The following is a 72089-nucleotide window of genomic DNA, read 5'->3' as shown; positions in this document are numbered from 1 at the left end:
AAGAACTTTCTACCTCCATGAGGAAATCTCACATGTCTCTAAGGGTAAGATCTCAAAGCAGAACGCAGGGGTGGGGCAATGAGGGGACAGAAGTTTGAGGCTCGGAGTAGAGACTGGTAAACATCTTCTATTAAAGTCTGGAAGGTAAACCTTTTAGGCTTTGTGGGCCACAGGACCTCTGTCACGGCTTCTTGGCCCCGGTACACAGCAAATGAACATGGCCGTGTCTCAATAAAATTCTTCACGGACCCTTGAAATTTACATTTCCTACAATTTCCACGTGTCATGACTAATATCCTTTGATTTTATCTGATCACTTAAAAATTTAAAAGCCATTCTTCACCCCCCAGGTGACACAAAAAATGGGAGGTGGGCTGGCTTGGCCCGTGGTGAGTCAGTTGGCCAAGCTCAGCATAGAGGAAACTGCCCGGCCCCAGAGAAGGCAGATCTTCCCATACATCCTATGCAAGGTAGCGATTCCTGCTGGCAGAAGGCTTCCTCGTCCACTGCCTCGGGCGGTCCTCACTGCCACCTGCGAGCTCCGTGGGGTTCGGAACAGAGAGCAAATACAGGCGTCTAGTACTAGGTGCCGGGCTTGCGTTGCGCTCTATGCATATGGCAACGACAAAGGCGTCATTTCTAATTGCTTGGGGACCAGGGGGGCAGCCCAGGATAGCCCGGGTGATTACAGCACAGAAGGCAGGCTACAGAGACACAGAGAGGAAGCATTTAATTCAGTTTGGGGGCTCAAGGAAAGCATCTGGAGGAAATGACATCCAGCTCAGATGAGGAAGAGATCGACAGGCAAAAAGAAGTGAAGGGGGATCAACGGTACAGATAAGGACCAGCAGGAGCAGAAGGGCAGAAGTGTGAGAGCACAACACGTGGAGGAACGTCGGCGTGGTCAGGAAGCTCGTATCGTGAGAGAGACGGAAAGGGCAGAGAGCCGAGGCAGTGCAAGAGCAGAGGAAACGCGGCTCTAATGAAGGTGGACAGGGATCATTTTATATCACGTTCCAGAGGGCGGGCTTTATCCTGGCAACACTGGGGAGCCAGTGAACAGGCGGAAGCAAAGGAGTGCTATGGTTCATTTCCCAGTAAGGTCACTCTAGCTACAGACCGGAGAATGGATTGCAAGGAGCAAGTTCAACCCTACCATTTCACAATGAAAAATACTGACCCCCACCACCCTCCCCACCCACACACCTATAAAGTACCCCGAGCTAGTGAGACACGAAATCAGTCTGCTAAACTCCATGGCCGGTGCCCCCTGTCCACTAGTCACAATGCCTTTCCCATATACTCAGGAGTGGACAGCACATGTCAGAGTCATAAATGCATCCATGTACTCCTTTTGGTGGAGAATCGTATTTAGAAACCAAGATCTAGCTCTGGGCTTCATTCATGGCTAGAGGAATGCCACGAGTTCTAGAGACTTCCAGCGGACAAAGCTGGGAAAATAACCACAACGCGCCACAGACCCTTTGCATTGAGCTAACGTTATGTGGATAATGACCTAATGACTTTCACTTAGGTCCTGAAAATGCCAAATTCTCTGCCAAAGCAGATAAGGAAACACGGAGTGTCGATGAGAGAGTCAAGTTCCTGGAGATGGCAGTTAAAATTTGTAAACTGGGGAGAACTGTAGTGGGTTTCATGCCAGGGGCCTTTATAACAGAGGGTGAGGCATGCCATCATCCTACAAAGAAGGATAAGGAGTAAGGTAGGGTCTAGTAGATTTTTATAATAATAAGTAGAGTTTACAATTCTGTTTTTATTTTTTAAAGATTTTATTTATGTATTTGACAGAGACACAGCGAGAGAGGGAACACAAGCAGGGGGAGTGGGAGAGGGAGAAGCAGGCCTCCCTCAGAGCAGGGGACCCAATGTGGGGCTTGATCCCAGGACCCTGGGATCATGACCTGAGCCGAAGGCAGACGCTTAAGGACTGAGCCACCGAGGCACCCCTATAATTCTGTTTTTAAAGCTCAGCTCACAGCTGTCATGGAGATAACAGTTTTGTGGGTTATTGGTTTGGTTTTTTTTTTTTTTTCTTTAACTCTTCATGATCACTTAATCTAATCTCTATATTGTACGGATTAGGACCCTGAGTCTGTGAAACTGCACATATCTGGGGCTTGGAGCCCTGCTTCTGAATTCAAACATACCTGGGTTTGTGGCCCCTCTCTGCCCATCACCTGCTATCTAGCTTTGAGCAAACAACTTCTATATTCTTAGTAGCTTTACCCAAACCTCAGGTTTGTCACTTTTTTTAAAGATTTTATTTATTAGAGAGAGAGAGAGAAACAGCATGAGAGGGGAGAGGGTCAGAGAGAGAAGCACGCTCCCCGCTGAGCCGGGAGCCCGATGTGGGACTCGATCCCAGGACTCCGGGATCATGACCTGAGCCAAAGGCAGTCGCTTAACCAACTGAGCCACTCAGGTGCCCAGGTTTGTTGTATTGAAAGGAAATAATGCATGTTAGCTCAGTGCTTGGCACATGGAACATGCCCTATAAATGATCTTTACAATTATTATTCATCATCTTCTCTACTCCAGACCTAAAACTTACTCAAAACCTCTTTCCACTTTATTCTTTTAAAGATTTTATTTATTCATTCGAGAGAAAGCGTGAGCAAAAAAGAGCGCTGGAGAGAGTACAGGCGGGGGGTGGGGCAGAGGCAGAGGGAGAAGCAGGCTCCCCGCCGAGCAGGGAGCCAAGTGCAGGACTCCATCCCAGAACCCTGGAATCATGACCTGAGCCGAAGGCAGTTGCTTAACTGACTGAGCCGCCCAGGCGCCCCTCTTTCCATTTTAACAATGACTTTTCGAACTACGTTCCCCAAGAGTTTTGGGGTTTGGGGAAGTGTCTAAAGGAGGAGCTGGGCTGTCTCAGAGCTCTTGAGGTTTGATCCTGATTTTTATTTCTTATTTCTTTTGAAGCAAGAGCACCACTACTAAAAATAACTTTGAAAACCATTGCAAACCATTGAATTCCACCATACTGTCATTAAAATTGAAATCGGGAGCAAGCAAAGGACAGGACCGTATACCTTGATCCTAAAGAAATAAGAACAGCTTATGAAAAGTCAAGCAGTGGGTTTGAAATAAATTAAGCAAATTCTGGCTCTCCTTTCTTTTCTGCTGGGTATGATTTCCCCGGGAAGCTCAGTGTAGAGGGGTACCAGGAGTCTAACATATAGAACAGATTCTCCGCAGAGGTTTCTAGCCTTCACCAACATCCACATGCACCATCCCTTCTCCACTTAAGCTTGGCCACCTTCCTCCCATCGCGAACATTCCTGGGGTGCCTCCACGTGCTACAGCCTGAGAGGTCCCCTGAGGAATATCTCTGGAATTTGCATCTGGAGAAGCCAAAACTCAGAGAGACCAACTGTTAATCTGAAGATGGTATTTCATGTCCCCTAGAGCCTTTGACTTGTCGGCCTCCAATGTATCTCTCACAAGAAGATAATTTGACTCCCCAGACTCAGGGATGCAAAGCAAGAAGAGGAGCTGTGAACATGTTGGTCAAAGTGAAGGAGCAGATGATTTGCGTGATCGGTTCCACTGAACTTCAGTGGCCTAATGATTTCGAAAAGCTCCTTGCAAAGCTGAATTTACCTACGGAGTGGTGTTCAGAACTGCCTTCTGGCCTTATGCTCCTGTCCTTTATCCCCACGGTAACATTTCGGATCAACTCCTTCCGCGTAATCAATTCTCAAAGTGTAAAGCAAAAAGAGACTAACTTTCTTCCACTCTGAAAATCAATCCTTCACCTTAGAAAAGCATTTAGGCTTCTGAGTCACAGAAAAGCCAACATCCTCCAGCACTTAGAAGCAACACCACAAAGAGAAAAAAATGAAAACATCCGTGAATCAATTTCCCTTTCCGTACAGATCTGAGAGGTGAGATAGTTCTCGTTTCTGCCAAGAGGCTTCCGGCTCTGACAAGTTGAGTCAGCAGGCTGCAAATTGTTCGAGGTGGTTTTTGGACCACATCTGGTTGCTGGAAGGAACTGAACTGGGTCGAGCTCATTTTTGCAAGGTGCCTTAGGATTTTAGCAGATAAAGGAAAATTCTTGGCACAATAACTCAATTTTATGGTTCTTGTAATCATCTATGGTTGGGAGCAAACCCCCTCTCCAGCCCCATAGCAGGGTGACCAGATATCTGAGATGGAATTCACCCATTCTTGCCTGTTCTGAGTTCTGGTACTGATATGATCCACGGGGTGGCAGGCATGGAAAGACGCTGCTCAGATCTCCCTTTAGGAGAGACCCCTCAGTGACAAGTGTGCTTATCTGCCCACCTGCAGCTTCTGAAGCTCTGGGAGGGACCCATTGCAGCATTCACACCAAAGCCATGCTCTTCCAGAGCAGCTCCTAGCCAATGACTGAGCATGGGGTGGGGCAGGGGTAGCAGGCAACTAGAGGCAGGCATTCCTGCCCAGTGGAGGGAGTTCTGTAGCAGGAATTGCTGCTTCGGAGCTTCCTAAGACTTTCTCAGAGCTGCCCTACCTACTCAATTATTCCTCCTTCCTGCTCCCCCTTCACGGATGTCAGACTTGCATCATGATCCGAGCCTCTCTCCACTGCCTCCCACTCCCTGGCCCCTTTCTCCTTTGCAAGCATTTTCCACCAAGAAGCAAATTACATTTCTAATCCTGTCTTGGCGTCTGCTTCCTGGAGGACCTAAATGGAGGCAATGGGGAAAGAGCAGAGCTTTTTCTCCCTTCCCCCATCTCTAACCTCTTCTCCACACCCTAGCTTGTCTTTCCAGCCGGGCCTTGCTCCCCCCACCCCAACCCCAAGCAGCAGCTGTGGCCTTCAGTGTTTGCCTGTGGCAGTCATGTGCTCTTTTACCATTTACTTTCCCAACAGAAACACCAAGCCTTAGCAGATTGGAACCAGCAAAGTATCTCTAATGAATGGAAAATATGCAAAGCCAAGGAGGTGCTAAGATGCTGAGACTTTAGGGCAAAAGCTGCCCCAACTGGAGATTTGAGTGTGTGTGTTCATTCTGACTTGCCGGAGGAGGAGGTGGTAAATACCCTAAACTCAGACACAACTTTCTCCTCCTGATTTTAGCGAGAGACAACAAATGAATATAGATGCATTCCTTCACCTTTTCAACTCCCTTGCTTACCCCCAAAACTACCAGATCGCTTGGCAAGTAGTAGAATGGATTCCCTTCTATTTTATTGTATTTCCCTCGATTTTCATAACTCATTGAAACAGTCCAAATATGGGAATGGGGTGGAGAGAAAGCCAGGGAAAATAAATACAAACGAGTTGAAGGAGCCGCAAACTCTTCAATCAATATTTAATCAAGCTATCGCTACAATTTGAAGTGATCATTACCCTGTTTTAATTTTTCCAAGTAATCTATCCAACTTCATTCTAATTAGTAAAATGAAAAAGACCTAGGAGATCAAAGTAAAACTCACTTCTCACTACAGGTGGTTGTGACCGAGTTACCTACCTGGAGGTAAAAAGAAAGATTGGGGCACTTGGGTGGCTCAGCTGGTTAAGCCTCTGACTCTTGATTTTGGCTCGGGTCATGATCTCAGGGTCATGAGATCGAGCCCGGTGTGGGGGCTCTGCTAACTCTGAGGTTAGCAGGGAGCCTGCTTGAGAGTCTTTCCTCTTCTGCCCCTTCCCCCTGCTCTCTCTCTCTCTAAATAAATAAATTAATTAATTAATTAAAAAAGATTAAAAGTCTCTGAAAATTCCTTCCAACAATGGACCCTAAGGGCAGGAAATTAGTTTTTAAAAACTAAAACCCTCACTTAAATCCTATTTATTTGCAACCAATAAGTGAGTGTATGGATCCTGTTCACTTTGCCTTGAAACATAAAAGACAAGTCACCCAGTCAAATCCTATTTCTTTTCCCCATAGAGATTTCATTCTCAGGTAACCGGAAACACTGAATCCATCCCTTCTGTCTGGTCTCTCTCTTTGGCCACCTTTCCAAAGCCCTATAAGGACACCCTCAGTGCAGTAATTTGTTGGTATCAGCACTAACAGATACTTTAAGATTTCTCATCACCTTCGACCTTCCCACTCCCTGCCCTCCGCCGACAATAAGGCAGGAAATCCATATTAAATAATCTGGACTCAGTATTACAACAAATGTACATACCCGGCCTCCCTGGCTTCCTTTCATCTGTGTATGGCCTAGAACAGCTGACCGGGACCGCGTTCATCTTTAATCTACCCGCTTTCCCAGGGGAAACAGCCCATGAAGCCCAAACCTACATACCAAGCTCTTTCTAGAACCAGGCAACTCACCACATCTGACACTTCAAAAAAAATCTGTAAAAGTGTCTGCTATGAGTCACTAAGGACAAACAGCATTCCTGAAAGGAATGAACATCACTAGCAGAAATGTATTAATGCTTGCTTTGAAAACTCTACAGGTCCCTACAGACCTGAACAGTATTTAGGCCTGAATTCTCTCCATCTCTAGGATACCTTCTATTTACTATTCGATTTTCTATAAATATAACTATCTCCTGTCCCCAACCTCCCCTTTGTTTTAACTGTAACAGACTAGCATCAGAAATACTTCTACTATTTGGCATCTTTTTTAACATTGTCCTTTCAGTTATTGTTAAGAGCTTAAAGGACTCACTAAGTAGAGTTTGCTCTACACCAGTGACTTTTAATTTGGGGGACCATGACCTATATATTACATCACAGCCTACTACACACACACACACACAAAGATGATCCTGAAGAGAGAAGACATGACAACGAAACATATGGGATTCAGAAAGACATATCCTAGAACAGAAAAAGGACATTAGGTCACAGTGAAAGAATTTCAAATGCATTATTATTTGAAGTTCATATTTTATCAGTTATTGGCTCATTAGGGTGAAAAATGTACCATGATAATGTAAGCTGCTAACACTGGGGGAAACTGGGGGCGGGGGGGAACATATAGGAATCTCTGCGCTCCCTTTGCAACTCTTCTAAAATAAAAAGCTTGTGGGGCGTCTGGGTGGCTCAGTCATTAAGCGTCTGCCTTCCGCTGGGGTCATGATCCCAGAGTCCTGGGATCAAGCCCCGCATAGGGCTCCCTGCTCAGCGGGGAGCCTGCTTCTCCCTCTCCCACTCCCCCTGCTTGTGTTTCCTCTCTCGCTGTATCTCTCTCTGTCACATTAAATCTTTAAAAAAAATAAAAATAAAATAAAAAGCTTGTGAAGACAACACTGACAACAGAAAAGCAGTGGCTGCCACGCGGGTGGGGCGGGCCTGCCGCGCCATCAGGCTCTTCCTTCCTAAGCCCTATCCGCCCCCCACCCCGCCTTTTCCGTAAAAGGCTGCTGCAGGTTCAGGGTCCCTTCCCCACTTCGCGTTCGGAGTACAGAACCATAAGATGAGGAACGTAACGCTCGTCCCATTAGCAAGCTAAACCTAACCTCTTATTGTTCTCGAACAGGGGTCCAGAGGGAGACAATAAAGCTCTGTGAAATTTGCTCTGAAATCTGAAATATGTCCAAACACCAGTTGCCAACTAACCTGCCCAAAATCTGACAGGAAATTCAAACCAGAATGTTTTCCTGTTTTAAGAGAGGTACCATTTTTTTTGCTGCTGCTTTATCTTTTTTTCTTTTCTTTTCGTTTCCTTCTTGTTAAGAACAACTGTGAGTTGGTAATGAAACATTTGAATCAGATGGAAGGAATAAAACTTGGGATAAAATGGCACAGAACCAAACAAATCCCTGGAGCTAAAGAAAATCCTGGCAGTGATAGGAAGTCAGACCTTTCCAATATGGATCTGAATGAAGCAAACCTCAAAGCCAAATGTCTGGGTGTGAAACTTCATAAAGTGGAAGGGTGGAAAAGCAAGTGTTCACGGAAGGTGATTAATTTTCCAAAACTCCATTGAGCACGTTGTTTCAGATCTGCTGCAGCTCAAACTGCTGTTGACTCCAGGCTCAGAGGAAGAATTATATGGACATGATGAAAAACTCTTGTATCTAATGGTCTCTGGTCACCCCTTCTTTGCATTTGTGAGAAGATCCCTTCTGGCTCCTGTATCCTAGTACCTTGGTGGAATAAGGTTCTGATCCTTAAGTGGTCTGAGCCACTGGAGTAACCTGTCCAAATTTAGTACTTCTCAAACATCTTTTTCAGAGGGGAAATCCTTGTATGAGAGAATCTTATCTGGAACCCCAATACAATAATCAATTAAAATCAGAGCTACTCCGGATGAAGAGGAGGAGAGGACACAGAGCCACCTCATTTAATGACTATATTATTAGTCAGTTGGCACTCAAACAGCACAGGGGGTGGAAGTATCTACTCTCCCCACCCTATGCAGCCGAAAATTTGCATATAGCTTTTGACTCCCCAAAACTTCTGTTGACTGGAACCCTCACCAACAACATAAACAGTCTATTAACACTGATTTTGTATGTTATACGTCCTATATACTGTATTCTTACAATAAAGTGAGCTAGAGAAAAATTATTCAGAAAATCATGAGGAAGAGAATACATTTATAGTACTTTATTTATCGAAAAAAATTCATGTATAACGGACCCTTACAGTTCAAACCCATGTTGTTCAAGGGTCCAGTTTATCTTTATTTTACGTGTATAAAGACTTCATCATTTATAGGAATGGTGGTTTCAAAATTGTCCCAATGTTTAGTATTTGGTTGATTGATACAGATAAATGTATTTTTCATTATAAATTATATTAACAAAAAAAATCTTTCTTTACATTTGTATAATTGGTAGACTTCCTTGTCCCTGGGAACCCCAGGGACTAAAGTTTCAAAACACCTGGAGATGAGAGGCAGAAAAGCCTCTAAGATGAATTTGGCAGATATTGGCCAGATGCTCATCCACCCCATTCCCTCCTCCTGGGAACATATTCTAGCTGCCCTTGCAAATAAGTTAGGAGCATATGACTGAGTTCTGGTCAATGGACTATGAGTGAAAATAAGATGTATCTCTTTTAGGTCTTGTCTCTAAAATTTCTCTTGCACTCCCCCACCCTGTCCTCCTCTATCTCTTGTCTCTACACTGGAAAGGAAGGACTGCTAGTTGGTAAAGTTACAAGATAGAAGGAGTTTCTGTCTAATCCTGGAGTTTCTGTCTAAAGGAGAATGACCCAGGAAACCTACATTAGCAGCATCGCCGTACAGTGTGAGCAAGAAATAAGTTCATGGGTTAAGCCACTGAGATTGGAAGGTTTGTTACCAGAGTGAGATACAGAAGATACGCACTCTAACATGTATTTAATTTCCTTGAAAAAATATTTTTAAATTTTGTTAAGAGAGCTAATTTCAGCCTGAGTTTCCTCCATACTGTAGATTCGTTTTAAATGTATTACTAGAAAAGTGTTCTCTTTCATGAACTGGCACACAGTGATCCAAGCAGATAAAAATATCACTTGCCATGCCACCTTTTTTGCCCTGGGTACCAGAAACCTTAGGTCAGAATTTAATGTTTAATTACAATAATTGGCATAGCCCTCTTGGTTGGCAAATTTGCCACTGATTCCCTTACATGGGTTTGATTTTTCTGTGTCTTTCTTAATAGTTCGTTGTTTTCTATTGTTTGAACCACTTGATCCATTTTGGCAAAGGTTTGCTATAAACAAGTAAATCTTTCAAGAAAAATGACACTAGCAAACAAAATGTAACAAATGTTTGGAATTCTCTTTTAAAGTAACATTTCACTTGCATGATATTAAAAGTTTCCCAACCACCGAGCCTATTGAAGTGGAGGTTACATCACAATTAAGTGGAGACGTTTTGTACAACATGGTTATTTACAAAGCACCCACCTGTGGTGGAGGAACTCAGGCATGACCTTTGGCATTATATTAGTCAATGACCAACCCCGTGACTAGATTGCAATCATTTCTTGACGTGCCTCAGATATATGAAGAGCATGAGTGGCCAACACATTTCTATTTTATCAAAATTGGAATCAGATTTTAAAAATAGACTTCAGTTCAAATAATGTTTTCTATCAGGCCCTAAAGAATCCCCCATAACTGTTAACCTGATGCCAAGACTAACAAGACATCTTTTTGTAGCAATCACTGCTATTGTTTTAATATGTTGTAAGGGTTTCTACTGGAATATTAATATGCCATTCTTCCTTTCTGGTGATTGAACGAATAAAAGTTGCTCTGTAGCAGGTTTTGCTCCCACTTGTGGATGAGTGCCTTCTAATAAAACCTCAGCCTCACAAAAGGAGAAGGGCAACAAAGAACGCATGCAAGCTTGGTTCACCTGCTTGGTATGGGCTGTTTCCACATTATGGAAGGCGTCATAAATACATACTCCCAGATAGACGCATACTTCCCTTCCTCCTCGAAGGCGTTGGCTGTTTTATTTTAAAGGTCAAGCAGTGGTTATGAAGTCGTCCAGCCCCAAGGGGTGCATCTATGTTCTTACCCAGGGAAGGAGTCAAGAACAGTAAGAGTAACACTCTGGATAGACTGAAGGTGTGGGAGGGATGTGCTCCCATGACCTTCTGCAGCAGGGGGTTGGAGGCCTTCCCACACACTGCCCATTTCAGCCTCCAACATAATGGGCCTCCAACACTGGGAGTAGCAACAACCACAGAGCAGTTCTCTCTGGAGTATCTGGTCCCCCAGACGGAGTCCTCTAGCCTCAAAGAGACATTCATTTCTGAGTCCCACTCCAGCAGCCGCACAAGATGGGAGCAGGCACCCTGTGGTTGGATTAAGTAAGCTGAGGAATTCTCGTACAGGAGGGACTCTAGTAATGAAAAACATTTGCCTAATAATGGGACAGGCACACAAGTCATTTTAGTTTGAATATTTAAGATGTGACCTTATATATTTTCCTCAAGATGGTAAAGTACATATCAAGAGCAAATGTAAAGACATACCCCCACTCCAAGGGGAGATGTATATAGAATTTATCAATATAACCCTTCACGCTAGCCAATGAGCAGAGTCTATAAAAGAAGAATTAAATCAGCTGAACATTTATTAATGTAAGTGCCACTTATGCTATTTGTTAGGTGTATAAAGATGAATAATATGTCATCCCCATCAGTGAGAAGGTAATGGTCCCCAAAACTCTATCTGACCACTGGGAACATTTACCATTGGCATCACTTGGCCAAAATATTTTTTCCAAGCCTTGTCACTGTCTCATGAGCCAAAACTCTGAATGACAATCGTTTTGACACAGATTTGACAAGTATTGTCATAATAACAATATGATGACAACTATGGTAAGAATATGGCATCATGTTCTAGGCACCGAGCCCAGTGATGTGGGGGAGCACTGACCCGCAAGCCTCCCCAATCCAGCATCTACACTGATTTCAAGGTTCCTGTGCTTGCTTATTAATTGGGTCCTTTGGTAAAACCAAAGGTTCTATTTACTGGTATTCTTGCCTCACTTTATCTTTCAGCTAAAGCAGCTTTGGTATTTGATGAGCAAGAAGCCACAGGCATAAGATAGAGATTCTAGATCAAAGAGAAAGAGTTTCATTCAAGAGTATCCTCATCACTGACGGGTAGAGGTCAGATGTGTGACAGCTTGCTATCATACAACCTTCCTTTAGGTCAGGTGTCTACAACCTTGAGTCCTGGGAACTATGAACTTCCTAAAGTTGTATGCAATATTGCATGTGAGTGGGGGTATTTTACTGAGTCATTAAAGTCTGCCTTAATCAGTTTTGGTCTGACAGAAATGAATAAAAGGATGATTTCTCCCTTGCTTCTCCTGGAGAGATAGACAAGTGGCCTTTTTCAGTGTTCCTAGGACCTAGTTCTGCCTTAAAGATCACCTCCATCCACTTTTTTTGCTGAGGGGAGAGGACAGAGCTGGAAATTGCCTGGAAAAGGAAAGGCAAGGAGAGTAGGGTGGGGTAGGTGGGTGGGGGTGGGATAGTTCCTGGGGATAGAAGTGGGGGAAGGGAGCGAGGGGAGAGGGGCTGTCGATATAAGCTCTTCTGACTACAAGGCTCACACAGCAGTCCGGAGGCATTAGGGTCTCACATGAGAATGGTTGGAAGTGTATTTCTTGCAGAAGCACCTAGAAAGTCTGGTCACGAGTGCTGCAGATGGGGAGCTCAGCACAGTTCCCTGAGCAGAACCAGGCATTATCACCTGTACCTCTGAGTGAAGGACAAAATCCCCAAGAGTATTGGACTGCAATCCTGAGGCTCCCCCCAGCATTTTGGTCCAGGTTTCCTATAGGGTCTCGAGTGAATAGGGAGGAAGAATGAGAAATGCCCTCCCACCACCTGGTGGGTGGAAGGCTGAGTCAGATAGGATTTAGAAAAATTAAGGATGAGACGTGTCTTACACTTCCAAGATCACAGAGCAAAGGCAAGCCAATTACATGCATATGTACACTTTCTTTTAGGAAAAGTGCCCAGAACTTCCATCCAATTCTTAAAGAAACCTAAGCTTTAGGAGATAGGTGGTGTTTTTAGGCTGGACTCTCTGAGATGAGGATTCAAGATTTGCAAGCAAGTGATTTATTAAGAAAGTGCTTCTAGGGGAGACTGGCAAGAAAGTGGGGAGGCAGAGAGGAGAGGGAGGAAGCCAAGCAAGACTGTAGTCTCAGGCAAAGCCCTGCAGAGGGGGGCTTCGAGCCGCCAGGAGACCTCTGGGGTGGGTGTAAGTTACACTTCTGAGCGGGACCAACTGAGGCAGGAGAGCTGGGCTTGTTCAAGGGCCACAGGCAGGTCTGTGGAGAATAAATTCCCCGGCACTTCGGGCTGAGGGCTCTCTGCGCTGGCTCTGGTGGAACAAACGGCAGATTTCCAAAGAGCTTCAAATGCTGTCAATTAGAATCAAATGCACGACAAAGGAACGAGGGAGTGTGCGCGAAAATGGTCAAGGAATCCCAAAAGGAAGCTGGGGGGATCTGGGCAGGAGCACCAATATTGTCCACTCCGCCCCCTGAAAGGTGTTCATAAAAAGGCCGTGGTAAGCCAAGGGCCAGGGACTTGGTGCCCCAAGCTCAGCCATGGGAATGCGAAGGAAAGAAGAGACCCAGCAGAGACAGGGTCGAGAAAAGGGAGGCTGTGTGTGTGTAAAGAGGATTGTTCCCAGGACCCATGTGCCTGTAATCCAGTAGATCTCCCCATCCTTCCGGAAAATGTCTCCTCACTGGGCACCCGGTGTCTCTGCTCTAAGACTCTGTCAGTCTCTCCCATCACTCAGAGCCTCTCAGTGGTGTTTCTCCCCTTCAGCCCCCCTCTGTGGCCACTGATGGGCCTTCTGCTCCCTCCTGCTCCTCCTGCTCATGGCCCTTCTTCCAGTGTCTCTGTCTTCCAGGTCACCTCACTAATGTCTTCTTCTGTAATGTCAAGAAGCGGAATCCTTTGTGTTGCAGTCCTAGTCCCGCGAAGCTGTGCTCAGGGCATCTCCTTCTCAATAACCCAACACACCCATGGAAGGTGTGTTCTTAAGCAGGGCCCGCTCGCTCCCTGAGAGTCTGTAGTTGACTCATATGATATCCCCAGCCCTGTTACACACACACACACACACACAGACACACGCGTGCGCGCGCGCGCGCGCGCGCGCACGCGCACAGACACTGAGGCCCACAGAAATGGCAACCTTGCCCAAGGCCACTTAGCTAGTCAGTGATAGAAGCAGACAAGATCTCAAGTTCTTAACTCTCGTCAGTCAGTGTCCCAAACCTCCTAACACGCTGCCTCCCTTGCGTTCAAGCATTTTGTATCAATGGCAATAAATATAAAGTACTTTCTTGGGGGAGGCAATTCAAGCTAAGTGTCAGAAGCATTCCACAAATACGCGGAATTCTTTTTTTTTTCCTTTGAATCTGGAAGGCTGAGGCACATGGTGTAAATGTGGGGAGGCAGGAATTAGCATACATTCCAAAATAAAGGGGCCTTTCCAAAAAGTAAGAGACAATCTTGCAGGGCTGAAAGGGACTGTTTACAGAAACTATTAATTTGAAAACCTTGTAGCGTCAATAAAAACGCTTTCTTTGCTGAATATTTTCTTATTAATTTCACCAAAATCGTAGGGTGGATGAGAAAGTCAAAAGGTGTTTCAAAGAGCTAATCTAATTCACTTTCCTACCTTCAAACAGATAGAGGTAGCCTTCTGTCTGTGTCCAGGGAAAGGAGGTGAGCGGTAGCAGTTGCCGCGTTCGTATTGGCTCCAGGGCAACGTAGGGCTCAGGTCATCTACAGGCTCTTCCTCTGAAGCCACACCTAAGACGGTCTTCTACAGATTACAAAGCGCTGTTCACACGTGGGACTTGATGTAATCTGCATAGCAACCTTGCGTGGCAGGTAAATTACGACCTCCTTTTACAAATAGAGAACCTGAACCTCTGAGAGTTTACCTAAAAGCAACTCACTAGCATGTGTCACAGTTCAGACCTAAATCCAAACTCTCAACTCCAAACCCCATGCTTTTTTTTTTTTTTTTTTTTACCACTCTGTTCAGTTACTGTTAGGTTGGTCTTGGGAGGTCACTGGTTTGGATGTTACAGGCAAAAAGAAAACCCTGCTGAGCTGTAAGTCACTATGGATGGGATCTTCTCTTTATAAAACAGGAGGTCTTGGCTGCACAGGAGCTGAGTGTCAAATGCCTATGGCGAGTGGGTGGTTACTCCATGCCAGGCTCTCTTCCAGGGACAGAGCAATGACCAAAACAGAAAAAAGTCCCTGCCCCGTGGAATTTACATTCTAGTGGGATGAGACAGAATGGAAACAGTTAATGAAATATAAAATACTCAAGTGATGATAAGTGCTATGGAGAAAAATGAAACTGAACAAAAAGCCCCTGGAGTGTGTGTGTGTAGGGAGAATATGGTTCTATTTTACATATTAGGTGTTCAGAAAAGGCCATCAGATAAGGTCACATTTGAGTAGGGACCTGAAGGAAGCTAAGGGGCAAGTTTTAGGGAGATCTGGGGGAAACCACTCCAGACAGAAGAAACCAGAAGTGAAAGGCCCTAAGATACGAGCTGGGTGAGTCTGAGGTACAGAAAGGAGGCCAGTATGGCTGGGGAGAGCCTAGCAGGCCTGAACTTGCTTTTATGGAGCAAAAAAAAAAAATCATAAGAAAAAAAATGCACCTCTTTGGAACATAAAGAATAATACAAAATAAAATTGGGTAAGTGCTATGGAGGGACATAAATCAAGTTTTATGGGATTGCAGAGGAAATAAGGGAGGCTTAGAACTAGAGTCAGAACTTGATTCTCTAGTCCAAGATATTGAATATATTTTTGCACAGTAAAATATACTCCTTTCAAATTATACCTCATGTGGATTGCCAATATGAAAACAAATGGAATCAAAATACTCCTGTTGAAGTAAGGGTGTGGAGGGTTAGCCTTTCCAACTTGGCCTGACTTTTTCTCATCTCCAGCCACTGAGGTACCTTTATGGAACCCTAGGGCTCTAAGAAACAAAGTTTGCCAACGACTGATTTAGTCAGTCTAGTTCATTTTACAAAAAGAGGAATCTGAGGCCCACAGAGGGACTCTTCTTCTGGTATCTACTGGAGCGAAGTCCATACCGGTCTTGCGTGCCGGCCCCCCAATGCTGATGACCACGGATCCAGCTTCTGCCTCCAGTTGGCGAGACCCCACCTCCCCGTGTTGACCTGGGCCTGGCTCACCAAGAACCCCACCACTCTCCATCTTTCCCTGTATGTGATGCTACCCTAGAGCAGTTGCTTCTCTCTGCTCCTGTTCAAGGCTGGACCCAGTGGGACAAGGCATTCATCATTCCTAAGGGGCAGTCTGAGACCAATTAGAACAAAGAGGTCATTGCATTTCGAATTCGATTTTTTTTTCATCCAAAGTGAGACGATGGTCTTGAAACTTGGATTTATTGGGAGAATTAGACCTCTTGACACACAGAAATCCTAACAGTGAAACTGCTCTGCACTTATGCACTGAAAATGCTCAGCACACCCTTGACTTCCTGCTTTGCACTTCATATATTTCTTTACTTAGATCCTTCTGTTTTGGTAAATTCTATTCCTCCTTCCAGGAAACTAAATTCTCTTCTGTTTTGATACTCCCTCAGACTTTCCCAAGCAGAATCAATTTGACCCTCTGTGCTCCTGGAGCACCTTGTCCTCTTACTAGAGCTCTTGTCTTACTGCACTGGAAAAACATGTTTACATATCTTTCCCACTGGCTCTGAGATGCTCTTGTGAATAAGAAACATGTTTTATTTGTATTTGATGCTGCTAGCACACTGTTCTTGGTTCTTGATACATTTGTTGATTGATGTAATTCAGTACTGGCTGAGGTTATAAGAAATGAGGATTGTTCTCCATCATAGACATTTTGAGAAATGGCCAACTAGTGAAAAGCCACCATCAATTATCTTCTTGGCCAACTCAATAACTTATTGAAAAGTAAAATGGCAGGGCGAACACTCTATTATTGGTCATTGGAAGTTTCTGATGGATGGCCCCAGCATTCGCCTTTGGTCTACTTCAGTTGCATACTCTCTGACACATTCTTCTGTTTGTTTGTCCACATTGGATCTTTCCCGAGGCAGACATGTTGCTACGGCCAGAACAGACAGCAATGACACGTTCTCCCTCCTGCCCGGCCACAGCCCCTGGTAACTGTCAGCCTCTCAGAGATGACTGACAAGAGTGGAAAGCAAAATCTGTGGGAAAACCTATGAAATCAGGTCCTAGCTCTCCTTCTCCTACTGTGTAAAGATGATCTCATGTTTTCTGAGAATTTTGTGGTGAATCTCACATGATCCTGAGACATAGAGGGCTCTACCAAGAGAGAACTGATTTTTCTGACAGACATGTGGGCCTGGCTAGTGGCACCTCCAGCCTGTCAGCACTGAAGATGAACCTAAGATCCATTTCCCAAATTCGCACTGCACATCAGGGTTACACAGAAGGGTCACTCCCTTTCAACAATGGCAACACAACCAAAGCCACTTCATTTGCGGCAGTTTATAAAAACTAGATTATCCCAGATCTATTTTCTTAAGCCAAGAACAAAACAACTTCGATAATAGAACAAGTCAGCTCTCACATGTCTCTTGATCTCTGCTTTGTCCAGATTTTTCGGATTTTGTGTTGAAATACGAGTCCCCACCATCAACAGATCGCCTACCCAGTCATTTCTGGTCCTCACTTCACGGTTAACAACCCAAAGTGCAATCTTCTTGCTTTCGGTTTACAAGCATTTATTTAATCACATGGGATTTGCCGTGTTTATTGTCAAACAATTGATCTTTTCTTCCTAAATCCCTCTAGGATTTCCAACTAGCTGATGTGGCTTTCATGTTTTTGACAGGAATAGCAAACAAGAACACAAGAGAGAGATATCTGTATCGTGCTGAAATGTGGAGTGTCCAGGGTTATCACTAAAAGGCACTTGAGACATGACCACAGAGGAAAGAAAATCTGAGAAACTGTTTGGGGAGACAAGTCACATGAAGGATGTTTATTTGCATTTCTAAAATTTCCCTTTCTCTGGATTTATTTACATTACATTAATATGAAGTTACCCGACCTGAATAACATTTTGTCCTGCATAGTTTACTGATTTGACTTTTGCAAGCAGCCAGACAGCAAAAATGATTCTCAGTAAGCTCTTGGTTGATGTGAAGCTCCGTATTTATTGAATTAGAGAACTTGCCATAAAAACTGTCCTTTAAACATAATATTTCAAAGGTGCCAGAGTTCATTCCCCGAGGAAAGCAGGTCACTGACTCTTGTCCCCTTAGGAAGGGGCTCAGGCTTGTTACCTATAACCTAAGAAGGCGGAGGACTGTTTTCAAGGGCAGGAGTGGAACTGTGGTGTTTTAATTCCCAAACTGGATCAACTTCAATGGGCTTTAGCCTTGATTCTTTCCAATTTGCGTTAGCTAGGTTCTAATTAAACAGGGTTCATTTTAATGAAGTCAGAAGCCAGGTCTTGCCTTCTCTACCTAGACTTTCAATATTGCAGAGTTTTTTTTTTTTTTTTCTTCTTAATTAAAGTGAAGAATTCCCTTTGGCTTCCACAGCCAAAATTTTCCATTTGTTCCACTTAGAATGCCAGTTGCCTCCCACCTTTTCCAACCACGTGCCTCAGGCACAGCTGGACAATTTATGACCTACTTTGGGATTAAAAAGGTGCTATATTCTTGGGAAACAATCCTAATAACTTGGATTCCTATTTACTCTCGCCAGTGATCAGTCTGTTCTAAGCTACAACAAGCAAGTGAGCGGAGGAGGCAAGAAACGAGGAGGTTTCGCAGCAGTGCTTCCAGACAGATCTCCTCTCTCCCTAAACCCAGAGCCTGAATTCAACAAAGACCAATAACGAGGATAGATCTGAAAAGTTCTCATCACAAGAAAAAAAAAACAAACCTATAACTATTTATGGTGATGGATGTTAACTATCACTTTGCAATATATTCATATATGGAATCAATATGCTGTACATCTGATCCTAATGTAATGTTATCTGTCAAGCATATCTCAGTGAAAAAACATCAGAAAATTTAAAAAAGAAAAATCTTGATATATTTGAAATTGCTATCATATTTGACAGGGGACATTATGTCCTTGCTGCTCTAAGTTGCTCTTTAACGAACTTAAGTCTCATCCAACATTGAGCATGCAGTAGGCACTTAATAAATGTTTGAATTAATGAGTAAAAAAAACAAAGACTTTCTAGAAAAATAATAATGTTTGGATGTAGCAGCAATGTCAAGTTGCTATAAACGTTTCTCAGTGCCTACCCTCATTTGCCACAGTTACCTCCTTTTGAGCTGGTGACAGTGCACGGACCGGTGGCTCCTCCTTCCCCTGAGGGGCACTAGACTTGACAATATCAGCGTTCCCTCCCAGCTCCTGCCTTGCTCCTCTGCTTGGGTGGCCCCAGCACCCAATGCTGAGCTTGGTGGCAAGGTCAACATTATGCTTCTGCAGCAGCAACAACACAACTAATAGTGTTTCCATCTCTATATGTCCCTCGCCTTGTCACGCTCCCTAACAATCTGGAATCGTGGCTCTTCCACTATTTAGTATCAGGTGACCAGGAGCAAGTTACTTAACCTCTGTACACCTCCGCTTTCTCATCTCCTAACAAGACCTTTTCGGGGATGCCTGGGTGGCTCAGTCTGTTAAGCGTCTGCCTTCAGCGCAGGTCATGATCACCCCTGCTCAGCGGGGAGCCTGCTTCTCCCTCTGCCTGCCGTTCCCCCTGTTCGTTGGCGTTCTCTCTCTCTCTCCCTCTCTCTCACTCTCTGAGAAATAAATAAAATCTTTTAAAAAAATAATAAGATCTTGTCTTCAGAGGGGTGTTTTTACTGAACGTTTATTTTGTGATCATTTCAAGCCTACAGAAAAGTTGCTGGAATCAAACAAAGAAATCCTATTACTCTCTCACTTTTTTTTTTTTTAAGATTTTATTTATTTATTTATTTATTTATTTATTTATTTATTTATTTATTTATTTATGAGAGAGAGAGGAGGGAGGAGGGAATGAATCTCAAGCAGACTCCGAGGTAAGCACAGAGCCTGACACGGGGCTCAATCTCATGACCCTGAGATCATGACCAAGAGTGGAAACCAAGAGTTGGAGGCTTAACGGACTGAGCTACCCATGCGCCCCCCTATTACTCTTTATTCAGATTACCCCCCTGTAGGATTTCCCCCTTTGCTCTGTCATTCTCTTTCTTATCCAGTACACTATTTTCTTTCTGAGGTATCTGAGGGTAACTTGCAGCCATCATGCCCACAGGATTGTTCTGAGGATTAAAGAAATTGATACATGTGAAATACTCCAAGTAGTGCCTGGCACACATAATATGCTCTCATAAAATATTACCTCTTATGTTTGATTTTTAAAGGCCTTTCTAAGGGCACCTGGGTGGCTCAGTCAGTTAAGTGTCTGCCTTCAGCTCAGGTCATGATCTCAAGGTCTTGGGATGGAGCCCCACATCAGGCTCTCTGCTCAGCAGAGAGTCTGCTTCTCCCTCTCTCTGCCCGCCACTCGCCCTGCTTGTGCTCTCTCTCTTTCTCTGCCAAATAAATAATCTTAAAAAAAAATAAAGGCCTTTCTAAACCTATGGATTTATTCTACAAGCACCTCAAATTCTAGTGATTTGGTGGCTGCCCCATGTGCAATCTCCAATATGTCTGGGGACCCATCCCTATGACTCTGCCCCTCTCAAAGATTTATGCCAAATTCACTTATTTTCAAATGTGTGGGATTTGGCCTAAAAAATATTTTCTATACCATATGTATCTGCCCTTGAACACTGGTATCAACTGTATCTGCTCTAAATTACTGTGTTATTAAATCCGAAAAACTCTGGTATTTTGTCTTCCTCTCTTACAAAACTGCTGCTTTCCTGTTAACCTAGTATTAAACTGATCAGTGGTGACTGGAAGGCCAAACCCTCACTCTTTGTGTTCTTTAGGGAAATGATAGGAACAGTGATTTCTAAGAAATTCAAATTTGACCCCTGGAACAAAACTCCCCCTAAGCAGCTCAAATGCCCCCTATTGCTGTTACTCCAAATGTCTGTGCTTCTGATTCCCGAACAGAATGTTGATTAGCATACTGCCTTGTCTACCCCTGGCATTGCTTTAACTTTAAACTGAGCCAGAACTTTTCTTTCTCACATTCACCCTGGGTCCCTTTGCTTCCTGATTTCTTGCCTCATCCAGATCCTGCTGTGCTGAATTGAATTAAGTGTGGAAAAAATACTGATTCAGCTTCGGCTCCATGTACCCAGATTTAGCTGCAGACAAGAACAGAAAGACTGTTCAGTCCACAGCAATTTTAAAAGTCATTCCACTTGAGTCATATACCAGAAAGAAATCAAATCACAGAGGCATCTGGTATCCAGAAAGACCCACTCTTCACTATGGCCAGAATCTAGAAAGTTGGGTGACTTGCCCAGGTGATTCATTGCTCTTCATAGAACATTAGAACAAGGCCCATATGTCTTCTAGGCCCTTTTGCTCAGGATTATCGTGTGACCAAAGCAAATCCTATCATTACCGCAGCAGAGTTCATGGTCTTAACAACTTTTGTGCCAGACAATGTCTAGGGAAGGAAAAGGAAGCAAAGTAGGTGCCTTTTCCACCCCAAGATGAATTACATATGTACTACTGGAGCCAAATTCATCTCGCGTCACTCTCCCTGGGGAGCCTGTGAATGTGGGGGCTCCCACATATATTCACAGCCTGCACTGAATGCTCTGTTCCCTGGTAAGTTATAATCTGTACCACACAATATGGCATTTGTTCAAAAGCTTTTGCTTGACATGGTCCTTGGTTTATCCGATCAAGTCCTATCAAGCCAAGGCCATGTGTGCCCTTCAGAGCAAACCCACGATGTGCTGGGTACACAGCAGGTGGGAACTTATTTCCTTGGATGGCCTGATGTGAACAAGAAAATAGGGAAACCAGTCACTCCAGCTGTCAAACCATCGGCTCCATCCCCACTGGCCTTCTGTCCTGGCTCAGAGCAGAGGTACCTGCTCCCCAATCACAGCATGGATAGGCTTTCCTTTTAAAGAGAAACCAGCATTTCTGTTGCCTTCAGAGACTCACTCTGAACAGGCAGCTCCCACTCCCACCATTCCTTACACCACCAGGCCTACATGTTTCTCTACTAGCACCACCCTCTTCCCAAAGAATTCACAGAGTTGACAGACATGAGGAGACACACTGACATTCATATGATTCATTTAAAAATCTAAGATATGATTCCTCCAAAGTTACACATAGAATCACCACATATACAACAATTGTGTCCCAGGTATATACCTCAGAGAACTGAACACATATGTCTACACAAAAAAACTGCACATGGAGATTCACAGCAGCATTATTCATTAACAGTCAAAGAGTAGAAACAACACAAATGTCCATTAACTGATGACTGGATAAACAGAATACAGTATATCCATATAATGAAATATTATTTGGCCCTAAAAACAATGAAGTGGTGATGCATGCTACAGCATGGGTGAACCTCAAAAATATTATGCTAAGGGAAATGATTCAGATACAAAAGACCACATATTACATGATTCTGTTTATGTGAAATGTCCAGAATAGGCAAATCCATAGAGACAACAGATTCATGGCTACCAGAAGCTGGGGCAGAAGTGGGGGATAGGGAGTGGTCATTACTGAGCACGGGGTTTCCTTTTGGGATGAAGAAGGTATTCCAGAGCTTGATGGCAGTGATGGTTGTGCAAGTCTGTGAATATACTAAAAACCACTGAATTGTACATTTTTAAGGGATGAAGTTTATGGGAGGTGAATTATATATCAATTTTAAAATTGACTATGGAATTATAGACACAATGGAATATCGCTTAGCCATCAAAAAGAATGAAACCCTGCCATTTGCAACAACGTGGATAGAACTAGAGGGTGTTATGCTAAGTGAAATAAGTCAGTCAGAGAAAGACAAATACCGTATGATCTCAGTCATATGTGGAATTTAAGACACAAAACAGACGAACATAGGGGAGGGGAAGGAAAAATAAAATAAGATGGAAGTTGAGAGGCAAACCAGAAGAGATGCTGATCTCCAAGAAATGGAGGGTTGCTGGAGGGGAGGCAGGTGGGGCATGGGGTAACTGGGTGATGGGCATTAAGGAGGGCATGTGATGTAGTCCGCATTGGGTGTTATATGCAACTGATGCATCACTAAATTCTACCTCTGAGACTAAATATATATATATATATATGAATATATAAAAGAATGCCTACAGAATTAAATAGGACATAAAACTTGGAGGAAAAAAAAAAAAAGTGTGAGTCAAAGTGAATCCCAGGTCCCAGGCCGGCCTGTGGATTTTACCATTGCCACAACTGACCTTGCTTTCCTTTCTCCTGGTTTCTCTCAGATGAGGAGCTGCAAACCCAGGGTTTTCTACAACATGCTGTGTGCCATGAGGCTCCACCCAGTGTCCAGACCAGGATAGTCACCCAGGCTGTCGGGCCTCATCTCCCGTGGGGTTTTGCTCTGGCCCCATATCTTAAGGCAGTGCGAACCTCGGCGCTCTGGTTTCTCCATTTCCACATCGCCAGTACTTTCCCCCCCCCCCTGTCAGAAATAATCATCTGTCTTTCATTGCTGTGCAGATGATACCCAAACGTTACCTTCATCCGTCAAACTGTCAGGCTAATTGTTTATAAACCATCCGGAACTGGTTGTCACAGAGTATCAGCAAACTCAGTCCAAATAAAACAGATCCCAGCGGGTGGACACGGCCCCTGGAGGGAGGGGAGAGCCCTGCCCACGTGCCCTTCACAAACCCCTTTCTTTATCCCCCGATAGTCAGAAACGCAGGGGGGCGGCTGCCGTCCGTCTGGGGACGCCCAAACTGCTCTCGAGGAGCTTAGTGTTCCTGTTACTCGAGTGTACTTGATCCTGTGAGAACTGCTCCCAGCCCGAAGAGATCCTGGAATGTGGGCTTCACATCTCTGCACCCCTGAGTGTACAAGTACTTAGACCCGAGCGGTGCTTGGAATTGACAGGGCACCTTCACCAGATTGCCTGCAAGTGTCAACCTCCCCATGATGGAGTTGGAACAGGTCGAGTTATTTCCGGTTATCATCTGGGGAGAACCTCCGAGATTTCTTTCCTGTCAGTGGAGTGGTATCACTGGTTATCAGTGGAGATTTCTTTCCTATCGTAGGTGGCAGGGTGCAGACCGCGTACCTGCTCAGCGCCGGCGCTCTTTCCAGAGCGCCAGCAGGGCCCCGAGGTGAGCTTGGGCCTGGAGACCGGTCTTCCCGAGCACCGTTCCCTTCCCGAGCATTCCCCTGTCCCCTGCTCAGCCTCCAAAGCCTTCCTCAGCCACAGTTTTCCTATCATTTTTCCTTCTAAAACCTCTGCTCGTTCTCATTTCGAGCCTTCTCTTTCACAATGATGGCAGCTGAGCCATTGCGTTTCTAAGTACCAAACGCTGTGCGAGGCAGGTGCAGAGAAATACGTCTCCAGCTCCTGCAGAGGCTCGGAGCCTGGTGGTCTCCAGCCCCTACTGACTTTGGACTCTAAACTGCAGGCCTTTGTCACCTACCGGTTTTATAGAATTTTTACATGTGTCTTCTGCCTTCTTTCTACCTACGCATTAATCTCCTAAAGCAAAGGCTTTAAAGCCATTGCTCCCTCCAGGTAGAGCAAGGAAACTTGATCAAGTAGCTTTGGACATATAGCACACATAACTGTTGGTAACATACGTAACATGTATAGTGTCTGGTACAGGGAGGGAGGACCACGGAGCAGACATGCAGAGCCTTGGTCCCCGTGTTTTCCCTGAGCTCGGTCACTTAACAGAGTTCCTACCATCTAATACGGCCACTAGAGCTGGGGCCAAGCACATTGCTGACAGTAATGCTTCTCTGATTATAAAATCACTATCCATTGATCAGTGTCTTTCCAAAGCCTGTCTTTTTCCATTAAAGCTGCCAACATTAGAGCTGTCTGCTTTCATAACACAACAATCCATGGTCCTGTCGGAAGAATAGGGTCTGAGTAAGAGCTGAGTGTGTGTGCTCAGCTACCTGTCCATTCACAGAGCACCATCAATACTTTCCTTCCCGGTGCCTGTAACAGAAATAGGATCCCGTTAAAATATCATTTTCAAAAAGGTAAAATTGTGACTCTCAGGCAAATATGAAAAGACCACTTGTCAAATATTTTCTTTAACTCATTAATTAATGAGGTAATCAGTAAGACATTAGAACCGGTTCAAAAAACATTTGAGAAGCTGGCTATATGTAAAAACAAAACAAAACAAAACAACAACAAAAAAAAACCTGGTTGATGTTTTACGGAGCTAGAAACCTTTTGGGTTATCTTATCCATTAGGACGGCATTTTTTTTTTTTTTTTTTTTTTTGCATCTCTTTTGGAAAAGATCCAAAGTTAACCTTTATCCCCATAGAGGTTTAAAATGGGCAACCCATAGAAAATTAAACCCAGTACTTCACAGAAAAACACTCAGGATTCCCTTTTGGCTACCTTGAAGTTACTAGTAACTTTCTGACCCGTCTCTGGTGCTGGAACTAGGAATGGACTCAGAAAAGCTGTAGGAGCAAAGCCTCTATCAGCTAGTATTTAAAAGGCAAAACCACAGAGACTATAAAAAGATCAGTGGTTGCCAAGAGTTTCTGGGGGAATGAAATAGGTGGGGCACAGAAGATTTTTCTGGTTATGAAAATACTCCGGGTGATACTGTAGTGATGGATACACGTCCTTACACATTTGTCCCAAACCACACAATGTACACCATCAGGAGAGAGCCTTGATGTAAACTATGGGCTCTGGGCGATTATGATGTGTCAATTCAGGTTCATCAGCCATGACAAATGTGCCCTTCCAAGCAGGGTTTTGATGGCTGGAAGGCTGCACGTGGCAACAGAGGTATGTGGGAAATCTCTGTACGTTCCTCTCAATTATGTTGTGAACCTAAAACTGCTCTAAAAAAAAACAGAAATATTTATCAGTAAACAAATGTCCACATCTACCCTCCAAGCTAGGAGGTACAACAGTCAGTCTCCCTACTTCCACACTCCTTGGCCAAATTTCTTCACCTTAAATACAACGCAATTGCATGAATGGGAACAAGGAAAGAGGAAAGCAAGCCTGATGAGCAAGTGGGCCAGACAAATTCATGTCAAGAATCCCTGCCCTAAATGCATAAAGAACTAAGTGCTCCAGGAGGCCTGCAGCTATTTGGGTGCTAGGATTGTTTTTTTCTTTTTTGAAACAAATACAATTTTGAGCTTACTTCCAAGGTTGAACATTTTAGAATCCAACAGTAAGATGTACCATCAAATAAAGAAGTTGTCGACTTTTTTAAAAAGAAGCGGACCATCTGAATCCTTTCCATTCCCTGCCACCACCATCCCCTGATCTCCAGAAGAGCAATTCAAAGCTTAAGAAAGCAAGCAAAACATCACCAAACACAAGCTTCTAAAATGAAGTCATTTCTGGTAGGTAAAATTAATGACAGAAGAGTGTGGGTATCTTACAGAATCAGTGCGTGTTGCTTAAGACTACTAAATTATAATGAAATCTTATGGTTATTGCATTTTTATTTGTATAACTATCTACATCTATGTCTCATGTAAAATTTCTTATCTACAACATCTACAAGTTATATGCATTACTGTTATATTTATTTGCTGCTTAATTCTTGATTAGAAATGAACTTCCATTTATACTATTCTCCATCTAATATTTCTGTGGGACTGTATTTTTTATGCTTTGGAGTGGAGTTTTCAGGAACTTGCTACTTCCATATCAGTCGGGGGGGGGGGGTCAGTGAGATGGTAGACAAAAACTCCATAAAGTTAGTGGTTTAAAACAACAAAGTTGCATGACTCACTCATACCTTGGGCTGGTGGGGACTCTGCTCCCCCTCCCCCTCACTTCGGGCTGGGGCTGGTGGAGTAGCCATTATCAGAACTTTGCTGGGTGTCATGGCAGAAGAAAATAAAGTGTGGCCCATATACACAGAGTTTCCACCCAAGAGTGACCCATGCCACTTTCCTTCACATTTCACTGGACAACAAAGCAAGCCATGTGGTGATGCCTAATCTTAGGGGACAGGAAGTGCCATTCTAAAGAAGAGAGAGAATATTGATGACTAAATCCAGTAGCTACCAAAAGTTGTTTTGGAATGTAGGGTCTTCTTGTTTTTTTAAAAACAAAATTTATTCCTTCTCTTTTTAAGATTTTATTTGAGGGAGAGAGAGCAAGCGAGCATGAGCTGGGGGAAGGGCAGAGGGAGAGGGACAAGCAGACTCCCTGCTGAGTGGGGAGCCTGACACAGGCTCAGTCCCAGGACCTTGAGATTATGACCTGAGCCAAAATCAAAAGATGGACTCCCAACTGACAGAGCCACCCAGGTACCCCAACCATCTACATCTTTATCAGATTAGAATAAGTATAGATTTTGTTCTATCTATTAAAAAACTTTATTCATCTGAAATTTCAAACGAATGTGTGTGTGTGTGTGTGTGTGTGTGCGCGCGCGCGCGTGCGCGCGCGCGCGCACGCACCCTTCACCTTAGGCAAAATGCCATAGAAATGAATAAGACAAAATCCTGGTTGGGTAATTTGGTGTTGTGCCAGGAGACACAGCTTTCTTTTTGGAAAGGGCTCAGGTTTGAGACGGGCTCTAGTTCCTTTTTCCATAAGGTCTGAACCTGTCAACTCCACAACACAGAGGATTCATTTGTCACCCTGGCGTTCATGTGAGGATTGAATTAACACTGGTGTTTTGAGGAAATTTCATTAGCAAATTTGGGCTAGTGGTGATTTTGTGGTTTCAACTTTCTTTTCTTATTATTAATTTTCTACAACCAGCTTAGAGTTGCTGAATCCAGACTTCAAAGCATAAAAGTCCCTGGACCCAGCAGAGTTAGGTGTATACAGAATAAAGGGAGCCATTGCCAATGATTCCCAGGAGGTCAGAGGCCAGGTTCAAGGTCTTGCTGTATTGTGTGTAGCAAGTGTTAGCTCAAGAAGGGACCAGCAAGGAGAGAGGGCTCAGAAGCTACTCGGGTGACCAAACTTGAAAACAAGCTCCTCTAATCACAAAGTGTGAAAGAAGGTTGTGTGGACACTTACCTTGTTAAATGATTCGATAGCAAAATTAAGCAGATCATCTAATTCTAAGATGTAGAAAAGCAAAAGAACAATGAACCAGATGGAAGTTCAGATGCTGTCACTGGAGTTTCTGGACCTCTCAGGCGGGTAATTGGCTCCTACCTGTGTCAGGATCCCGGCAGGAAACAAACAGCACATTCTGCTGAGATTTTGAAAGACCATTTTAGTGATGGAATTCTTCAGGAACCACGGTGCATGTTGGAGACCCCGGTGACGAGCAATAGCAGGAAGCCCTTACCATCCCTACACCTGGGGTGAGGGTGGGGGCGTGTCTAATGTTACCAGAGCTCCGCGAGAGCTGTAGCCAGAGAGGGAGGCAGCCCAATAGGGCTGTGATCACAGGAGAACACGGCCACCGTCAGAATGGTGCCAAGGCAGAGAGAGTGGAAAGAGGAACACACCTCAACCTGTCTCTTCCTGTCCTCTAATCTCCAGCCTCCACACACAGTCCGCCAGTGGCCAAACCCCACTGCCACCCAGAGGCCAAGGGACCCTGGGACCTACAGTTCACTGAGGTCAGGCTCCTGGAGCACAGAGCAGGGCAGAGAATGGATTTGGCCGGCTTACTAACTCACCTAATTAAATGATGCTGTCTGTACCTGTATGCAAACGTTTTTCTCTTTTCTCTCTATTTGGCCAGACTAGTTCTGTTCTGTTTACCTTCTGAGAACTCCCCCCCGCCCAAGAGACTCCAATTTTCTTTACTCTCATTGTTAAATCCAAAAGAGTTCAATAATAGAAGCCAATTCACAAATTAAAATATAAATAAGCAGGTGCTTCTGTCCGTTATCAGTGGATATTACAAACATATTACATGTTTACTAACTTGTCACACATATGGCCAGGAAGGGAGAGATTTTTATTTAATTTTTAATTTTAAAAAAAATAGGCTTAGGGCACCTGGGTGGCTCAATCGGTTAAGGGTCTGCCTTCAGCTCAGATCATGATCTCAGGGTCCTGGGATCGGCCTGCCTTGGGCTTGCTCCCTGCTCAGCGGGGAGTCTGCTTCTCCCTCTCCCTCTGCTCTCTCTCTCTCACACAAATAAATAAAATCTTTCTTAAAAAAAATAGGCTTTATTTTTACAACAGTTTTAGATTCACAATAAAATTGAGAAGGTACAGAGACTTCCCATATCCCCCTGGCTCTACATATATGCACAGCCTCCCCTACTATCAAAACCCTGTGCCAGAGAATCAAAGAACCTACGCTGATACATCATAATCATACAGAGTCCATGGCTTACAATAGGGTTCACTCTTGGTGGTGCACATTCTATGGGTCTCAACAAATGTGTAATATCATACAGAGTATGTCCACTGCCCCAAAAATCCTCTCTCCTCTGCCTACTCATTATTTTAATTTTTAAACATTATAATCAGAAATCTCAAGAGATTATATCCTGAACTTTAAAAACTTTAATATGTTCCTGGCACATAAACGGAACAAAAAATAATAATAAATTATTCGGAAATGGGATGACATAGAACTACGGTTATAGACACCATTCCTAATCTATCAGTTTTCAAAGCCTTAAGACATAATTTTAACCAGTGTGTCAAACAAACACAACTAACAATGTATCAAAACACAACTTTATTCTAAATATGTTCTTGGTGGGGGTGATCTTCCTCAGTCCTTGGAAGAAAACACCGATTTTTCTCACCACTTTACATCATAAAACCCAGGCTCAACTCACCAATTGAAACTGTCCAGACCAAATATGATTCATATCTGAAGTCAAGTTAGAACAGTCTTTCCCCCTTCCCCATCTAGAACCTGCCCAAGCAGACCAACTGCCGAGTGGCACAGGGGTGTGGTAGCTACTCCCTCAGTTCCTGTTTTTTGTCTTAGCTTGGTAACTTAGGTAACTTAGGTCTCAGCCCTCTGGGTCTGATGTGAGAGATGGAGGAAGGAAAAGAAGACCAAGGGACATGTCTTCCTTGATGATGGCTTTGTTCTCTCTGGGCCCCTCATTCAGAACCTCTCCATTTGGTATTTTGTTCCAGTTCTATATTAGCAGGTTGCAAATTCTGGTCTAGACACTCTCCTCTTTCTACCTACTTCTTGGATCGTTTCCCTCAGATGGCCTTAGTGCCTCACTGGCTTTTGACTAGAGGTTGCCCTCAGAGTTTTGCCATGTGGGCTTGTCCAACATGGCAGCTTGCTTCATTAAAGCACACAACCTGAGAGTGCAACAAGAGGGAGTCCAGCAAGACAGAAGTCACCGTCTGTCACCTAATCCCAGAAGAGACATCCAATCACTTTTGTCATATTCTATTCATTAGAAGGAAGTCACTAGGTCTAGCCCACACTCAAGGGGAGGAGATGACATAAGGGCATGAATACCAGGGAGTGGAGAACTTTGAGGGCCATTTTTGAAAGCTGCCTACCACAGACTTAAAACAGTTTCAGCTCATCTCTCTGCCTGACCCACTTATGGAAACACTCATGCATTCTCCACCCTGACAAATGCTGGGAATAGAGCCACCACCTCTACGCACCTGCCACTGGGCTCCTTAGCTTTCCTTGGTTTGAGCGAGGCATTGGTTCATTAGGCGAACTGCAGTTCCCCTCAAGGAACGTACAACAAACTCTCCGAGTGACCCTTTGATGCTTCCCCTCCTGAGACCTGGGATTAGGAGATATTTCCTCCAACCTCTTTTTCCCCTGTGAGGAAGATGGGTGGAAACTCACAAAAAGCAACAATGCTCTCCCAGAAAATCTGGTAAAACCTTCCCTCCTCTGTTTTCTCTATCCACCCTTTTATTTCCCAAAGTAAATTAGGATGCTCAGGAGTTTCAAGAATTGTGGAATTGCTTCTTGGGCATTGTTTTTGTAAAGTCTGCACGTGACAATGTGTTTCACACACACTTTGAGGACAAATGTCTATCATCTGTTGCCTCAGTTTAGATTAAAGAAAGAAGATTTAGCATCCTCTACTCATTTAAAATAATATCCTTGATGGTCCAGAAGACTCAGTAATTTTATAGTACCTATCATTATTATCATCTGTTTTTACTTTCCTGGGGAAAAAAATGCATAGGCATCCACTGTCTTAATACCAGAAATCAGTCTTTACAATATGATCATAGCTATAAACTGATTGCAAATAATTCATTAAAAATGCACAAGTATATCTTTTATTTTAATGCTTTCATATAATTTTAAGCTCTATTCTGAGATAAAGACATTATCTTTTCTTTTGCTGATTTGCTCATTAGATGGAATTTATAACGCAATCTTCCTGTAGAAAAACAAAGGGATAGTATGCAGGGGCATATACTCCCCATCTGCTGGGTTTTTGAATGAGCTCATGTACAATAATGCCTTTATACACCCGTCCAAGACACTTAATAAACTCATTTGGCTTTCTAACTGCACTGGTTCATATCCCTGAGTATGATTTCCACTAACTTAAAATGCCCATTATCAGCAGACTTGGATGTTTACTTTTAGAGTTCTCAGAGCCCTATTCTCACTTTCTGTATCTGCAGGAAGACATTCCTAGCAGGATGTTATTCTGGTTCATAAAATGGCAATCTATTTCATTAATTATTCCCAAGTGCTTTATCATCAGTGTCCTCAGGTTTGGCCAGGGCAAGGAGATTAGGAATCCCCCCCCCTTTTCCCCCACAAGTAAGAAAAGAGATAGAAAGAATGCAATGTTCACTCTGTGACTCTAAGTCCATGAGTTCATGGGATAAAAAAGTCCAAGAAGTGGGTAGAAAGAGGAGAGCTCCTAGACCAGAACTTGCAACCTGCTATCAGAGAACTAGAACAAAATACCAAATGGAGAGGTTCTGAAAGAGGGTCAAAAAGACTAACATAAAAATTCCAAGATACATTATCCCTGAAGATGCAGTGAGAGGGCAACAAAGAGTTTAGAGTCATCCCAGAGGCCACCTGAAACTGTGAAGGATCCACAGAAGTTTGTTCCTTTCTGAAGTCCTTCCTAACAGCATGGACCTCAGCAGAACTTGTACCCTCCTGCCCTAAGACATCATCACAGTGAGTCAGTAGGTCTATTAAGCAGCATGAAACCAAGGACATTGTCTTTCCATCTGTGCTCTACTACTTAATACATTGTAAATTTTCAACAACTATTTGCTGAATAAATGAGTGAATAAATAAATAGAAAATGAGGTAGAGGATCATCCTAATTGAGAAAATAAGTGAAAGGAAAGTTGTTTTTTTTAAGATTTTTTAAAAATTATTTTAGAGAAAGAGCATGTGTGGGTGATTGAGAGGAGAAAGAGACTCTTTAAGCAGACTCTCCGTCCGTGGAGCCTGATATGGAACTAGATCTCACAACCCATGAGAGCATGACCTGAGCCAAAGGGTGGGATGTATAACTGATTGAGACACCCAGGCACCCCAATAGGTGAGAGGAGAGTTTTATTCGGTGCCCTCAGGGAGAGAAAGTTCCTCGATCCTTTTTGGGTAACCACGGCTACCAGCCTGATATCTACTGCTCAAGCTTTTCTGCTTAGCAATGCCAGAACTTAACTTTCTCCCTGGCTCTCAAAATTAGAATTCTTGAACGTTTACCTCCCTTTTGCACGTATTCAGTTGCCTGGCTCTTGATCTGAGCTATTTTCCTCCCATTCCCTTCATCTGTCCTCTCTCTGATCAACACTCAGATATCCTTTCTCCCTAAAGACCTAATGTTTGAATCCCTCCCATCCACTCCTACATTTAAAAATTTGCACTAGATCTCTTCCTTTCCCTACAAATTCTTCTGTGATTCAGAAGCTCCCTCTGCCCCTGTCCTCTGCCAGCCTGTGAACAAACAATCCCAAACCTTGGATAGGAAAGTCTGTCCTAGATATGTTTGAGAAAATGCTACAAAAAAAAGGGGGGGATGTAAAGAACAGTTGAATTTTTAAATATCCCATTGGTCATGGTCATAGAATGTGAGGGAAAATGAGGAGGAGGAAGGAAATGAACAGGAAGAGAAAAAAAGTGGAGGAGATCTGAAAGAAGTGGGGAGGAGGAAGAAAAGGAGGAGAATTGCCTTGTTATAACAGATAGTATGACTCTTTTCCCTAGCAACAACTCACAGAGAAGAGCCTGATTGGTCAGTTTGTTGGCTACTTCTCAGTCCATGGCCTAAGTGGTGCCCCTTCCTGAATCTCTCTTGCCTCCACCTCTATAGCATCTCCAGTTCTGACTTGTTTCCTAATTCTCAGTCTTCTTTGTTAAGTCCACAGCCTGACGCTAGTTCCTCAAGGTTCTCTTTTGCAATAACCCTTGGCTTCAGCCACCTCTGGGATGAAGTTGACGATTTCAGAGCCTATGTCTTCAGCCTAGATCTTTGCTCTGTGATTCATGTATTTCAACAGCCTTTTGAACATCCTTACTCACATGTCTGGCAGACACTTGGAATTCAACATATTTAGTGCTGAACTCATCATTGACACCACTGCCAATCCTGTTCTTCTTGTGTAATTTATAAGTGAGATTGGTATCACCAACCAACCACCTTCTGATCAGATCAGAATCTGGGTTCCCCATACCCACACATAACTAACCCATTCCTGTTAATTTCACTGCTTAAATTTCTCTTGAATCCTTCCCACTATTGCCTCCATTCCCTCCCCTGAGCTCCTGGACCACCTCCTACTTGATGCTGATGTACCCACATTTGGCTTCTCCAATCTCTTCACCACAGGCAGCTATGATCTTTCTAAAACACAAATCTGATTGTGTTCATGTCTCTAAGGGAGACATTCCAAGCATTTCAGTGTCTCCACCTTGCACATTGTATAATGTCTAATTTCTCTAATACAATCTAAAAGCACCGTCTCAGCTGGTTGCTGCTTGTCTACAGCCCCTTTAATGCTCTCTGTGCTCCAACAACTGTTTTCAGTTGCTCAAATGTACCATGTTTTGTTCATGTGCCAGCCCTTCTCTGCTTTTTCTGTGCCTGAAAGAGAGAGTTTCTGAAAAAATTGTTGGATGAACAAATGCTTGAATATGAAAAAATCTGTAGTTTCTGGTGATTCTTATTTAAAAAAAAACCTCTATAGTTTATTTTTTTCTTGCTTTTGTCCAGGAATATATAAACTAATATTATATAAACAAAGACAAACACTGTCTCTGTATGTATGGCTTCTGTCATTGTAGCAGCAAGAGACCATCTTAATTCCTTTAGCATAATTTAATTTTGCCCTTTTTTTTATTAAAGTGCATTTATTATACGGAGGGTTTTATGGTCCCTTAAATGTATGCTTGCTGTTCTCTTTGCAAATTGTATTTTCTAAATGCCTATTTTTCATAGAACTATTTTCCTATTAGAAGCCAGTTATTATTTTTCCGGGAATGGCAACATGGAACTCAGTCATTTGTTTGTAGGAGAGTTATCCTGGAGATGTGGGGTTTATTTCTGTTTCCCCAGATCTCTGTTCCATAATAATGCAGAATTCTGATTTTGACCAAACCCCAGGACTTCTGCCTGTGGTCCAATAAATGGGTGTGCGCACATTGTTTCAATCAGTCACCCATGCTAGTGGTGTCTAACCCTGGCCTCTCAGCTAGGTGGTAAGTTGCAGAGTGACTACAGAAGCTCACAGCTATTCTATCACAGGAGCTAGCTTCCTCTGTTCAAAATGCAACGGCTTACCTTTGATAACTGCACCAGCTGCCAAGACCGTAGCTTCTGGTTTCTCGTTTTTAATTTTCATTATAGAATTCACTAGGAAGGTGGTCAAATATGGTTGTATCAGGGCACTTTGAATGGAGCTGGCTCCAGCTGATTTAAGCAGAACAATTTTTTTTAAGGATATAGGGCAGCTTAAGAATTGTCAGGAAGGTTGGAGAACCAAGTAAATTTGTACATTTCCCCCATGGGTGCAATATCCCTTTTGCTTTACAATTTTTGTGTGGGGGAAGACACCCCTCAGTGGCCTGCCTCGGCCATGAGGACTTACCATCTTACTTACTTACTTACTTACCATCTTACAATAGCTACTGCCACCACCAGACAGGATTCCTGCAAATCTTGCTTCCTTGAAGCGCCAGTCTCGAATTTAAAATGTACAGCAGTGGGTCACATACCAGGACACTGGGGAAACAAGTAGCTGCCATGTTTGGCTGCTGCTGTGGGAAAGCAGCTCAGTGTTCCATAAGATATCATAGATAGGAAATTCCCAAGCATAGGAATCAGGTTTCAGATGCTGGGGAGGCGAAATAATGACAAATGCCGACTGCAAAGTATGTCCAGATTAAAGCTTCATCAAGATATTTGAGATGGACATGCCCACAACACTTGTGATTTGGTCTTGTTAGTTTCCTTTAACTGGCTCATTGATGCAGTGATCCATAATTCATCATATCTAACATGCCATCAATAGTGGGTCATGCTAGGGCGCCTGGGTGACTCAGTTGATTCTGTCTGCCTTCGCCTCTGGTCATGATTCCAGAGTCCTGGGATTGAGCCCCGCTCAGGCTCTCTGCTCAGCAGGGAGTCTTCTTCTCCCTCTGCCCCTCCCCACCACTCGTGCTCTCTCTCGCTTGCTTTTTCTCTTTCTCTTTCTTTCTCTCTAATATAAATAAATAAAATCTTTAAAAAATAGTGAGTCATGCTATGATTTTATGTAGCACTAATGAAATGCTGCCCAGTCACTTATGATTTGTTAAAGGATAGTTTGCAAAAGTTTAAAGGACAACACTGTCATGCAAATTTAAAATAAATACATGTCAAAGATTTGATTTAACTCATTAGTTATTGAGGGAACCAGTAAGATGTTAAAATCAGTCCAAAGAGAATTTGAAAAGCTAGGTATATAGAGGCGATTTAATAAGTTGCTGGGGTAGGCTTTACAAAAAAAAACTAGTTAATGCCAAACAAGGCTATCACCATAATCATTCGGCTTATCTATTCCACTGAATGGAAATTATTTGCATTTCTACTGGACATAAATCTACAAAGTAACCTCTGCCCCTACAGAGATGTAAAACAGCCAAGTAAATAAAAAATCAAACCTAGCACTGCACTGGAAGAAATTTAGTAATCGCTTTTGTCTATTTCCAAGTTTGGGAGAATACTTTTTTAAAAACATATAATGTATTATTTGTTTCAGGGGTACAGGTCTGTGATGCATCAGTCTTACACAATTCACTGTTCTTTTTAACACTCAATGCTTTCGTATCATTTAGAACTCTCCTGGACTTATTTAGAATAGAGTTTAATTTTTTTTTAAAGATTTTATTTATCTGACAGAGAGAGAGAGAGAGAGAGAGTACAAGCAGGGGGAGCAGCAGAGGGAGAGGGAGAAGCAGGCTCCCCGAGGAGCAAGGAGCCCAATGCGGGGCTCAATCCCAGGACCCTGGGATCATGACCTGAGCTGAAGGCAGACGCTTAACCAACTGAGCCACCCAGGCGCCCAGAATAGAGTTTTATCATATCAGTCTTGTGCATACATCAAAATGAATATGTTGCTTCAATAAACCAGAGAAGTCTCTGCATTCACATTCAAGGTCAAGCTCTTATAATTCATTTTTCCAATCAGACTCAGCAAAGTTGGTATTTTTCCACCCATACTGTTTCCCCGCCATCAAGAGCATAGGGCAGCATTCCTTTGGAACATTCCACTCTTTTCCCTGAAATCTTCTGAGAAGCTGACATCCATTCTGCAATTTTGTTTTCTGTTTTAAAAATTTTTATTGTGGTAAGAACACTTCACATGAGATCTATCCTCTTCACAGATTTTTAAGTATACAGTACCATATTGTTATCTGTACCATTTTGCAATCTTGATGCTGAAGCATTCTTGACTTTTCTGGGTGTCAACAGAAGATTATAAACCAAAACAAACACTCATATTCCTTCTTCAAATGGTCCTTAAATATATTTCCCCCCCCTGGGGAGAGGTCACTGTTTAAATGGCCAAGTTTACGAATGTACAGCTAAACCATATCATCACTGTTTCCGGCTGACAGAGGCTGTGAGACATCATGAATTATTAAGACATATTTCAATTTCAGAGCTTCTGTATGGTAACAGAAATGATGAAATGTAGGTAGATCTAGATATATCTAGATATATGTATATATGTGTGTGTTTTGATTTTGTATCATGCAAGTGTATTTTTTCTTAACTTTTGGGGTTATCAAAATTGATATCTAGATGAGGCAGAGATTGTCAAATACTCCCCAGGATACATCTCCCCTTCTTCATTTTAATAAAAGAACACACACACACACACCCTGAATTTTAGCAGGACAGTGACTACCCAGCTAAATATACATTTCGTAGCATGCACTGCATGCACTGGCCATAAACTTCTTTCCTTTGCTCTTTCCTATAAGTCAGAAGAAGCACATGGTGCTGGGAAATCAGGTTCAATCATGTGAATGGAGCCCACCTCTAAGTTGGTAGAAAAACAAGAGTGAAGGAACCAAGTAACTGAATGACCCCATGGGGCAGAGATTCCTACCTGCCTTGTTATACAGGAGAGAAATATTAATCAAGTCACCAGCCTAGCCCATGCCCTACATTACTATACTAGATCCTATAATTATGATGATTTTTCTTGAATATTTTGGCTCATCTTCTCTGTGCAGGGGTAGGACTAGACAATTTTAGATGAAGGCAGGCCTGGGCATACCTGATGATTAGAAGTCCAGAAAACTTCAGAGGCCAAGTCAGTTCAAACTTGAAGTCAATTCAAGAGTAACTTAAATACTCTTCAGGTCCCAGGAGCTGCTGGTGCTGGGAAGCGTTTGTGTTTTTTAACATTTTTTCCTCAATTTCACCATATCAGTGGGCATGTGCCAAATGACAGGAATCCCAAAAAAGAGTTTCTATACTTTGGTCCTCAATGATCAGTTCTCCCTCCTGACCAATCACAATCTCAGCATTGCCACAAGGCGCCAAGACTCTTCTGTGCATTTCACTCCACCAAGCGATTATTCCCTGCAGCTCAGCTTTGCAACATGTTAAAGGGAAAGTATACTGTGGTTTGAAGGGAAGAAAAACAAGCCTTAGTGTCCAGCAGATTTCAAAATACATTATAAAACTAGTGATCTCATTAAGGGAATAGGTGGTGGGTTGCAGAAGAGAATGGGGGGGGGTGTCCAAAAAACACTTCTGTATTATGGGGATTTTGAATAATAAAAGTATGATTCAAATCAGAAGATAAATGACCTTGGGATGGACACTTCAAAGGAGGCTAACTTAAATTTCTATTTCAAATTGGACCCTAGAAGAAATTTCATATGGAGTTCTAATACTATAAAAATATTGAAAGAATTATTATTTTAAATAATTTGATGGTTAAAAAAATTTCTACAATGTATAGAGTCGTCCAATCACTATGTTGTATACCTGAAACTAATATAACATTGTATGTCAACTATGATAAATAAAAATGATAAATATAAATAAGTAAATAAGTTTCTAAATCCCCAAACAAAACCAAAAGCGAAAAGATTAAAATATTTGATGATTCAGAAATTCTAAATTTCTTTATGGCACAATATACTATGTGAAAGTTAAGAGACCATAGATCTATATCCATATTTTAGATAAAGAATTATATACAGAGTATGAAAAAGAGTTCCTACACATCAATAAGAAATAAGAGATAGGCAAATAGGATATTCATGGAGGAAAAAATACAAATGGCCAAAAAATGATGTAAAAAGACAACCAATCTCCCTGGAAATAAGGGGTATGCAAGTTAAAATAATAATGACATATTCTCACTCATTAGAAGGACAAAGGTTCAAGGTTGATATTATGATGATGTCCAAGTCAGAACTCACCCATGGCTATGCTGGGTATGGGTGGCAAGTGCTGAGATATTTCTCTTTTCACTGTCAAGGTGATAGGGAGATACCAGAGCTCCCAGCCACTTGCTTCCCAGTACAGAAGCATTTTCTGGCTACTCAAGGATGTGGTACAAATATTGTCACTTCGTATGAATGTTACCTTGTGATAAAGCCTAGATAGGACTGGTCTAGGATTTAGGGAAACAGAACACACTTGGTGCAGCCCTCTTGAAAGATAATTTAGTAGAGTCTCTCAAAATTAGTCATGAGCTTTCTTTCATAAGTTCCACTTTGGAGAATCTACACTGCAGAAATGTTTACACATGTTCAGAAAAAAAATATATATGTGTATATAAATGTATGTTCATTATAGCACAGTTTCTAGTTGTGAGCCATTAGAAACAACCTAATGTCCACTAATAAAGCAATGGTTAAACAAATTGTTATGTGAATATCAAGGAATAATATGTAAGAAACAAGGAAAGAAAGAGAAGGAAGAAAGGAAGATACATTGAATGATTACAGTATGTGTAACAATATTGTAACAATTATATAACAACATGATTCCATTTATGTTAAGATATATATACACATTCACATAACACACACACACGTGTATGTGTCTTGGGTGTGTGTGTGTATGTGTGCATAAAAATTCTAGACAAAGGTCTAAAAAAACTCCAAAATCTTAAAAATTGATATGTTCCATTTCTGGCCAAAATGATTCTGTAAGTTATCAACCGTGCCTCCACCCCCCCCAAAAAAATTCCACATAGCATTAATAAATATCTTTAATGCACTGAAAATACATAGCTGTTCTCAGAAAGATGATAAGCATTCCTGTGGTCCAGAAAAGGAGCAGAAGAACACAGAGGTGAGAAGATTCAGACTTACTGAGCTTCCAACAGGAAATCACAGGGGCTGCAGGAATTCAAGTCAGGCAGGGTAATGGGTCTTGGGAAAGGGAAAGGGACCAGGGTCACTGTGCGAGATGGGAATTGAGAAGGACTCCCCTAGTGGTGAATGGAGAGCAAAACAGAGCCGCAGCCCCTGCAATGGACTCCCCCAGCACCCAGCTGTGTAGGGGTGGAAGGAGGAAGCGTGGACAGTCAGACTACCATGAACTGAGCTAAGACGCTGCTGGACAACGTCAAGTCACTCAGAGGAGATCTGATTTACAACCGGAGACCAGGTGGGTCACATGGAGGCTCTCACATCACCCAATGGGGAGAAGTAAGATCTGGGAAATGGAACACACACACATAAATTTCTACTTGAGATGAACTTGCACACTTAAATTTAGAAAGCAATGTGGCCACGGACAGTGACTTTGAAAATACTACCCAACAGTTTTACTATATGACTGTACTGGGAATATTTGCCCTAGAGAAATCTCGCACATATGCACAAAGACATATAGATAAATATGCTCACTGTTGCTTTGCTTACAAAAATAACAATTGCAAATAACTGAAATGTCCATTAATAGGGAATGGTTAAACAAAACACGGTATATTAATTCAATAGATTACCACACAAAAGTTAAAGTGATTAAATACTTTTCCATAATAACAAAGATCTCAAAAGCATAATAAAAAGAAAAGGTAAATCAAGTAAAAACAAATCTAATTTGCATAATAATACATAGTCTATAATTTATGTGAATAAGTGTTATACTGTTTGCTGATTCATCCACATATTGTTAAAATATGAAGGATACACATCCATGTCATGATAGGAATTGCCTCTGGAAAAAGACATCTGGTGTGACTCAGAGTGGACAAAGAGATTTCAACTTTATAATGTTTTATTCCTTTAAATATCAGAAAAAATGTGAAGATATGCTACTTTTGGCAATTTTGAGTAGTGGGTTAATACACAGGTGCTTGCTATATTATTCTCCACATTTTTTTAGTTCCTTCAAAACTTTTTAGAAAAAAAGATAAGTGGAGGGGGTTAACATTGGGGGGGGTGTGAGAAAGGGGAATTTTAGCTTTCACTCTGACATTTCTATAACGTTGAATGCATGTAACTGCCATTTTAGAATCCGTAACTTAAGCCTCAAACTGAGCACAGAGAAGTGCTAATACCTTACTTTCTAAAGAGAACATTGAACTTGGAAGAGCAGAACGACTCTTCTAGGGCATACAAGAGAGGCTCAGACCCAGTTATGCCAGATGGAGGTGTATTGGACAGCCATCCATGAACATAGCGGGCACAAACTAGTCATCTGATCTACTCCGTGACTCGGGGGAGTCACAGCTGTCCCTTAGGTTGTCCATTTCTGTGAGCCACATCCCCTCAGGCACCACCACATACCTCAGGCAGGATCCCATTCCTTCTAATCAGAATCATGCCAGCAGAAATCTCAACAAGTGGTTCTCAACTAGGCAACTTTGCCCCCTAGGGGACATTGGCAATGTCTAGCAACATTTTTCCTTGTCACATGGAGGGGCATCTACTACTGACATCTAGTATGTAGAGGTCAGGGATGCTGTTAACATCCTACAATGCACAGCGGGACAGCCCGTCCCAGCAAGGAGTTACCCATCCCAAAATGTCAATAGTGCTGAAGTTGAGAACCCTGTCCCAAGCCAATGGCTGGACACAGAAACACTTAGGGACCAAGTCTCTGGCACCATCTTTAAGGGGACAGGGTACAAACCTTGCCAGATTCTCAAACTCCATTCATGCAAAGATGGAGACAGTGTCCTTCACGGATCTCAGCCAACCTGTATGCACTGAATGCTTTTAATTTCACCAAAGGGCTCTCTTTTCCAACATTTATCATGCTAATTAACAAGTCACTAGTTTCACTGACTAACAGAAGTTTTTTGATACCCAGTATGCTGCGTAGTAAAGCTCCAGTTGTTGATTAAACCATAGATAGCAGAAGGCATGGATAGATTTAGGAAGAAGAGAATATTTCAGTTTAGCCAGGATGTCAGACCCCTGCACGGAGGTCTCAGACTACAACGCTGGCAAAGCAGGGAAGAGCAAGAAAAGAGAGCTTAACTGTCTCTCTTGGTCACTTTTTTGCAAATCCTCCACAGAGGTAATGAGTGTACTGTAGGCATCAAGCATGAAGCGCTTGTAACTCCTCCCTTCGCTGTTCATTTGGATGGACTGTAAATGCCAGCAGAGAGCAGGCACACTCTGCCCATGCTGTCATCCTGACCGGAAGCTGGAGATACCTCACCACATTTATAGAGCTGGATGATTCATTTCCTGAGTCCTTACACGATATTCTGTTCTTCATTTAGCCAAATCTTGCCCAAAGGATTTCAGGGAAACACACATTTTCTAAATCACTAAAAATTCTATACATTTTTCGACAGAGCTTCTCTACTACTGCTCAAAAGGGGGGGAGGGAGAACTTCGGAGACTCCAACAAACATTGAGTTTTACATATCCTCCAAAGGAAAAGGAGACAAAATACATAATTCCGCATTTGTGTCATCAATATATGTGTTAAATATACACATTTCAGCTTCTTTTCCTAAGATGATAAAAAAAGCAACCAAAGCTAGTTAAAAATAAAGTTATTTAATCAAAGTTGGAAAATCAAGGTAGAAGCCATGGAACTTTGGGATGGGGAAATCTACCTCAATATGCAGGTTTTCAAAATTGGACAAGGAATATGTTCCACATAAAAGTTGAAGGAATTGATTTATATTAAATCAGAAAAACATCAGAACTTTCTAGTACATAAATTTGTTAATCACTTTGTAAATAAGGGCTAGAAATCATATATAACTTAGTGGGTGGAATTTAAATCACTTTGTCATCATTCAAACACCTGTTAGTGGAGAAGAAAAAAACAGCCTTGTACCAAACTATTATTATTCTCTTTAAGAATGACAAATAGGGGGCCTGGGGGGCTCAGTCGGTTAAGCATCTTTCTTCAGCTCAGGCCATGATCTCAGGGTCCTGGGATTGAGCCCTGTGTAGGGCTCCCTGCTCAGTGGGGAGCCTGCTTCTCCCTCTTCCTCTGCCCTCCCCCACTTGTGTGTGCTCTTTCTCTCTCAAATAAAAAAATCTTAAAAAAAAAAAAAAGACAACTCTCTTGGGTCCCCTCCCTCTTCAGGAGCTTTGTACTCTATCATTCAATAAACTTTACTATTGCTCAATAAACTTTGCTTTGCTGCACCAAAAATAAAATGAAATAAAATAATTAAAAAAATAATGACAAATGGTATCAGCTATTTGTTTTTTAAAAAAAAAGTGAAAAAGTATTCAAAAGCCAGAACACATAGAGGTCATAAAAGCATTTTCAAAAGTTATCATTCATAAACACTATGAAAAGTTTAGTGAGCTACAATAAAAATGACTAAGTGATTTAAAGAGTTTACGACTGAGTGATGCACCAAGTGATCAAATACACATCATGTGCTTCATAAGTAGCTGAGGCTACTCTATAGCATCCATTGGTGAAGAAATAGATTCTAACCATTCACTTATGATAATCCCAATGACTGAACGAAACAAATGGTATATGCAAAGTGGAGGGAAGCGTTCTCTAGGGAGCACAGTTGTTTTTTTTTTTTTTTAAGAACATTTATTTAACTTAAGGGTAGTGGCTGACTCTGTAGGCCCTTCACAGATATTGACTCATTCAATTTTCATTACAACCAGATGATATAAAATACTATTATTATGCTCTTTTTACAGATGAGGAAACCAAGGTTAAAAAATTGGCCTATGGGGGGCACCTGGGTGGCTCAGTTAAGCACCCAACTTTTTTTTAAAGATTTTATTTATTTATTAGAGAGAGCATATGCAAGGGGAGCGGCAGAGGGAGAAGGAGGGAGCCCGATGCAGGACTCGATCCCAGGACCTAAGCAGAAGGCAGACGCTTAACCCACTGAGCCACCCACACACCCCAAGGGCATGACTCTTGATTTCGGCTCAGGTCATGATCTCAGGGTCATGAGATTGAGCCCCAAGTCTGGCTCCATGCTCATCTCGGAATCGGTTTTGAGATTCTCTCTCTCTCTGTCTGCCCCTCCCCCATGATCACGTGCACTTTCTCTCTTTAAAATAAATAACTCTTTAAAAAAATTTGCCGAAGGTCATACAAAAGACACAAATCTCCAAGAAGCATTATGTAGCTGAGATTTATAAAAATGTTTAGGTCAATCATGCGTAGAGTAAGAACACAATAGAATAGGTCTTGAATCTTTTGGAGAAGATGGTTGAATGTAAACAGATTACACAGAAAAACAATTCATTCTAGTGTGAATTTATCTTTTCCATTAAGAATGACCTTCTATTTGAAAAGGACAGAACAAACATCATTGGTAGGGAATCAAAGATGTTGATGTAAGGTAAATTTGAAAGAAAGCATCTAATCATGCTAAATGAACTTAGGTCTCTACACCTAAATTAATGAGGTTTTGGCAGACTAAAATAACCTGCAGGTACAATTACAATAACTTTTGAGAAATCATGAAGAGCAAGACATGAAAAGTAAAACTGGACATGAGCAGATTTCCTGATTTTAAAAATGAAAAAAAGTGTTATTGCATGTATCCCTAGCAAAATGTTAGGAGGGATTAGTAAACAGAAGTAGATGAGCTCTTGGAAAGTATATAGTGATTACCAGAAGTCAGCACGAGTTTGCAAAGAAAAACACATGGCAAGCTAACCTCATTCTTGTTAATGATCAGTGAAACAGGTAGTAGGTCTTTTGCATCCACAATTCCCATCTCTGTCTCTTTGACAGGACAGGAAATGGCTCAAAAAAGAAAAATCATGTGTTCTAGGGCATGCCATAAGCAAACAGCAAGATTTACCCACCTGCATTCCTGACTGGAAGACCAAGATTTCTAAACTGGTTCAGATTGCTTGAAAATTTCCTCCCACACACAGAGCCCTCCAAAGAGCCCAGCCTGACCGTTGTAGCCAACAAGAGGAAAAATCAACCTAGGTGGGGGAGCAGAGGGCTAAAAGATGATAGACGATGTGATCAACGCAAATAAGGCTACGAATAGCATGGAAGACATTAGGAGAAGGAAGGGAAAATGAAAGGGGGGGAAATCGGAGGGGGAGACGAACCATGAGAGACTATGGACTCTGAGAAACAAACTGAGAGTTCTGTAGGGGGGGATGGGTTAGCCCGGTGATGGGTATTAAGGAGGGCATGTATTGCGTGGAGCACTGGGTATTATAGGCAAACAATGAACCATGGAACACTACATCAAAAACTAATGATGTACTGTATGGTGACTAACATAATAAAAATTAAAAATTAATTAATTAATTAAAAAAAAACAAATAAGGCTACAGACTCCAAATAAATACAGTCCCAGAATTTTAGACCAACTGAGAGGGTGATAATTCTGTAAAACCAAAGCCAGTAGAATCACCTTAAAAATAAATGACAGGAGTCATCTTCAGAACTTCATCCAAATCTGTTTGTAAATGAGTTTCTCAAAAACTTAAAGAGATTCCCAAACCTGATGAAGACGCCAAATGTCTCAGACATAATCAAGGTTACCTGCTGATATCACTAATGAAAAGAAAGAAGTAAGCAAATTAAATTGATTAGCATCTGACTAGAAACTTCAAGTTACCAGAAGGATGGTTAGCTTCAAGAGAAAACAGAGTCAAAGAGTAAGATTTTGGCTGGGTTTATCCAACATGGTCCCAAATACCGTGATATTATCTCTGACACTGATGACAATTTTTTACTAATATTTTGATGACCCTCCCTCTAGCCTTTTTTGTAAAGCATATTGTAAGGAATTACATATTTTTCTCTTTTTGCCTAGCATTACAAGGCAAGCATTTCCCCACATAATTAGAAATTGCTCATAAACACAATCTTAATAGCATCACAAGATTCCTGAATATGCAGATGCCATGATTTACTTGACTATTTCCTTATTACTTAGGTCTTAAAAATGTTTCATGATTTTCAGTATTCTGCAGGGATGAAAAATTTCTGCTCTACTTGTATTATTTTCTCAGGACAGATTCTGGAAATGGAATTATGAGGCCATGGAATATTGACATTTTAGAGCTCTTGACACATATTACTAAATTGCTTTTCTCTGCTTTCTCATCAGTGTGATTACTCTTCAAAACAATTAAATCGTGGATAATTTAGAAGGTGAAATTACCTCATTTTAATTCACATTTCTTAATGAGGCTGAACATTTTTCCATATGTTTATCTGCCGTTTGATTTTTCTCTTTCGTGAATTGTGTGTTCATGCCTCCTGTCCCATTTGTTTAAGTCATTTTTCTTGTGAATTTGAATGAGCTCTCTCTGGTAAAGAAATTAAGCGTTTCTTTGTTGTATAGATTGCCAATTACTTTTACCAGTTTTTTCTTTTTGATTACGTAAGTTGTTTCTTAATGTTTTACATTTCTACATAATACAAACATTTTTCTTTGCCTCTGTTATTTCTTCTATCACTTTTTAGTTTAAAAGCCTTTCTTGGGACGCCTGGGTGGCTCAGTGGGTTAAGCAGCTGCCTTCAGCTCAGGGTAAGGTCATGATCCCAGGGTCAGCGGGGAGCCTGCTTCTCTCTCTGCCACCCTTCCTGCTCTGCCCTCTCTCTCTCTCTCAAATAAATAAAATCTTTAAAAATAAATAAGTGAATAAATAAATGGCTTTCTAACCCTCTGAGTTAAAATATTTTTCTGTTTTAATCTAGGGTTTATTATGGTTTTATCGATAATACCTCACTAATTAACATAGGATATATTTTGAAATACTGTACAAAATGTGGATCTGAATCTTTTTTTTCCATCTTCTATTGCCAAGTAGGTATGTGCACTAAAATTTACTAAATAAATCTTTCTCACCTTTCTGATTTATGATGCTTCCTTAAAGATATATTAAATTATCTTACACAATAGAGTCTACCTGGGGACTTTCTATTCTTTTCCATCAATCTATCAACCCATTTTATATTAGTATTACATTATACTGTTTTAATTATAACATTCTAATAAAATGTATAAGTAGGGCTATAAACTCTTCATTTTCAAAAATTTTGACTCTTTTCTCCAGTTTCTTCTTCTAATACTTTGAAATAACTTTTTCAGGTTCAAGAAAAAAATCACAATGGAATTTTAATTGCAATCTGCTTCATAAGAGTCAGCACTGAAGTACTGATACTCCAGGAATAGCATATATTTTAGAAGAGCAAAAATTCTCAGTGCTTTTCCTGAAACCATCAAACTACCTTGATTTGAGTGTTTGCTCAATGGAAACTTCTGATTATGAATTAGTTTTGTAAATGCCTTGTTGGTAAAATAGTGTCCTAAAAAGTAGACATAAATGTTCTTCATAAAAAACATATATTGTATATTAAAATAAATACATAAATATTCTAACACATCAGTATATTGTCATTTTACAAGATAACCAAAAAATTGCAAATACTATGGTTTTTAAACTGAAAAGCTAAAAGGCTGAGAATCAGAACATAGATCAGTATTGATGTCACCAATATTCTGAATGCTAAGTATTGACTAATGTGGTTAGCTCTTCTGTCAGCTCTTGAGGAAAAGAACCAAAAAATCTAAAGGAATATTGAAAGTCAACTCATGATTTACAACTATTGTTAAGGCCCCTTGACAAAATCCCTACCAAGTGGTGGTCAAATTATGCTTTAATAATATGCTTCAATAACAGGGAGTTCACTGCCTCCTCAGATAGTCAATTTCACCTTTACAAACCTTTGATTTTGAGAAATTCCTGCATAGAATGAAATTAAGTGTAACTTCCCAGGTACAGAAGACCTAATCCCTATGATACCTGAAAATCCATCATATATTTAAAGACAAATATATAATTCCTGAATCTTTTATTCTCCAGGCTAACCATATTCTATGGAATATCTCATCAATGAAGAGGCTTATAATCTTACCATTAGTTTATCTGGCAACCCTAACTAGTTTCTCTAATTTTAATGGGACAGGGGGGTTGGGAGAGAGAGGGATTTGATTTTCAGAATCTCTCTTAAAATCCAACACCGGCACTAACCACAGAACCCAACTGAATTGGAGAGGTCCTTCTACTTAACCCAAAGAAAATATTTGCTAAAATATAACTGTGAAAAGATGTTGAGGGGCACCTTGGGTGGCGCAGTCACTGGGCACTGGACTCTTGGTTTCAGCTCAGGTTGTGATCTCAGGCTGGTGAGATCAAGCCCTGCATGGGCCTCCGCACTCCGCATGGAGTCTACTTGAGGCTCTCTCTCCCTCTGCCCCTGCCCCTGCCCCTTCTGCTCATGCTCTCTCTCCCTCTCTCTCTCTCCAAAATAAATAAGTAAATCTTAAAAAAATAAATCTAAATAAATCTAAAATAAATAAGTAAATCTTTAAAAAAAAGTTCAGTTGGACTTTCGGTGGTTGTTGGACTGAAGTTTTTGACTAGAACTCAGATTTGAAAACAAGGGGCTTCAAGTGCCCTACATTCTAGAGTTACCAAAAATAAATTTGACCCCAAGCCTTCCTCACCCGTTCTTCTCAGGGACTTTGGAGAGACAAAGACATATCAAAGAGACCGTAGGGGAGCAATCAGATGGACTGGGAAGAGTTAAAAGCTCAGGCAAGGGCTGGATCTCCCTCATTAAGAAATTGTGGTTGTGGGGCTCTCCACAGTCCCCTCTGAGGAATCTACACGACCCCCACAGAAAACCAGCATGTTCACACCTTCCACGTACACCTAGCAAAACCAATAGACACAAGATGGCATCCTTCCTAGCTGGGAGAGAAAAATTTTCCCCCTGTTTTTCTATTCTTCTCCCTTTGCCTAACAGCTGAGCTGTTGTAGCCTAGAAGAGGGAAACAGAGGGCGTGTCCCCCCTCATGCTCCAATCCAGTGCTGGAGGGTCTGGGGGGTGAATGAGCAGATCATGCCCCACTCTCTCGACTGCCCTTGGAGCCATAGGTAGAACTTGCATTGGAGGGAGGTGAGAAGGGGAGATGTAGACAGAATTGAAAACAGCTTTTAATTGCAAAAGATGACTGGAAAATTGTAGAGTCTGCCCAAGATATCATCAGGTGATGGGGAAAGCGATTCAGCAGAGCATGGATGAATGATGAAACAAAATAAAACCATTCTTTATACCCATTGGGGGGCAATTTCTCAATAAACCAGTTATAAACCTATGTCTTCCTATTTCCCTTTGATAATTTTGAGGTCAGTGTAGGGAAATACTAAGGCTGATTAGGACCAGTTCCAAATCCTTGAAATTAACCAGATTTCTATTATGTTCCAAGATACCATTAAACAAGGCCCTGAACACCTACAGTTTGAAATGGCATCTGTAAATTTCCTTCAGCCAATTCTGCATAGTTGCTCAGCTGCCAAGAACACTCCCTTTGATCAACATGAAGCAGAATGCAGAGAACTCTTTAGACATTTCAAAAGCAACTTTGGGTTCTCCTCGTAGCAATTGTTTAATGTCAAAAGTTCTGCTTGTGTAATCTAAATTCTCAATATTCCACACTCCACCAATGCTGACTTTTATATACCATGCCATTTTACACCTCCAGGCCTTTGTCCCCATCTGTTCTGTCTGCCTGAGAAGCCTTTGCCCTGGCCTCTGTGTGTGGCTTTCCTAGTCTTCTTTCAAGACTGTATCAGGTGAGACCTTCCTGGTATCCCTGCCCCCGTCTCACATCTGGTTAGTCGTTTCCACAGGCCGTTTCCAATGCCTCTATGTTTTCAGTTAACCCGCCCTTAAATCTCTCTCTCTCTGTTTAGACAATGAGTTCCACAGGAACAGAAACAGTGTTTTGCCTCTTTTTTGTAACTCTACCATCTACAAGATCAAAGCACATCATTAGTGCTCAATGCTTTTTTAAATATTTCCTATTTGTGGATAAAAACACCTAACAAACATGGAAAGGGAGAACAACCGAGTGAAGCAGCGTGAGTAATCACGGGCTGTGATTCGGAGCTGCTAGACCCTGGTGCCTTGAATGAATCCCAGAGGCTTTAGGGCATTGGCCTGTAGAGGGCGCTGAAGAAATAGCCTTGGAATAGGGCCGAGAAAGAAGCCAGAGGTAAGATGACCCTACACAAAAGATGGCACCCAAGAAGGAATATACCTTCAGGAAACGGTGAAGAAGGTGGGAAACCGCTTCGTCTGCAGGAACCAACACTAAAGAATATTGTCGTGGGCCTGGCGGCATGGAGGAAATTTTTTTAAAGATTCCCTGAGAATAAATGAGCACAGGCCAGCCTTCATGTACATTTTGGAACTGGATCTCTACTGCTTACACGCTTCTACAAACTATAAATAGAGGTATAATTTAAGAGGGGCTGTACTTTAATGACTGATTTAACATGGACTCAGATTTAATGCCCTTAGGTGCCTTGTAGAAGCAACAAAAATCTTCCCTAGGAGAATGTATGCTCCGACTCAGCCTCAACAATATCCCACTGATGGAATTACATCCAATATGAGTTCACAATAAAAAAAAAAAAAAATCACAGAACAGGGGCGTCTGGGTGGCTCAGTCGTTAAGCGTCCGCCTTCAGCTCAGGTCATGATCCCAGGGTCCTGGGATCGAGCCCCGCTTCGGGCTCCCTGCTCAGCGGGAAGCCTGCTTCTCCCTCTCCCTCTCCCTCTCCCTCTCCCCCTGCTTGTGTTCCCTCTCTCGCTGTGTCTCTCTCTGACAAATAAATAAATCTTAAAAAAAAAAATCACAGAAGAGAAATGGAAGCAATATAACATGAGTCAGAGGAAAATAAAACAATAGGATGAGATATGCAAATTTATTAGATAGTGGAATTATGATACAGAATATAAAATAACTTTCATATTTTTAAAATAAAAGGATTAAAGGTATGATAAAAAATAAGCTTCAAAATACATAGAAGGAAAGAAGACAGAGCTATTTTGAATTCTTTGCTTTAAACAAAATTGAAATAGAAACTAATTATCAGCTGCTAGATCATACATTGAAGAAATGGCATGCCTTTTATAATACTCATTGTCTCCTTAAGAATGTAATAAATTTAATTAAATTTTATGTTGCTTTATAACAAACTAAGTAATATGAAACAGAATATAGATTCGTTTTTTATAACATAACAAAAATTAGTTATATGACCTATAACATTTTAATATAGGCATTATTTTCCTCTATAATTTATTTTTAGTAGATTTTATAAAATTACATTAAAATATGTCACTATATTGACTTAATAAAAATAAAATTATTTTTTGGCAATAAGGTCAGAGGGTAGATATTTTTTATAAACTGAATGAGTGAGGTTTTTATTATAAATTTCTAAAGGATGTGAGAAGTTAAAAGCATTTGAAAGAAAATACTGTATTGGTAAAATTGTGTTGAAATTAATAATATTTTTAATTCCTAACCCTTTCTAAACACGTTAGGTTCTAGGGGTGCCACTGAGTGTAAGAGTACCAGGTAAAATTAATAGCCGTTTCTCAGGACTTGGTGAAGACTTTTTAAGGATATGGGTGAAGTTTTTTGGTATTTTCCCAGAAACAGAAAAATGAATGACTCTAATGACTATATATTATACCCTCTGAAGTACAAGGGTGTTTTGAATTCTTTGCTTTAAACAAAATTGAATTAGGACCTAATTATCAGCTACAAGATCATCAAAAATAATTTTTTATGGTAGCTCTCATGTGATTTTTGATATAAAAGCCAAAAGTAGTCAAAAGAATTGAGTGACATTACTATAACAAAACTTAGTCTATTCACACCTATCTGTTTATAAGAACAAGATTTTACACAGACACCTATAAAAATGAAAACCAGGTATAAAATTAATGCTGAACTCCCTCTAATTTTGGAAATAAGTCATTTTATCCAATGGAATCACAGACCAAAAAAGTAAATGCTCTATCTCATTTAGAGAAGCAATTCCAAGAAAATTTTGCTTTATTGGTTATTTATCCAATATCATATATTTATTATATTTTGATCAATTGTATACCAATAATATTTGCCATGGTAACTCAATTCTGACCAGAAAGTTTTAACACATGGATCCTTAAGTCACACAAAATGATTTTAAAATTTCAATTTATGTACATATTTTTCTAGCAGAGAATTATGATAGGTGATTGGTAAAAGGTTTTCAATAAAGATTAGCTTTCTAATAATTTTGCTGGGTGAAATGAAATGGAAAAGTGACTTAAAGGAGATATACATAAAGAGATGATAGATGATAGATAGATGGAAATTTTATATCTTTTTTAAAATCTAAGTGTTAAAAAAGTCTTGTTCATGTGTTTTTAACTGGACATGGTGATTATCCAATAATTGTGTCCATTAGAGTCCATTGAATGCAGTTAGAAATGTAATAATTTTCTTTGAAATATCAGTGTTTGTAATATGTCAGAAATTATATTTTTTTATTTAAACTTAAAAATCTACCCTTTAAATGACTGCAGCCCCAGCCAACATCTTGACTGCAGCCTCATGAGGGATTCCAAGTCAGAAACACCCAGCTAAGCAGATCCTCACTTTCTCAACTACAGAAATGATGTGATAGAATACATGTTTATTGCTGTTCAAAGCCACTAAGCATGGGGATAATTTTTTTTGCACTAAGAGATAACTAATACAGCCACTAGGCACGTCCTTGGATGCTCCAGCAAAGCTCAATCACAATGGAAGTTTCTACTCTTCCTCTCAATTTCAGGACTTGTCTCTTCACATACTTGGAACAGACTTTTCATGGATTAGCATACATTCATGGATCATGCTTTAACAGTGTTCGGGACCTCTTGTCATTGCCTCAAACACAGTTGTCCATTGCTTCCTAGGTTCATTTATACTTCTATTCCCCAATCAAATGGATTGTTACCTTCTTTCTAAACAATTGTCTTTGAGTTGGGCACCAGTCCCGGATCAAGGCAGTTATGACCAGGGTTACAGTGTAACATGACCTAACTCATGGCAAATCTACTTGGAAAGAGCTTCCTCAAAGGAGGATGGAGCACATGGTGGGCACTTAGATTTTCGTGGCCTCTATGGTACATTCTTCAAATGCCACTTAGGTCTTACTTCTTCCATGAAGTCTCTTAAATCAGTCTAATCTAGATCCAATCAACGGTTGGACAGCATGACATTCCCACCCCTACTGCCCAGTGCTTCCACAAGACCTGTGCTTCTCTCCATCGTATCAATCACCAATACCAAGTTGTGGTTGCTCAGTACATTGTCCTGGCCTGTGACCAGCTCTCTTTTTCTCATTACACAGTAAGCTCCCCTAAAGGTCTTTATTTCTATATTCCCAGTGTTGAGTGTCATGCCTGGCTAGAATTTCTTACAGTGTATGTTTGATATTTTAATACAAATGCAATCATAAATTAATTCTTTTGATTAAAAAATGAGAATTTGTCATATAAATGTTCATACACACACACACACACACACACACACACACACACACACACACACACACTAAGCAAACACCAATCTCTATACCTGGCAATTTGGATTCTGAAAGCAAAGCTCACTAGCAGGAGGCTGTACGGTGTTGCAATTAGAATAAGTGCTTTGGGGGCAGACCTGCCAGCTCAAATCCACCTTGTTACTTAATAGCTTTGTGATTCTAGACAAGATCATTAAAATCTCTCTGCTTCAATTTCTTAATTGTAAATAAAGATAATAACAGAACCTGGTTCTGAGAATTAAGAGAGTTAATACATGGGACCGGACGGTAGTGAGGACTCAATAAATGTTGGCCATTATCATGTCTTCCTTGAACTTGAATGTCTTTGCGTTCTCTCTTGTATTTATGTGCACCAATTGCAGAGACCATAATTTCCACTTCTTATCATCTGCCTGTTGTGCTCATCTAAAGGTCTACTCAACGTGGAATCTGTGGACCACCTGCCTCAGAATCATCAATAGGTCTTGCTTAAAAAAAAATCTCATTCTTCAACTCCACTCCAGGCCTGAATCAGCATATCCGCCTATGAGACCAAGGAAGCTGCATTTTAAACAAGCACCACCCAAGGAATTGTGATATAAAGTCTGAGAATACACTCCATAAACACGTCTACGGAGAGATTCAGCAGCTCCGCTCAGTGAGTCAAAGGCAAAGAGGAAGCCCCAAGAGAATTACAAATCCCAAAGCCACGGTCATTCTCTGCAACTTTCTCCACAAGCATGTTTGACTAAATAGCAAACAAGCATAAGAAAGTTAAGGTTGCTGTGATGTCATTTTAGTGCAACATGGCAGCTATACTATTGTCCATAAAGAAAAATAAGATCACACAGATAGTGTATTCATGGATGATTTTGTGCTACAGTCAGGGGACTAGAAGCACTCTATTGAAACGAAATGCTGAGGCATTTCAGCTCTGGTCATGTTGCATATTTACATGGTCATAACTCTAAGAAATAATAAGGGTCACACGTGCCCCAGAGCAGGCTGCCCTTGTCTGATGCTTGTTGGTCACCACTCCAGCGTAATGGACTTAGAAAGTGCGATCATGTCACTGTACCACATCTGTAAGGAACTGAATACAAATCGCAGCTGAATTTATATTTCAAGGTAGCAGTTTCCAGCTGCACATCATTTGTTTTGTCTTGTTTAAAATAGCTCTAAATCGCGTGCCAGCTACTGTGGGCTCCAGATTCTATTAATTAGGGGAGGAAAACTAAAGCAGCAGCTTGTCCTCTGGGAGTCTGTACCAGGTTCCAAAAATCTGTCTCGGGTCTCTGTAGCTCCATCAGAGGATTCCAGGTAATCGGGGTGTTTTTTCCAGGGCAGTGTTCCTCAGGGTATGGTCCAAGAATGACTTGCTCAAAAAAATCACCTGGAAAGCTTACTAAAAATGCAGTTTTCTACACCTAATCCTGGACTCGCTGAATCGCAATCTCTGGGGATGGGCCCAGAGATCTGCATTTTAAGCATATTCTTGTTCATGGTAAAGTCTGAGAACCACTGTAACCTGAAGACTACTCTAAAATGAATCATTTTCCCTGGAACCAAGCAGGATTTACTCAACCAAAAACCTCAGTCTACCTTTCCTAATTTTCTCCCAACAATACGTCTTTATTCCAGGTCAAGTAAACTCTCATCTGCTTTATTATTCTGACTCCCAATTATAGTGAAACTCAGGATAAATATCTTACTAACTTTCACTGGTCAGTAAAGTCCAGATATAAAATATGTCACCATTTTATGAATAGAATATGGCCCTGTAGGGGTCAGATTGTGTCCTGATTCATCATGAGAGAGAATTCATCTTTCCTTTAAATATAAAAAGCTCTCAGAACAGGCATGTTGGGTAAATAAGGGTTGCCATGGCATTGTGCTCCTCTGTGACTTCCCCTTATTAAAGATTTAGTTGTAAACATCACTTGGTTAAGTTCCTCATTTATACGACTCTTTTGTGATCTACCAAGTGTGAATATATGTGACCAGTCTTTGAGATTAATGTGCTAATGTTAATCCTGACCCTAGGATAAAGGGAAAACCCCCTCCCACCACCAGTTCATCACAGGTGGCTAGCAAGCCCTCAATAAATATATGTCAATGACCAAATGAATCCCACTGTTCTGTTACCTCACACTTACAGTCTAAGGCTGCTGAGGATCTACTCCAAAACTCCCATGGGCTCTACCATAACCCATAACAGAGCCCTGCGGTTTTGATGTCTTACTAAATTTCTCATTGTGTATGACATCTCTCCTTTTGCAAGTTGTTTCCACATCTTCCTCTCTAGCACATCTCTTTTTTGTTTACATATTTTGCACATTTCCATGACCCTCTGTTTCAAATGTTTATGTCTCCCAAGAATGGGCAACTGCTTCTCTCAGCTTATAGAAGTCCTAAAATGTATTCTTTTTTGCTATGGCTAAAAGCAAATCTTCTAACAATTCTGTTGTACTAAAGCCCTTCCTGATCTTGAAACGTTAATAATTGCTTCTTTTGTACTGCAGCCTGCTGCTCAACTTTTACTTCATATTCTTAAATGAATCACAGTGGAATTAATCTGGAGGTTAAACATTCTGGAAGCTGATACATTGAATCACTCATATTTCAGCAAAACATCCAGCCACAGGAGAAAACGTTGGACCACTTCTGTATTTCCTGAGGAGCTTGTCACTCATAAAATTCTTGAGAGAGCCATTTCTCAAATGTGGTGTCCATCTTCCAAAGAAGACAGGCAGGTTTTCTGTGTGAATGGACACAACGAGGCAATGGCTCAGGTTTGTCTGAAACAGTCCCTGTTTGCACTTACTGTCCTGATATAATTATTCATAGCTCTCCCAAAGTGTGCAGTTTGGCCACTGAATTATATAGTCACCCGACTCATGACCCCCAAGTTTTAGATGGAATAAGAATACTATTTTTGCAGATGGCAGCTACCCTTGTGGTGAGCACAGCATGACATCTAGACTTGTTGAATGGCTATGTTATATACCTGGAACTAATGTATTAGTTGTGTGTCACCTATAATTTAATTAAACATTGTATGTCACTATACTTCAATCAAAAAAAAAATACTACTACTTAGCTCACCCTCTTGCCTCTTTCTTCTCATCTCATCTTATCCCACCAAACTATCCCATTTGAAACAACAGAAGAGCTAAATAATTGCCACTTACAGACTAGCCCTAGGTCTTGGCCTCTTACCAGGGAAGCTGGGATGTGTGTGACTCAAGGTAGAAACAATTTGACTTACCAGTCAGTGAAAGATGATGATGGTGACTCAAACCAAAGTCACATTCTTACAGATATGTGGTAGCCTTATAACAATCCATTCAAATGTACTCTTATAACTAATACTGCTTTCCTAATTATGACCAATTCATTCATTCATACATTCATTCACAAATATATATTGAGTACTACTATGTGCCAGGCACTGTTCTAGCCATTGGGGATGCAGAAGTTAATATAAGATTTCTGCTTTCATGGAAATTACATTCCAGTGAGGGAAGACAGACAATAAACAAGTAAACAAACAGATAAATAAGATAGATAAAGTTGGTGGTAACTGCTATGAAGAAAATGAAATAGAGAGTTGGGGTAGAAAGTATCTGGTTTAAGTTATAGCTGAATTTTAATAACAAAGAGATCAGAAATCAGATGCTCAAGGAAAAAATATATATTTCTTTCTCCCAGAGATGACCTGTCCAGGATTAGAAGGTGGCTCCATCTGTAAGGACTTCCAAGACCCCAGATTGCTTCGATCTCCCTGTCCATGCCCTAGGGTGGTGTTCTCACACACAAGGTTGGAGCAGCTCACCAGCCCATGTCTGCATTGTTGAAATGTGTGAAAGAAATAGAGAATATCCAGGGCATCTCATCATTGTGGAGATGACCCACGTGTGATATATTTTCATTCCTCTCATTTCCTACTGACCCACACTTAGTCACGTGGCCACAACTTCTTACAAGGACATCTGGGAAAGGTAGTGTCTACTTGGGCAGTCAGATGCCCAGCCAAAACTCAGTTCTATTATTTTAATAATAAAGGATTAAAAGGCATAAGTTGTGGTCTCTGCATAATTGTCCTATTGCACCCTGTGCTAGGCAGATGGGGGCTTTTTTAGGTGGGAAGTTTTTTTAGATAAAGTAGTCAGGGAAGATATAAGACCTGAAAGATGAGGAGGCAGCCATGTAACATACATGGGAGTTAAAATCAGTAACCGTGAGTTAAGATGACAATGAACACGTGTATATTTCACACTAAATTTTTAATTCATGTTTAGTTTTGTTAATTGTTAAAATATGTGATTGTTGAATATAAGCTCACTACCAAGGCACACCTATCTATCATCTATCTGTAATTTTTTTTAAATTGGTAAGATTCTCAATTCTGTTTACATTCCATACCTGGTTGTTCTCGATACATCTGACACATAGTCCCAGTGAAAAATTTATGTAGATGATTGTTGGGTAGACACTAAATTCTGAAAGCTTGATATTTCGATTTGTTTTTCCAATCATCTTGAACTTCCAAACAGCAATTATCATCTTCTAGACACCCTTTGTAATCCATCCCATGACCTAAGCTATTGAGTAGCTCCATGGAGATGCTACGAGATTATAGAATGGGGAAATCTTGTTCTAAAGTAAATTGCAAGGAACTTCTCAATTTAAGACTCACTCATTAGTCAGATGGATTGTATACAAAGCAAGAAGTGTTTTGACATTGATTATGAGGGAAGAAAATGCTTGTTGGAAAGGCATCTTGTCCTTGCCTGATTCTGGGCACTTGCCATGCATTGGATCAATTAAGGTCTAATTAAAACCGTAAAAAAGACCTGTAATCCATCTGGCCAACTGTTTGGGTTACAGAGAAGCATCCAAATATTCTGGAAGAGGTGGTCCAGTGCCCAGCCTGATTCAGCCACAACTATGTAGGATTATTGCCCTAACAGCCCTGACGTCCCTCTACCGAAATGGGGGACTATGTGTCAGGATGTCACCTCCCAAGTCTCTTGCTCCCTCTCAGAGAAGCTGTCCTCTGCCTCTAAGTCCATGAGCGTCCATTAGTTAAAAAACAGACATCATTCCTGACAATGATCATAGGAACATGTGCTTCACAATGATGAGTCTAAGATATTGGAGATAATAATGAACATAATGACATATTCTTAGCTATGAGTTCAGAACCTGGATTCTCTTGAAATCTGCAGCTCACGTATCCCGAGCTTTGCAAATCCTTGCAGTTTAAGATATATGAAGGAGAAGGCTACATCCTGAAACTCTGGCACTTGCACGCTTTGGTTAGTATTTTGTACTTAACTAAGGAGAAGACAGAAAAGTACCCACAATACACAAAGGCATAGAAGTGTCCTTTGATCTAGTAAGAACTTGCTGGCCGGACAATGCTTTGGAAAATAACCAAATTGAATTTTAATTCCAACCTTTCTCCACTTGAAAAATGAGGACTCGGGGGGCACAGAGGAATTCAGGCACATGCCCCAGGTCACAAGGTCAGGGAGGAGCACAGCAGTAAGTCGAACCAAGTATCCGGGGCCCCTTTCACTCTACCACGATGTTGTTTGTTGGAAATCGTATTATTTCTGTTTTGGCATTCTTAAGTCTACAGAGCTGCAGTGTAAGTTTTTGGCATAGTATAGCACGGTGGCGTAATCCTCCCAACTCTTACACTTACCCGTCCTTACGACCATATAAGGAAGCTAATCTTTATCACCCCTTCCCAACCAGCTTTGACAAACCTGATGTCTTGCCAACCAGTATACTACATCACACCCGCTGACCCCAACAGGCAAATGATTCCATTAAATATCTAGACTTAATATCTCAGCTAAAAATGGCCATCTGTTCACACTTAATTACCATCTTCCTGAAACATATCTATTTGACAATCTTGAAGAAAAACTCCACTTGTAGAGAGGACTGCGGATTTGAATTGTTAGCCTTTCTGCTGAAGAGCTGTCAATTAAACTTAATATGATCTCAAATCTGGTTCAAGTCCTCCTGGAAATAGAAACACATTTTTTTTCCAGAGGGTTCCAAAAACATTCTTGCATTTATTTCTAGAAAGGAAATTTTAAGAACAAATGGCAAAAAAAAAAAAAAAACCCAAGCTGCCTTTTTTCTTTTTGCATTGCTTTTTTTTCTTAAATATACATCTCTTGAAAAAAGAAATAGGAGGGGAAAAAATTCAGCTGCCAGGTAGATGTACCTTATCATTAATTGGCTTAACACGCCAGCCAAGAAACCAGCTAGCTACATTAACCTCCTGTCACCAGCCCTGTGTGCCTCTCAGAAGGACTCTTCTGGGTTCCAATCACTGTACACAAGCAACCCTTTATTCTTGCATCCCTCCTGTAGTGATCGGATTTGTGTGTGGTCATTCAAAGCCTCCTTTGAATGTTTTAAATAGCCAGAATCTCAATAGCTCTCAACGTTACAGATAGGGCTTTAGCTTTGGTTGGATTATACATCAGGTGTTACAAAGTTAAACAGACACTAAACCTGAAGAAATTTACAGCAGAAAAAGGAATTCACTGCCCATTCAAAATAAACTCATAAAAGCTGATAGTCACAACATTCATTACCAAGACTTTTTTGGCTTAACTATTAGCTATCCCACAAGACAAAATATCCCTATCAAAAAGAAGTATTCTGTTTTGGGAGTTATTTTCTGGGCTGAAGAAGAATGAGTTGAACCGCCTCTGGCCATCTGTATATATTTCTTCGCTTTCGTAGCCTTTTCTGATTGGAATGTGTTCTGGTATCTTGGCCTCTCTGGGGGGAAACCAGGCAATTGAGTTTTCAAAGACCAGAAGTTGTATAGGAATGACTTGCAAGCAGCATGCATTTGCTTATTTAAGAAATAAATATTATTGCTTACTATGTACCAATTTCTATGCTAATATCTGGGACTACAACCATGGGCCATGTAGACAAGTTTGTTGTCTTCAAAGAGCTGATGAGAGAGAGAGACAGAGACAGAGAGAGAGACAGAGAGAGACAGAGAGGGAAGGAGGGAGACTAAAAACACAACCACACAAATAGAAGAAAAATTGTCAAAGAAGTCTGGACTTTTTAAAATAATTCTCAAAAAATAGTGAACATACTGTTTCAATGTTTTGAATACTGACCTATAAAAAATACGGGAATTAACATTTGTTTGTTAGTGTATGTCAAGGACTTTATATATATTGTTCATTTATTTTTTACAAGAATCTTTTTTTTAAAGATTTTATTTATTTATTTGACAGAGAAAAAGCGAGAGAGGGAACACAAGCAGGGGGAGTGGGAGAGGGAGAAGCAGGCTTCTCGCTGAGCAGGGAGCCCAATGCAGGGCTCGATCCGAGGACCCTGGGACCATGACCTGAGCCGAAGGCAGACGCTTAATGACTGAGCCACCCAGACGCTCCTATAAGAATCTTTATAGATAGATACAGAGGAAATTGTGGCTCAAAAAGTGGAAGTATCCAGAACAAAAACATGCCCTGTAAGTTATAAAGCCAAAAATCCTATCCATAGTCATCTGATTCAAAATCCATGCACTTACTCCCACACCTTCTGAATTCCTACCTAAGTCGTCTTTGGCACCTTAGCGGAAAGGGTCACATCGCTTCAGACTTCTCTTTCATCAGACTACTACTACTACTTCTAAAAGTAGGCATGCAAGGTTCTCTAGCTGATATCTTTATCCCTAAACAGAATAATTATGTAAGAGCCTCCCTCCCCCAAAAAAGAGTTTCAGCCTTATGTAAAATCTCCAGAGAAGACAACGTCCCCCATCTCCAGCAGCACAGTCTGCTGTTCCTAATGCCACAAGCACACTGGTGCTCAATGAGCTGCTTCTTGCTTAGCAAGCTCTCATTGCCAGATCAAGCTCCTCTGCTAATCCAGAATTGAGCTCTTATAAAAAGAAAACCCAGAATTGAAATGTCAAATAGTTTATAGATCTCAACATTCATTAGTCATAAAACATGAATGAACAACAACAAAAAATTCTCGTTTCCTAAGCATATTGCAGTCTGATTGCACAAGTCTTTTATTTTAAACACCAATAAAGGATGATCCTGTTTGCACCCTGCTAAGATATATACAGCAAAAATTTCATATCACCTTTTTTAAGGAGAGTTTATTCTTTACCAATATTTGAGAAGATTAGCTGGAAACTTTGGTCAATCATTAGCCCACATTCTCTCATTTTGTGAGAACCATTTGAAAATATTTTAATTTTTTAAAAATTATGTATTCTTGGCTCTACATGTTCCACATAGCATCATAAGTTCTTGAGAAAACTTTTAAATAACTGCCAAAAGATTCTGAAAATATAGACTATAGATTCAAAAAATTCTTAACAAAATATTAGCACATTGAGTCCAACAATACATAAACAGATAATACATCATGACCGCGTAGGGTTTATCCCAGGAAAGCAATGTTGGTCTAACATTTGAAAACCAATCAGGGCGCCTGGGTGGCTCAGTTGGTTAAGCGACTGCCTTCGGCTCAGGTCATGATCCTGGAGTCCCGGGATTGAGTCCCGCATCGGGCTCCCTGCTAGGCGGGGAGTCTGCTTCTCCCTTGGACCCTCCCCTCTCTCATGTGCTCTCTCTCTCTCTCATTCTTTCTCTCAAATAAATAAAATCTTTAAAAAAAAAAAAAGAAAACCAATCAAACATAATTCACCATATTAACAGAATAAAGGAGAAAATCTATATGATGGCTTCAGGAGATGGAGAAAAGGCATTTTACGAAATTCAGCACTTGAAGCTTTTAAAAATAACTCTCAGAAAAATAGGGATATCAGAGAGCTTTCTCAAACTCACAATGGCATCTATGCAAAAAAACAGCTAACATCATACTAATGGTGAAAGACTGAACTGTTATTACCCGAGGTTGGTAACAAAGCAAGGGTACCCACTTTTACTGCTTCTATTTAATATTATACTAGGGATCTAAGCCACTGCAGTAATAAACAAAAGGTAGGGGGAGGAAAAAAAAAAAAGAAATTAAAGGAATGATAATGAGTAAGCAATAAAGAGGTAAAATTATATTTGCAGATGATAGAATTGTTTATGTAGAAAATCCCAGAGAATCTAAAAAATAACTACTAGAACTAACAAATTTAGCAAGACACATGGCTGATATTTTTTAAAGTGCTATATTCCAACATACTATCAGCAAGCAATTTGAAAATGAAATTTTTAAAATTCCATTTATAGTAATACTAAAAGGAAAAATCTGATCAAAGATGTCTACACTGAAAACTACAGAACACTGTTGAAAGAAAATAAACCTAAATAAATGGGAAAACATACCATATCCATAGATTGAGAGACTCAATGTCATTAAGATAACAATTTTCCCTAAAATTGATTTATAGTTCCATACTATACCAACCAAAATTCCAGCAGACATTTTGGTAGAAATCAACAAACTGACTCTAAAATGTATATGGAAATGCAAAAGACCTAGACTAGCCAAAGCCAAAGCATTTTTTAATTTTTTTTAAAGATTTTATTTATTTTTTTGACACAGAGAGAGAGACAGCGAGAGAGGAAACATAAGCAGGGAGAGTGGGAGAGAGAGAAGCAGGCTTCCCACCAAGCAGGGAGCCCAATGCAGGGCTTGATCCCAGGACCCTGGGATCATGACCTGAGCCAAAGGCAGACGCCCAATGACTCAGCCACCCAGGCGCCCCCAAAAGCACTTTTTTAAAAAGAAAAAAAAAGTTGGAAGACTTACCCTACCCGATTTCCAAAACTTTTATAAAGCTACAGGAATCAAAACAGTGTGGGTACTGGTAAAAAAAAAATAGTCATATACATCTATGGAAGAGAATAGAGAATCCAGAAATAAACCCACACACATTTGATCTGTTGATTTTTTACAAAAATACCAAGGCAATTCAACGGAGAAAGCAAAGTCTTTTCAACAAATGATGCTGGATCACTATACAGAAAAAAAAAAAAATTACCATTGACCCTTATCTCACACCACCCATAAAAATTAACTCAAAATGAATCATAAACCTGAATTTGAAACCAAAACTCTAAAATTTTCTACAAGAAGCACAGGAGAATTATGACCTTGAAGTAGACAGATGTTTCTTAGCTAAAACCCAAGAAGCACAACCCATAAGAGGGCAAAAAATGATAAGTTGATCTTTGACAAAATTAAAACGTTTACTATTGCTAAGACAATAAAGCAGCAAGCCACAGACCTGGAGAAAATATTTGCCAAGTATATATCAGACAAGTACTTACATTCAGAATATATAAAGAATTCTTATCATTCAATAGCAAGAAGATAATCTAAATTTTAAAATAAGCAAAAACTTTAAATAGGCACTTTACCTTAAAACACCTACAGAAAGGATGGTTAAATTAGTAGTCATTGAGAAAATGCAAATTAAGATCATGAGATACCACTTTACATCTAATACAGTGACTAATATATTTTTTTAAACTGACAATAGCAAGTGTGGGTGAGGGTGTGGAGAACTGCTGTTGAAAATATAAAATTGGACAACCATTTTGGAAACCAGTTTGGCAGTTCCTTTAAAAGTTCAGCGTATGCCTACCACGCTACTTTGCTAGTTTACTCCCAGGTTTTTACCCAAGAGAAATGAAAACATATCCAGACTAAGATTTGTACACAAATGTTCATAACAACCTTATTTGTGATAAACAAAGACTGGAAACAACCCAAATGTCCATCAACAAACAGGTAACTGGATAAACAACTTGTGGTATGTCCATATAATGCAAAACTACTCAGCAAGAAAAATAAACAAACTATTGGTATGCTCAACAAATTGAAATTTCAGATGCAGCTCAAAATTATCATGCTGAGTGAAAAAAGCATGGCAATAAGGAGTGTACACTGTATGATTCTATTTACATGAAATTCTAAAAAATGTAAACTAATCCATAGTGACAGAAAGCAGATCAGTGGTTGCCTGTGGATCTTGGCAGAGGGAGGGATGGATTACAATGGAGCTGGAGGAAAGTTTAAGAAGAGAGAAATAATTGTTAACTTGATTATGGTGATGGTTTCATGGATGTATACATTTGTCAAAACCGATAAAATTGTACACTCCAAGTATGTGCAGTTCATTGTACTTCAATGATACCTCCATAAAGTTATAAAATATATTGATGCACTTTGTCTAACTGCCCAACTCCAAGCCAGTGCAGTGGATTGCTGCTGTCTTTGTTCCATATTTAGATGTATCTCACATGGTCCCTGTTCCTGACCCCAGTTCCCAAGTTGGTCACAGTAGACTGTAGAGTAGTAAGATGTTATTCTGAAATGTGGAAAGATTGGAAGCATTAACTAACACACAGAAACCATCTGTGGTGGTTAAGAATAAAGACCTCAGAGTTAGACATACCCACGTTTGAATCACTCAAACTTCGATTTCTCACTCACCATGTGACCTCGCATGAAACTTAATTTCCTATGTCTCCGTTTCCTCCCCTGTGAAAGGAGAGAATCCTACCATTTATCCCATGAAGTTATTTTGGATGTTCAGTAAGAGAATGCATGTACAGCACATGCCTGGTTCCTGATACATGAAAACTCTGCCATCACAATCAATGGTTTCCCAAAATTTCTAATTCTTTGAAATACTCGGTCGTGTTATCTGCAAGGGTAATGAAATTACTCAGGTGAGCTTGCATAGCTCACAGGTGGGAGTCTGAGGAGCCAATTATTGATCATATCTTGTTCAAATGTTCTTACTTGCTGGGTGTGTTTTCATAGGGATTTTACTTCAGTAAGGGTACAAGTTACCAAGTTTTCTCTGTTCTGACCCACCTACTCTTCCTGTTTTTGAAATTATATCAAAGTCTTTTTGTGAGATTTTTAGGTCTAAAATACGGGATATAGAGGTTCACCCTGGAAATCTGTTACCTCTTTCTGTTTATAGATGGACCAAACTTTTCTATTCCTTGTCCTTGCTAGGGATCTGTCCCAGTTTGGAACTCCCTCCATCTGGTACATAGTTGGAACACAATAAATGTTAATACCTTTATTTCTCTAGTTCAGGATTCAGGTTTATCAACAAACCCTGAAGTGTACGTGATAACATATAACTCACGTGGGACTATGGAGTTCAGAGACAGAATCTGCAAGAGGTTCATGAGGGTCGCACTGACATACAAGTATAGCAGATGCACCGTTTTAATACTACAGCTGCTTCTGATCCTAACTTGAGAGTAGTACTCTATTTTTATCATTCCAAAGTAGAGTAGATGTTCATTTCACGGACTATAGGGAGAGAGGGGCCTAAGCAAATGGGTGTCTACTATATACTAGTCACTGCACTAGAAGCATCCTATATCATTTCTATAAGTCCTCAGAATAAACCACTTCTGGGTTGAGGGTCTGGCTCTTGAGTTCGGCTCAGGTCATGATCTCAGGGTCCTGGGATTGAGCCCCACCTCAGACTCCATGCTCAGCAAGGGTCTGCTCGAGGATTCTCTCCCTTTCCCCCCTGATTGCACTCTCTCTCTCTCTCCCTCTCTCTCACTCTCTCTCAAATAAATAAATAAATCTTTGAAAAAAATAAACCACTTCTGTCCTACACATGAGATGACTGAGGTTTGACTTGCTTAAGGCTATGGAGGTAGTGTGGAATAATGAAGAAGGATTTGAACCCACATAGGATTTGGCGTACACAACCTACATTCTGTACATTATGCCATATCCTTCTCAATGTTTGAAGTTTAGGAAGAGTCACTCTATAATTTATCTTCCAAATGGAGACACTTCTAAGAGTGAATGTGGCAAAGCATCTTTTACTAATTACACCAGGACAGTAGGTGTAAACCAGGACTCTGGTGGACAGATTGAGGTGGATGGTCACCCTAACCTGAGTTAATCAACTGTTCAAGCAGTATTTCAAAGTAAAGAGATAGCAAGCAAGAAAGTGAGAAGAAAGTTTGTCACATGCTGAATGCTGGTCAAATAGGCTTTCTGGAAAGGAAGACGAGACTCTAGGTTCAGGGAAGAGTTTTTGAGACGTGACCTAGTTTCTCACTAGTGTGGTCTGCAGACCAGCAGCAGCAGGGAGCTCTGTTAAAAAGACAGAGAATCTTGGGCTCCACTTCAGGCCTACTGAATCAGAATCTGCATTTTAATAAGGTAATCTGGTGAATCACATACACATTAAAATTTGAAAGGCACTGGTCTACAGGTCTACAAACTTCCTACTACCCAACTGAGTGATTTGGGTAGCTTAAAAGAAAAAAGAGAAAATATTCCAAGGGCCCATCACTCAGAGATTCTGATTCTGGGGATTTTGGGGTAGACCTAGGAATCTATATTTTAAAATAGCTCTCCATGAAATTGTCAGGGACAGCTAGTTTTGGGTCTCACTAATCTAGAGTATTCAAAGTAAAGAGCACCCAAGTTTTCATCAAAAATCACAGAGAGAGTTAAAATGGAGGCAGCTCGAGATACTCTGAGATTCACTATATTTACATTTTTATCTAGAAATGTATCTATTTTCAGCCATGAAATCCTTTGAGAGCTAGATTCCATAATAGGAAATTATGTTAGCTGAGGAATTTTCAGTGAAATGAAGCAAAGCATAATTTCTCCAAAGAAGACCTTTTGGCTCCTGGAGCAAACCTACACAGCCATAACTATACCCAGACACACAGGCACAAAGATAAAATCAGACCAAGAAAATAGCCAAATGCAGCTTCCCAATACACTTCCACCATGGTGACCATGGTCTTTGTGAGCATATCTGCCCCCTAACCTCATCCCCAGGCCCAGAGGTGTGTGCACAGACTATGCTTCTATGTCATAGAAGGTTCCTGTCACACAACAGAAGCTAAGCCTAAGCAATTACACACACCTTGCTGTGTTATACCCACTCTTCCTCCTACATTTCTTTTTGGCAGTAAATGTGTTGTTAAGTAGTGGATCTCTAGCAAAGCAAAATTCTGTTATTAAGGTTCAATGACCGGACTGAATCTAAAAACCCAGATCTTAATTTACGGTGGAAAAGATGCAGTATCAAATGCATACACAATGTAGTCCAGAATCAGGACAAGATGTCAAGGTCGAGTACACAGATGTTCACATTCAAACTAACTCTGAAATAAGAGCAGTCCAGAGAAGTAAAATAAGATGGAAAGCAAAAAGAGAGTGCTAAGGACCTGGCCTTCTGAACTAGGTCCAGCAATCCGTCCCTATGGCTACTGACCTAGGGTTGGTCCTTGGAAGCAATACTGAAAATTGCAGATGTCTCAGGTATAGACTTCCCATTCTTTTTATTCTCTGCCCTTTGACGTAATGTGTCATTACTTCTACTGTTTACGTTTTCAATATTTTATAATGAAAGAAAAGGGCAATAAACATCCCAGTCATCCTGGTCTAGATACAACCACTGTTAACATTGTGCCCCATTTGCCCTATTTTTGTTGAACCATTGCTAACTGAATTGCAAACATCATGACACTTCACTATTAAACATTTTAGTTCACTTATCCTGAGAGCAAGTGCTCATGCATAACCACAATACCATTAAAATGCCAAAGAAAACTGGCAAAAATGACTCCCTAATATCACCTAATATCCAGTTCTTATTGAACTTCTCCCGACTGTCCCCAAAATGTCTTTAACCCCACACTTTATTTTGACAATTTCCATAGAGCCAAGTTGAAAGAACTCATACACCCACCACTCAGATGGTACCATTAATTTTGTATTATACTTATTTTACCACGCTCCTTTACATCTATCCATAGGCATTCTTTAACCATAAATCCACTTTATTTTTTGACATATTTCAAAGTAAAATGTATCAATATAGTTTACTCCTAAATATTCTGTACACAAATCATTAAGTAGAGTTCAATATTTGTTTACAATGTTTTCTTCTGCAGAAAGTTTACATACAATGAAATGCACAAATATTAAATTACATTTGACCTTTTCCCAAACAATCCCCTCCCCCACTCCCCATTCTGACCCAAAGGCTGGCATGATGGTTTTCACCATATATTAGTTTTACCCATTACAGAGCTTCACATAAATAGAATTATACAGTGTATACTTTTTTGGAGTTAGCTTCTGCCACTCAAACTGGTAATGTTTTTGAGAATCATCTGTGTTGTTGCCCGTATCAACATTCTTTTTTATTACTGAGAAATATTCCACCTGGATTGTTTCTAGGCTTTGGCTATGATAGAATAAAACATCTATGAAAATTCTTGTGGATGTTGTTTGTGAACATATCTTTTCATTTCTCTTGGATAAATACCTAGAAGAAAAATTGTTGGCTCCTAGGGTTGAATATGTTTCATTTTATGAGAAACTTCCAGACCTTCCTTCCGAGTGCATGAGATTTCCAGTTGCTATGTTTTCCTTTTTTCATTTCTGCTCTTATCTAATTCCTTCCTCTACTTACTTTGGGTTTATTTCATTCTTCTTTTTCTGTGCTTTGTAAAGTGGATCTCAATTATTGATTTTTGACCCTTCTATTCAAATATAAGTATTTATTTTTTTAAAGATTTTATTTATTTATTTGACGGAGATAGACACAGCGAGAGAGGGAACACAAGCAGGGGGAATGGGAGAGGGAGAAGCAGACTCCCTGCGGAGCAGGGAGCCCCATGTGGGGCTCGATCCCAGGACCCGGGGATTATGACCTGAGCTGAAGGCAGATGCTTAATGACTGAGCCACCTAGGTGCCCCCAAATATAAGTTTTTAAAGCCATATATTTCTCTATAAGCGTTTCTATAACTGCTTCCCACAAATTTGGACATACTATGCTTCTGTTTTCTTTTAGTTTAAAATATTTTCTAGTATCTCTTGTGATTTATTTCACCCATAAGTTATTTAGAAGTGTTTTTGTTGAATTTCTAAAATGTTAGGGGTTTCCTATTTTGTTGTTATTGATTTTTAATTTTACCATTATGATCAGAGAATCTACTCTGTATAATTTCAATCTTTTTTTAATTATTGAGGCTTGTTTTATGGTTCAACATATGGTCTATCTTGAGCATACCATTGTATACCTGAAAAGAATGATTATTTTTCAATATTGGGGTATAAGGTTTTGCAAATATCGATTAAGTCAAGTGGTTGATAGTCTTGTTTACATCTCCTATACCTTTATTGATTTTTTGGGGGGGTCTGTTTTCCCATCAGTTACTGGAGGAGGAGTTGTTAATCTCCAACTGTGATTGTAGAATCATCTATTTCCCCTTACTTCTGTCAATTTTTACTTCATGTATTTTGAAGTTCCAAAATGTGTTTTATAATTCTTCTTTTTCCAAAACAGATATAATCAAGTATTCTTACCCAAATGCTGAAACTGATTTTTTTTAAACAAACACATTCAAGATTTTATTTTTATTTTATTTATCAGAGAGAGAGAGAGCACAAGCGGAGGGAGTGGCAGAGGGAAAAGCAGGCTCCCTCTTGAGCAGGGAGCCCAATGCGGAACTCGATCCCAAGACCCTGGGATCATAACCTGAGCTGAAGGCAGAGCCTTAACCGACTGAGCTACCCAGGCGTCCTCTGAAACCGAATCTTATCAAGTCTTTAGACTTACCTAATTTCCTACCCTGAAGAGGAACAGGTGAAATAACATTATGAGAAACCAATTAAGCACATCCAGAATGAGGGTCAGTCTACAAGATCGGTGCTCCTCAAAATGTTAAGGTCATAAAAAGGGAGAGATTAGGAGGACTATCCTACCTTATAAGACTTAAGAAATACATTAACTAAATGCAATGCTCTCTTTTAAACCACTGATCACATTTGCATAGACAAACCAAGGCTTAAGAGACATAGTGTTATAAATATTCCACTTTGAATATTAGAGAGGATATATAGTCAGATTACGTAGTACTGAGTGCACAAAGATGATAAGGCTTGTTGAAAGCAAGGAGATCAACCCAATCCAAGGAACGATCCTTCGGCAATTTCAGTGCTAGCAGCCCTGAGCCAGATCGACAGCATCAGGGTGTACTGGAGCTTCATGTGATGGTGCTGGAGGTAAAGAGACAGAATCATCACTCTAATCATGCATGCCATAATTCTGTCTCCACGGGAAGCCTCTGACCACCATAAAGGAAAGCAAAGTTATTCACATATGCTGCTTCCGGCTTGCTTTTTGTCACATGTACTGTGCTGTGCAGCCTAGATCCCCACATCAGGAATGAAGCACTGGTTTCCCACCTGCTAGGAATATTGTCAGATGACAGCTCTCTGCTCTCCGGAAATGGCCTTGACCCAAGAGAATCATTGCTCCCAAAGTCACAGCCATCTTCTAGGGCTCTCTTCAAGGACAGGTCAACCTAGAGAAAGAGTTTGCGCCTTCACTCCAACCTGGCCCAACTCTGAAGGACGGTGCCCACCTCAGAGCTTCCTACAGGGTTGGCTGAGCCCTTATTAGAGGGAACTATATCCAGTCTCTCCCTCTGCCGTGTCCTCCTGGCTCCATTCCTTCCACACTTGTTGATCCCAAGAACACTCCCTGGTACCCTCCATGTGTGCTGATCTCCATCTCAGAGTCAGTTTCCTGGAGAATCCATCCTGTAGCAAGGTTACCTTTAGAGGACTCACGATGCTTTTCTTTTTTTATAAAACCACATTTACTCAGATTTTGCAGAAGGAGACACTGAGGCACAACACTTCTGCGACTTGCTTGAGCTTATTGGAGATGCCAATATTGTGTGAAGGCGGTGTGCCAAGGCATGCTCAAGATCCACATAAATGGGCTGCCAAGTTTTCATCTCTGTATATAATTTATTTTTGCTACAACAGAGTAAAATTCACCATTCCAGCAATGCATGCCAGATGGAATGTTAAGATTTGTGGGTTTGCAGAGTGGGTGCGGAGCAGGGAGTCACAAGTTTAGAACAAATGTTAAGAAACAGAGTATTTGAAGAAAGATAGTGTGTTTACTGGAAATGTGATGCACTCTCCCCGTGAGTATGGAAAAGAAGGTGGGCAGGACAGTCGGTCTGAGAGAGAGAGAGAGAGAGCACAAGCGGGGGGGAATGGCGACCATTGCAATAACTGTGGGTGGTTTTAGAGACTCTGCAAAGACTGGTTTTGTAGTCGGAGTCGTTACATCCAGTTTCATGTTTGGAGATCGGCCATCAAGATTTCTGGGATTCAAAAGTCAGCATGGAATGCCAAAAAGTTGAGACCCCACAGCTGAAGGTCAGATCCCGGGAAATCACCCCACCACCCACCCCCCGTGAGCTCTCTTTGCACCCGTAAGTTCAAACAGAAGAGGAGATAAAATTTTTACATCACAAATCAAACACGTGTGCTGTTTCCCAATAAAATTCAGCATCCTGGCACTTGAAGCATGTTAAACATAGGGTTGGTAATCAGAAGAGAATATAAAGAAGAAGGGAGGCATTAGCTCAAGCAGGAAAGCCGGCATTTCGATAAAGATGTGGCTCCATGGAGTGAATAAAAACATGGCACTTCATTTTGTCAGCGTCTACGCTGTCTTTTTAGTTTCTTTTCTCTTTCCCTTTGTTGGCACATTCCCTGCCATCCACATTCCCTCCAGCAGAGCCCATCATTTTAGCAGCACAAAGCCTTCTTTGTACCCTTAAAAGTGAAGTATTGATAAGCCCAAAGGAATCAGAGGAGACCGGTTTCTGGTCCTTTCGGGCATCAGTGAGGTCTGATTTTCAGAACGTCTGCGGCTGGGGCTCCAGAGTCCCATAAGAACTTCTGTATTCTGTGACTTCCTGGCAAATCTGCGACTGTCTCGCCCAGACTGAAGCTGAAAGCCTGCTCTCAGATGGCAGGATCGGTCACAGTCACGATCCCAAATTCATCACCCGGCCACACAACCCTTTATTTGGGGCAAGCCCGGGGAAAAGTCACAAAATTCCCTTCTAGGTCTTGCTTGTGAAGACATTTAAAACAAAGGAAATATTTTAACTCTGAAGCCAAAAGTTGCGGAGAGGTTTTAATCCTCTGCCACTTCTTATCTGCAGCCCCTTCTAGTTACTCTCCTCCCAGGCTGATTATTTTCATTAATGCGGCGGGCAGCTCTGACTTCACCTAGAGGGGAATGTAACCCAGAGCAGCCGACAAGAACTCGAAATTCTCTGGTTTTTGTCACTTGCTGTTAGAATCGCAGCCTTTTCTAAATTTAGGGTAGTGAATCATATTAAATAGTGACCTGATTGCAAATCTTCATCAAGTTTGTGCGGGGGTGCAATCCACAACACATCGGACTGTGAAGGTCAACAATGTGAG

The sequence above is a fragment of the Zalophus californianus genome, chromosome 8 (genome assembly GCF_009762305.2).
Source record: "Zalophus californianus isolate mZalCal1 chromosome 8, mZalCal1.pri.v2, whole genome shotgun sequence".
NCBI classification, from domain to species: Eukaryota; Metazoa; Chordata; class Mammalia; order Carnivora; family Otariidae; genus Zalophus; species Zalophus californianus.
Note: the sequence above shows the minus strand (reverse complement) of the source record.